Here is a 72,089-nt window from a genome sequence, read left to right as displayed (position 1 = left end):
GGTAAAACGGATCCCACGAGGATTAAGGATCGCCCTAAAACCAATGCTTTTCAAATTTGATAAACCATTCATGATCAAATGGTATTCGATTTTAAATAAATGCTCGCTCGATCTTATACTTCTAATTATAGAGGAGCTGGCAGACATCCTTAAAGAACTAGCCACTGAGATTCAGGACTTGAAGACTAACTTGGAATCACGGATGACGAAGGAAGAGCTAGATCAAGCACTTAAAGATATCAATGAAACTATAGATGCACATGAAAAAGAGGTACACAAGAGGAAGTTGAGAAAGTTTCGTAGAGATACAATAGATTATAAACTGGATGAAGTTTATATGTGGGCTGAGGTCTACGCCCAGAGACGCCCTTTCAAGAAACCACAGGCCTCCTCGGGAAAGTGTGGCTACTGAGCAGGACACCCTTCCTAATAGACCGCCAGTATCAACTACGAGCACTACATCAATGACTGGAGAGGGAGCATCCACCAGTGGAACCACTAGGGAGCCTTTTTTAGAGGCAGGTCAGAGGAGCGACCATCCTCCTCAAGAGGACGAACTAAACAAAACAAACGGGTCAGAAGGGGAAAAGGCTCAACAACAAAAAAAAACACACAAAAAAAACCCAAGACGAAGGGGAGAAACCGCTAGGAGACCTGGTGGTAAACATTTCAGGTACGGAACTCACTGACAGTCAACTAAAAGTTCTTAACAAAGGAATGTCTTTTGTACCTACGTACAACACCAAACCATTAGAGACAGAAATAGCTCTATATAAATTCATGAGGAAACTCCGTTTAAGATGGTTCTTTCATCATGTACCTCAAGTGCCTGATACCGATGCATCGGCTAGGGTGTTTAAACCAAAGAGTACCTTTATTCCTCCCACAACTCATAAGACTTTGGATTTATTCGAGCTACTGGTCAAGAAAGATCTGGTAGACACACACAAAAATGCACCTAAGAGGATGAATTTGACGAAAAATGAATTGACAACTTTAAAGGCATTGAGTAACAACCAGGATCTCACGTTTCAAGCTGCGGACAAGGGAGGTGCCCTTGTGGTTATGGACACTACCTACTACAACCTAAAAGTCTCAGCCCATGTGGACGACACCGAAACCTACATTGCTCTGGATACAGACCCTAATGTTACGTTTCAAACTACACTGCATGACATTCTTAAGAAAGCTAAGGACCTAGGATGGATCAATGAAAATACTTTCAGATTTCTAATCACTGAATATCCGAAAAGACCTCATATTTACATGCTACCAAAACTGCATAAAGATGCCCGAGACCCTCCTTTCTGCCCCATTGTGGCAGGATGTGGTTCGCTCCATGAGCCAATAGGAAAATTCCTTGACTACTATTTGCAACCACTGGTGCAACAATGTGTATCATACATACAGGACACCACGGACTGTCTCAATAAGCTTGCCAATTTAGTGATACCCAGTGATAGTGAAACAAGGTTGGCTACAATCGACGTGACTGCGCTGTATACGTCTATCCCCCATGGGGAGGGTATAGAAGCAGTGGAGTGGATGTTGTTAAGGAGTGAGTATGAAGAGTCACTGAACATCTTTTTACTGGAGATTTTACAATTTTGTCTCTACCATGGCTATTTCTCGTGGCAATCCAAATTCTATCTTCAGAAAATGGGAACCTCCTTGGGTTTTACGGGGGCGCCCGCGTACGCAAATATCTTTATAGCTAAGTTTGAGCATGCTCACATTTTGGAAAATTCGAATTGGACTGAACACCTAAAACTGTATGTCCGTTATATTGATGACATTCTGATAGTCTGGCAAGGGACTAAAACACAGTTGGAAGAGGTCATTGAGATTTTGAATGAACGTCACCCTAGGATCAAGTTCACTAACCACATCGACCAGAACACTCTAAACATTCTGGATATTACTATAACAAAGCTGGGAAATCAAATCACAACCAAATTATTCAAGAAACCGACCGACAGAAATAATGCACTGCATTACTCTAGTTTTCACTCCCAGAATTTGAAGAATCATTTGCCATTTTCGCAGTTCATCAGAATTAAGAGGATTAGCAGTGATGAAATACAGGCTACTGAGGACATAGAAGAAATGGCGCAACAATACAGTAATAGAGGATACCCAGATAAGGTATTAGCTGAAGCAAAATTGAAAGTTGCATCAAAAACACGAGAAGTTCTACTGAAAAAAGTTCAGAAAACACCATCAAGGAGAGAAGTATGTGTTTTGAAGCAATCTACGCTCACACCTAAAATCAAGAAATGCATATTGCAGAGATGGGAGTTAATTGAGCAGGAAGAAGACTTCAGAACAGTATTTGTCGACAAACCGATTTTTGCACTGTCAAGATCCAAAAATCACAAGGAACTGTTGAAACACAAAGAAACAAAGGCAATTCAGGAGAAGGCTAAAGGGATGCGCAAATGTTTCAACTGCGAACATTGTGGAAATGTACTGATGGGAGACACATTTACACATCCACACACAGGGAAACAAATTAAACTCAGACACACTTCTGACTGTAATACGAGCTCAGTAATATATGCCATTAAGTGTCCGTGTGGCCTAGTTTATGTAGGCTGCACTACTAGGAAAATTAAGATCAGTCTCACTGAGCATAAATTAAACATAAGGTTAGGAAACGAGAAATCAAGTTTGGCGCAACATTGGGAGAGAGGCAAAACACCATCCCCCAATTGAGATATACTGTACTAGAGCAGGCGTTGGTTGAGCCCCATGTGGATCCCAACGTGCGAATAACCCAAAGAGAGACATTCTGGATGAGGTATCTTAACACCGTTAAACCGGGTGGGCTGAATGACAAAATCGAATTTGCATGTTATTTATGAGTATATTATATATAAATCATGATTCACGTTGCTGTGGTCATATGTGAGTTGTTAATACAGGATCAAGTTTTGGTTAAGCGCCACCAACGCTTGTGCAAACATGATTTTTTTTCACTTTTTTTTGCATTTTTTCATATTTTTCTACACGCTGCTAGAGTACTACACGTCTTTTCCCAATTGTATTAATGTACACATTTTTCAGGTTATCCACCTTTAATTGTCATAGGGATATTTCCTTATGAGCATTTGATACACTGTATGAATATGAATAGAGAGACTAGAGTAGTGTGGTTAGACTGCTCTTGCAATAAAGTTTTTGTATTCGAATACTACAGTCCTCTTTCTATTAAGACTGTTGGTGTGCTCGTGTTTATTATTCAATGGACTTGGACCACTTTTTGCTCGACACGATCACAAGTACTTAGAATATCAGAATATTATTAAACTAAACCACATGTTTTAATTATCGTAGAAGCATTACGGCAATGAATGGAGGTAGCGATTAAGGGGGCGGGGACACCAGTCCGCTGTTGATGTCGGGCGTTAGCAAATAACGTCCCGGCATGCCGTGCCGATGTTCGGCGTTTTTCCATAAACTTGCAGAGACCATGTAGACGGTGTTCATGAAACGGCTAGGAGATCAAGGTAGTGTATAGAACGATTACCACTACGGTATCAGATTGTGAGGTTTTGAGAAGCAAGGATGCGTAAAAACACATGGAGTAAGGGTTATTTTTTTTCCCTCAGGCAGAGCAGCAGCAAAATAGAAGCTTTCGAGTCTCTTGTAGTGACAGCAGGAAGTAAGTGGCTGGCTTGCTCAGGGTGATTATAGGCATGTGATGCGTAGTATTGGTATACTTATGTTGGTTCCCTTTTGTTCCAGGAACAGTTGTTTATTAGCGATATTTGAGTTGAGGTGCCATAGTACCTGTGTTGAGGGTATGGTGATTTTACATTTTCTCACACATGCTGTTTATTTTACATTTTCTCACACATGCTATTTGTTCACGAGACACAGACGTTGGCTGCACTAGACTAAACTTGGTGGCATGTTATGTTATGTTATGTTATGTTAGATGTGCTTGTATAGCGCACGGCTGCCCCAGCCAAGGGGCGTCCCGGCGCTAGCAGCCTATGTCCAAGGGACAGCAAGATGGAATTGCAGGAAGTCCAGAGGTGTATATAACATAACTAGTTAAAAAGGTGGGTTTTTATAGCTTTGCGAAAGGATAAAAGGTCATTCATTGCGCGGATTTGGGCTGGAAGTCCATTCCAAAGTTTGGCGGCTAAGTATCCAAACGAGCGGCCGCCCATTCTGGATAACTTGATGCGGGGGATAATGACCAAGTTCTGACCTTCTGACCGAAGGGACCGCCTAGGGACGTAGGGTGAGAGCAGAGGACATAACATAGGTGGAGAGGAGAGTTTCAACATTTTAAAAGCAAGACAGAGAGTTTTAAAATGAATCCTCTTTTCAACAGGTAGCCAGTGTAGGTTCCTGAGGGTGGAGATGACCGATTTGTGCCGGGGTAGCCCTGTAAGAGCTCTTGCAGCGGCATTTTGGACTCTTTGTAGTCTCATTTTCTCAGCTACATTAGTTCCCAGCAGAAGTGAACTAGCGTAGTCCAGCCGTGATAAAATAGCCGACTGTACTATCACTTGGCGGGTTTGGTGGTCGAAGAATTTTAGGATGGGTCGAAGGTTTTGAAGAATCCCGAAACATGTGGCGGCGACTATTTTTGTGTGGTGGGTAAAGTTCAGAGCAGAGTCCACCCAAACTCCTAGGTTTTTTACCACCTTCTTGGGGACAGGCGGTTGGTCTAAGGTTTCAGGCCACCAATTATTGCCCCAGACCGAAATGTTTTTGCTTAGAAGCAGAACCTCCATTTTACCGGCGTTTAATTGGAGGTAGTTTGCTGACATCCAGCTGGTGATGTCACTGAGGGTTTGCCTAAAGTTCATGGCACTCAGGCCATTATCGTCTTTTAGAGCCACCACCAGCTGGGTGTCATCAGCGTAGGACACCAATGTGAGTCCATGTTTCCTAGCTACCTCTGCCAGTGGGAGGACATATACATTGAACAGGGTCGGGCTAAGAGCCGACCCCTGAGGAACTCCTTGTTCAACGGGACATTCCTTCGAAATGAAGGGTGGGGTAGAGACCCTAAAGGATCTGTCGGCAAGGAAGGCCCTAAACCAGTCAAGGGCCTGGTCTACAACTCCTACTTCCTAAAGTCTGGACAGCAGTACCTTGTGTGAAACTGTATCAAAGGCAGCACTGAGATCTAAAAGAATCAGTGCTGCCTTTCCTCCTGCGTCCAGTATGGTCTGAAGATGTTCAATGACGCTAAGGAGTGCAGTCTCGGTACTGTGCCCAGCTCGGAATCCATGTTGAGACCTGTCTAGAATGGAGTTAGACATTAGGAAGTTGGTCAGAATGGAATTGACGTAGGCTTCTGCCACCTTGGCAGGCCAGGGGAGCAGGGAGATGGGCCTGAAATTCTCCGGGAGGCTAGGGTCAAGTGAGGGTTTTTTTATAATAGGTGAGACCCATGCTTGTTTCCAGGTGGTGGGGATGTTGGTCGTAAGGAAGGACGAGTTGGTGATGGCTCTGAGTGGGCCCAGAACGTGCTCACCAGCTTCTCTGAAGAATTCAGGTTTTAAAGGATCGGCGGGAGAGCCGGATTTGATTTTGGCGCCGACTTTCAGATAGTTGTCATGGCTAATGGGTGGCATGTATAGGGCATACCACAGCAGTAATCATTATTCAATTGCTTGGATAGCTGGCATGTTTGGATAAAGAGAGATAATGCATCTGCATGAGTAAACAGGTTGTGTGTTCACTTATTGTGTAGTGCATGAGAACAAATTGAGGTTTGATGACAATATTTGAGAAACATGTATATAGTGCTATTGTTTCTTATACAGTATTTTTCTTATACAGCATTTCCCCTGACGAAGATGCTTAGGCATCGAATTGCATTGGGAGTCGTCGCAAGTTTTGATGGGATTTTCTATTTGGATTTACATTAGTTTGGCATTTGTCAGGAATAAGGGAATAATATTTTCAATGAAAATTAATTGTGAATATGTTTACGTATGAAGGTTGAAAAGACTATGCATTTTGGAAAATCAATATAGTAAATAATCAATGAACTTTATTTATTGTGATTATTGTTGTTCATCAGAGTAATGATGGTCTAATATAAATTTATGAATGATCAAATTAACACTTTTATATTAAGGTAAATGATACAAATGAGTGGTTAAAAATGTTTTGCACCTGAGCAAGTTCGAACAGTGCACTCCTGCACTAGACATAGTTGTGTCTGAGTGTTCAGTTAATTTAGAGACCTGACAGGGGTCAGTCAGGTAGCAGGTCTACACCGATTTTTTAAAATTGAAGTAAGGTTCAAAAGTAGTATGTGTGCAGGTTACACACACATCGTTAACATACTTTCCTTAAAACAGGGGTGTTGGACCCGGCCCTTTAGGCAGGTTCACCCCGAGACTTTTTGCTTTTTCCTAGCCTGTTTCTGGAAGCTGGTGGTGGTGATTTTAGACCTCTGTGCATGTTTTCACTGTGGTACAGTGTAAAGTGCTTGAGCTCTCTGTGTATGTGTGGTGAGTGACCTGCCCTCCCATAGGAATGAATGGGGAATATGTATGCCCATGGTAGTTCCTGATGTGTGGGGAGTGCAGGGTCGAGTTTGATATGTACAAACTCGTGAGATTGAATGCTGCGTAATGATATATGCGGCATGACTGTGTCTAGTGTAGAAATGCCACTTTTAGAAGTTGGCATATTTGTGTAATTTGTGTCTGGCGTGTGGTTGGCTGGTGAGCCTGGTCCAAGAGTGCCTGGGCCTGCTTGTGGATTGACTGTCTGGTTTGAGGGTGGCAGGGGCTGGGGAGCCGCAGGAGGTTGTCTGAGTCAGCCTGTGGATGAAAGGCTGCATCTGCTGCCAGGGAAGTGGGAAGAAGGGTGACATACCCTGAAACTGGTCCCATGATGCTTGTTTCTGGTCCAGGGAGGACATGGCCTGGCAGTGCAGTCTGGACTGTTCCCATGAGTCACAGGGTCAAGACTGATATGCATATTGCTGGGTCCAAACTGGGGTGACGTAGTGGGCAAAAGAACAATGGATTTAACTCAGATCTTTAGACTGGGGGAGAATGTTTGCATTGTCAGCATTCTGTCCATCATTTGTTTGCTGTAACACTAGATGCATAATTGGCACAAAAGGGCAGAGTCTGTAGTGTGCTGAAAATTCAACAATGTTACACATATATTCCGGATGAGAGTAGAGATCTAGAGGGATATATCAGCATAATTACTCATTTACATGATGATCTGGTGAAACTGAAGGTTGATGGTGCAATAAATAAATGACAAAAAAAGCTTTATTCTTCGTGAAAGTAGTGTCGCGTTTTTAAAAAACGTTTTCTTTGTTTTGCTATGATAATATAGGCCTCAGAATTGTTAGGTGATTTGCTTTCCGTGCTCCTGTTCTTCAAATGTTACAAATGCTTCCTTAGAGTACAGATATTTTGCCTGTTTCATAAAAGTCTTATAGAGTTCTTTCCTGTCTAGACAAGGGTTGTAGATGACATGAATTTAAATGTTTCTTCTAGATAAAATACATTTGTAACCAGGGTCTTTTCCTCTTTCTCTCTTGGAAGTTATACAATGTTTAGACAAGGGGTGTTTAGAATAAAGTAGTAAAGTCACTGTCAGTAGATTGTCATACCATTGGGAAAACCTAATAGAGAGGCTTGCTGAAGAGAGAGAATGCAACACTTTATCAGCAGAACGGATGTAGCATAGAATATAGATTCCTGTAGGAAAGAGTTCCTCGCTTCGTTCACAAGATTGGTGACCGGCCCTGCATTCCTGGTTTTGCTGAATGCTGTGCTGATTCCTGATTCTCTGGATGGCGAATCCTGCAATTCCTAAGGGAAATTTCTAGAAACTTTGCACATCATCGGCTGGTGATGCTGCTCTCGCCATACCCTAACGGCCGTGGGGTTATTTTCAGACTAATTGCACACCGTGTATTAGTATTTCATTTCCGTAAGTGAACTGTCATTTCACTGATGTTTTCTCTCTCTCTCATTCCTCTATACCTGATGTTCTGATATTTTATGAATGAACTGTTATGATTTTTTTTAGACTAATCTGTATTTTATGAACTGAATAATGACATTCTAATCTGTATTTGTGCTTGACCAGTCATATTATGAAATAACAAAACATTACGGAGTTACTGAGTTATTTGGATATGTTTATAATGACCAAAGTTTTGCGTATTTCTTCATTGTAGATCCTCGTGGAGCAATAGCATACAGTCTTTCATTATTCAGTCCATTTTAGCTCTTCCAAAGAATCATCGGAGGACCTTTGATATTGCTATCTGAGTGATAATGACTTCTGCGACCGTCATTAGAGTTACGCTTCTGATTATTGTATAGTGGTTGGTGTGGATAGGTAAGCTGACGAAAAATCCCCCAATGCTTCCGCTGCATCACAACCTTGCACCACAGTGCAAGGGTGTCTGCGTTGAGGGGAAGCTTGTTTATGTGCAAGAAGGTGTCCTTTTAAATGGCGTTATGCAACATCTAATCTCCCACACTGAAAGACCAAAAAAATGGAACTTCATCCTCAGATCACAACTCCACATCTCCAAAACTGCTAACACTCCTCATAGCCGCAAACTGACGCTCACATTCCCCAACCACACGAAGCAGAGTGGAAACACCTTTGTGACCATATACACCAATGGCACTGTCCTGATCCAAGCCAACAATGACAACCTTTAGACATTCGACTCACTCTTCCCCTCATTTCGGACTTCCTCCTCTCACGCTCATCTCCTCCGCCCAACCCACCACTTCCCCTCAGACAACCAGATCCATCAGCTGAGCTCATCCACCACTCACGCTCCCTCTATCAACAACACCAACTCTGCACTACAGGACATCAACCTCACCTCTGCCACCACGAACTAGGCTCCCCTTCCCCCTCCGACCGCAACCTCACCCACATTTACAACCTCCCCCAAACTACTACGATCAACATCAACACGCTGTTCAAGACTTCTAACTACCCCTCTATACCACATTCAAAAGCACATGGAAGCATCTGCACAACACTCCACGCCCATGGCCTTATACAAAGCCTACACGAACTGCACAAGAACAACCAGATTACAACATAGCACCATCAGGCCATCGCGCTCTCAGGATGACCAGAACCCCCCTAGCCCTCCCTCGGAAAAGACAGGGCAGTTTCTCACCCTGATCAAAAGCCAGCTAGCAGCTATAATCCAGGGCTTTTATGTAATCCTAACTATCTGAAAGCCCTCCCGTATTCCCCACCCTACCCCTACCCCACCCTCCCTAATCCCACACACCAAAGGCTTCCCGAGGCTCTCTGCCCCAGTTGGATGTCTCCCCCCTCTCGAATCTGATACAGAGACATAAAAACAACAAGCAAGGCTATGTTCTCGAGTGAAGCAGCAGTTCTTGCCTCCTTGTACAACACCCCATCTACTGCCACCACTCCCCTCCGAAACCCCCAAGACCCCGAACCCCCCTTACTAACATCCTCATGGCCCCCCTTAGGAAGAAGCCTAAAAAAGCAGCACCCTCCACCAACTGCATGCTCATAAACTGCAGATCAGCCTCCAAACATGCCACTGAGCTAACAGAATCCATCCTCACCCACGAGATAGACATAGCCTTCATCACCGAGACTTGGCTAAATGATTGCTCGTCACCAATCATGGACACTCCTGTGCCCCCAGGCTTTGCTATCATCAACAAAGATTGAAAAGACCAAAAAGGCAGGGTCTTAGCAATCATTCACAACAACAACTTGTCAGTGACGGAAATCGACACCTTCAGCTATAACACATTTGAATGCTTAACCACCAACATTAACACAACCAACAAAAAAACACTACACTGCTACCTCCTATACCATCCCCCGGCAACACCACCACATTCTCCGAATACTAGTCCGACCTGATCGTGCACTCCGAGACGCAAGCAACCTAATTCTGCGCGACCTCAATTTACACTGGAATGAAAAAAGCAACTTGCTAATCTAAAACTAGAACGAGTTACTACACAGCAACAACCTTACCAAACACTACTCAGATGAAACTCATAATAAAGAGCAATCCTATACGCCATTATCGCCCAACGTGACACAGTCACATTTGGCCACATCTTACCCGTCGACTGGTCGGGCCACCACCTAATCCTAGTCCGCGTCACTTAACCGATCACATATCAACCTCCCACGCAAGACCCACCTAAATGGATGAGAAATCTAACTCAGATCACCATGGCCGACCTAGAGGAACGGATAACCTTGCCCCTTCCTATCTCCACAGATAATCTCTCCACCACAGATCTCACTTCTCACTATAACTCAACTATGATGTCCATCCTAGACCAACTAGCACCCTGAAACTAAAAAGAACTAGGAACATCGCATCCTGGTTCAGCACGGACATCAACGCCGAAAGAAGACAACTAAGAGCTACGGAACGGATATGGACAAACAACCCCTCCTCATGCCTACACAAACAACTCAAAGTAGCCCGAAGGAACTACAAGCAACACATGAACAATAAAAAAAACTTATTTTTCTGCACCGCTCTGGACAATGTGAAGAACAGGCCCAAAGAACTCTTTAACATCATCAGGCAACAAACTTACAAGCCCTCTGCAAACTCCATTCAGGCCTCCTAAGACCTGTGCGCCAACTTCTTCAATGACAAATCCCCAATATTGAGCTCTCACTTGACATCAACCTTAATCCCCCTGCAAAAGCCCAACCTCAAAGACAAAAGTCAGCACACACAAGCTCCCCACGAAAACCTGGAAATCCTTCAACCCCATTACTGAAGCTGAAATTCTCAAACTGATCTCCACCTCCAAACCCACATCTCAAGTCCTAGATCCTATACCCACCCAATTGACTAAAAAGCTGAAACTCTCCCTAGCCCCGTTCTGGTGCAAGATCATAAACAGCTCCCTGAGAACCGGCATCCTACCTGACTGCCTCAAAGTGGGCCACGTCACGCCACTTCTGAAGAAACCAGGCCTCGACACCAACAACCTGAACAACTTCAGACCCAACTCTAATCTTCCTCTCCTATCCAAAATCCTCAGAAAATGCATTCTCCTACAACTGACTCAGCGCAAGGACAGCATCAACCTTCTAGACCCCCACCAATCGGGCTTCAGAAAAGGCTGTAACACCGAGACCACAATCCTTAGAGTCGTGAATGACATCCTCCTGTCTCTAGATACTGACCAATGCTGCCTACACATCCTCCTGGACCTGTCAGGAGCTTTTGACATGGTTGACCACAAGCTACTCATCAAGGCTCTCAAATATAGGGTAGGTGCAGATGAGGTGGTCCTACACTGGTTCTCCTCCTTCCCACACACCGGCGCCCAAAGGAAAAAAATCAAAACCTCTATGTCTGACCTATACCCCGTCAGCAGAGATGTTCACCAAGGCTCAGTGCTCTCCCCTGAACTGTTCAATATATCCATGGAACCCCTCAACAACCTACTCAAAAAAGCCAACATCCCCTTCCACCTTTATGCTGATGACACCCAGATCTATCTGGAAACGTCCTCCATTGATGACATTCAGAGACTCAATGACACTCTAAGAGAAGTTCAACAATGCCTATCAATAAACCACCTAAAACTCAACCACGTCAAAACCGAAATCCTCCTCTTCTCCAACAAAGAAGAAAACCCGCATTTTGCAGAATAGCTAAAAGCAATTGATGCTCTCAATGGCAATATAACTCTGGCTAACTCTGTAAAATCATTAGGAATCACCCTAGACCCAAAACTCGAAATGTCCAAACACATTAAAAACTTCTCAAATCTGAAACTACTCAACAAAATAAAACTCTTCATCCCACCCAAGGACCTCAAAGAAGCCACTCAATAACTGGTGCTATCTAGACTTGACTATGGGAACTCAGTCCTAACCGGTACAGCAAAATCCCACCTAGCTCCCCTCAAAACAACTCTCAATGCTGCAGCCAGAATGGTCACTGGAGTTAAGAAATTTGATCACATCTCACCCACACTCAGAGAAGTCAAATGGATCCCAATAGACATGCGGGCCAGTTTCAGAACCGCCTGCCTCACACACAAAGCCCTACACACAGGGAAACTCTACTACCTGCCTTCCAAACTCAAGAAGGCCGGTCAGACAAGGAAGCTCAGCAGCTCCAACACCCTACTACTCGTCCCTATGAAGACACGCAAACAAAAAACTGCTACCCGATCCTTAGCTGGGAGTGCTCCCAAAATCTGCAACTCCATCCCAGAGGATATCAGGACTACCCCTTTCTTTGTGAAATAAAAAAAACTCCTAAAAGTCCTCTTCCTCAGCCGTGCCTTCCCGAACTGAGAGCAAACACAGAAGCGAAGAAACATGCACTTTACAGCACCTTGACACTTTGTCATTAAGACCTACCTCTTCCCCACTCCCGAATCCTTCCTCATTCCCCCCTCCCTGGAAAAAGTTCAGCCCAATGTCAATGTGCACCCTGTGAGGTTATCGCAGGACTCCCTTCTTCAATATTGCACAGCATGCTTTGATTCCCAAACCAATATGTATACCTCTTCCTTACTGTGTGACTCTTGCATTAAAATTGTTGTAAAGCCCTCCGATACCCTCGGGTCTGGCCAGTGCTATATAAAACTCCTTAATAACTCAAAATAAATAAACTCCCATGTGTGCTGCTTAATGCAGCACACGTAGAAATTGCAAAACGTCATTTTAAAAAAATAATTGTTTATGTGCAGGAAGGGACACCTTCCTGCACATTAAAAATCAATGGTGTTTTGCTGTTTCCACGTGCGCTGCACACATGGAACAGCAAAAAAGAGAATTTAAAAATTTCTCCTCGTTTCGCCAAGTTGAGACCAGGTTTTCAATGCGCAGCCTCCTATTTACGGGACCCTTGTAAATAGGGGGAAGCGCCAAAATCAATGAGTGCTGTGGTGGAATGTCAACCGCAGCACCCATTGCCCTCCCCTTTCACGCTAAGCATAGTGTGAAAGGGTGCTGTATTTACAAGGCAGCGTTAAGCTATGTTCCTTAGATGAGAAACATAATCACTCTTCCGAAGTGCAAAATTCAAATGGACTAAAGTGCTTAGGTTGTTGCTGCTGTTGACTTAACTGGGATCCTGGAAGACCCACAAATAAAGCACTTCCAATATCAAAATTTTACGTTGATGAGTGAAAGTGCCACTAAACTGTGCTGGGCGTGGGTAACATAAATAACCTGAGGAGCTGGCACATTTTAAACCAACATTTCTTAACAATACTGCTGATACGAGTGTTGAAACATATGGCTCTATCACATATAACACTAAGTGTCTTTACCTGATCAGTGATACAAGGTGGAGGCATAGGACATCGTAAGGGAGTGGCTTCATTTTGACAAGGCCCCGATAATATGACTTCTTTTTATATGCATTGATCTTCAATGCATCGGCTCTCAGACAGCTAGCAAATTGGAGTTGTGCCCTTCTCCCATTAGTTAATGTAGAAGTTGTCAAGACATGTGAGCAGAATTTCAGACCTTTAAGGTGGACACGGAGTAAAGAATTGATATGCTTTTTAAATAACAAGTGGCACCGTGCCGACTCATGGAGGACCCTATGGTCTACAGGTAGGAATCTAGAAGTAAACGGAATGACCACATAGTAGTCTACCCTCCAAAAAGGAGGTACACATTTGTAAAGCCAAATTACAGGGCCAACATTAGCCTACAAATGTTGCGATTACTGCAAATAATTAAAAGTGTTAAAAGCTGGTGAGAAGTTCAACATCACAAGTAGAGGCAGATCTCCATGGTCGAAAGCACAGATGGTAAGATTTACTGACCTTTGAAGCAGGGAAATACTGCACCACAATTGGTGCACTGACTTGCATCAAAAAGAAAGAAAAAAATTGTTCCATGTCTTAGAAGAAATGGTGCATGTTTTCTCTGCCCCAGCTCTGGTGGCCTTTTGGCAGCCACACACCCTTTTGCCATAGTGCAAGTGTGTGTGTGTTCTCTGAAGCATAGACTTTGAACTGAATGGGTACATTTCAGAAACCCTCCCCAGTACAAAAACTTTGCTTTAAGGCTTTTATCACTTAGTAAGTATTTTGTACAATGCAACATGCATTCAAAGATGGAAAACTGAGGAGAAATGAAAACATTTCTCCTTCTTATGCCTGCCTGGAGGAGTTGTAAGAAATGAGTGCAAATCCCCGACTATCAATGTTTGCAGACAGGGATTTTCATTATAAAAATCATGGGTGTTTGCAGGGGAATGCCAACGTACCACTTATGGAATGCCCCTGTTATGCAAAGTCAATCAATCAATTAATCAATCATTTGTACAAGGGGCTGGGAGGGGGGCACTACTGGTCAAACAGCCAAGTCTTGAGTAGCCTCCTGAAGGTCAGCAGGTCTTGGGTCTGTTGTAGGCTCAGTGGGAGGGTGTTCCTGGTCTTGGCGATGAGGTGGGAGAAGGATCTTCCGTCGGTGGTTGTTCTTCGGATGCGAGGGACGGTGGCGAGCGCGAGCACGACAGAGGGGAGTTGGTGGTTGGGAATGTAGAAGGGAAGTCGTCTGTTGAGGTAGGCTGTGCCGGTCTTGTGGTGTGCCTTGTGTGCGTGGATGAGGAGCTTGAAGGATATCCTCTGGTTGATGGGGAGCCAGTACAGGTTTCTCAGGTGGGGGTGATGTGGCTGTGGCGTGGTACATCTAGGATCAGTCATGCGGATGGGTTTTGGATGCGTTGCAGTCCTTTGATGAGCTTGGTCGGGGCTCCCGCGTAGAGGGCATTTCTGTAGTCGAGTCTGATGCTGACGAGGGCCTGGATGACTGTCTTTCTTGTATCTGTCAGGATCCATCTGTAGATCTTGCGGAGCATGCGGAGGGTGTTGAAGCAGGAGGAGGAGACATTGTTGACTTGCTTGATTAGGGAGAGCATTGAGTCGAGGATAATTCCCAGGTTGCGTGTGTGATCGGTGGGTATCTGGGCTGTCCCTAGTGCCGTCGGCCACCAGGAGTCATCCCAGTCTAAAGCGTTGGAGCCGAGGATGAGGACCTCTGTCTTGTCCGAGTTCAGCTTCAGGCGGCTGGTCTTCATCCAGTCAGCAATGGCCTTCATTCCTTCGTGGAGGTTGGCTTTGGCGGTGATGGGGTCTTTGGTGAGGGAGAGGATCAGTTGAGTGTTGTCAGTGTAAGAGAATATGTTGAGGCCGTGCAGTCAGGCGATGTCTGCGAGTGGGGCCATGTAGATGTTGAACAGTGTCGGGCTGAGGGAGATCCCTGGGGTAGATCGCAGATGATCTCAGAGGCTTCGGATTGGAATTGAGGGGAGGCGAACGCTCTGGGTTAGGCGGGAGAGGAAGGAGGTGGTCCATTCCAGAGCCTTGTCTCGGACCCCGACGCCTTTGTGGAGGCGTGCGCGTAGTGTGCAGTGGGAGGTGATGTCGAATGCGGCGGAGAGGTCCAGGAGGATGAGGACCGCGGTCTCACCGTTGTTAATCAGGGTCCTGATGTCGTCATTGGCTGTGATGAGGGCAGTCTCGGTGCTGTGGTTGCTGCGGAACCCTGACTGCAAACCAGCGCATAGCGCAACTATGCTTTACTTTGGGACATTATCTAATGCAAATCCTTACTAGTGCTGGATACTAAATCCCACTTTAACACTTTGTGCAGGGTTTGCATCGTAAAAGTGGCACAAACCCATTGCAAACAATTAGTTAATGAGAGTCAAAGTATGTTGTCCCACACATTGATAAAACCATAACAACAGATGGTGTTAGCCCTTGAACAAAGCACCAGGGAACTTTCCCTTTGATGTTCCTTCAACTAAGCCCCCCTTAGTAGGCGTCATTTCAAAGTAAAATACTGCTCAATTTTCAATGAGTTAATCTCCCTATCTTTAAACTTTTGGTATAACACAAAATGCTTTGTTTCTAAGGTATGGAAGTTTATCACTGATATATCATTTATTATTTCTTCTGCTGATATCTGTGTAATGAAAATGATAAGACAGGCAACATTTAGGGGGATAAGCACTATCGACTATGTCTTTGCCTCTGAAAAACTTGTGGAACATCTTGAGAGCTTTGAAGAACTTACCTCACACGAGAGTGGCCTCCTTCCACTCTGTTCAATTTTTAACCTCAGCTCATCCAATCGTGAAGGCCATAAGACACTGGGCAACTCTCTCCATGATGAATCTGTATTTCTAACCTGGAGAATAAAATGGGGACCAGTCTGTCTGCAGAAATTAACAGCATGGAAAACTACACGGGACAGTCCCTGCAGGCCCAAATCGGTGAATAATTATTTACTGACTGGGAATCCAAAATCAGGGGCATCCATAAATCACTGGACTCCTTCCCAGGCCATGGGTGCCCTTTGGCAAAAACTTTCAATAAAAATAAATCCACTTTGATTAGCTCATGGCACATTTGCAAGCTGACAAAAGCGAGCCCTATAACCTACAATCAACAAATCAAAGCTGCTTTGAACAGGAACTGTGGGGTGAAAAAAAAACAACATAAGCAATTGGCATGGCTGGTAAAAAACTAGCAGAGGGACAAGGAGTGGCAATACTTATACTCACTCATGAGAAAGCATAATCAGGCTGACTTATGGAGGCACATCAAAAATAAAAAAAGCCTGGATGATACCAGATCTAATGCCATCAACGAAGCTATTTGGACCCTGCACGCAAAAAAACTATATGTAGTTGACCAACCAAGTGCTTTCTCACCCAAAACTTTAGACCCTGCAGACAACCTAATGGGATGTGTCCCTAAGTATATGAGAAACAACATCCAAAAAGTTGTTCGTAAAAGAAGAGCATCAGGTGCACCAGGCCCAAACCGTCTCTCAGCCCAGCTATTTAAAGATGACCCAGTACTATGGCCTGCAATACTTTCTCCAGTGTTTTGCACATGTCTCAAGCCCTATCACGTTCTCGACAGCTGAAGAAGTTCAATACTGCACCCAATTGTGTAAAAAGGGCGACAGACAGAATCCCACCAATTACCGCCTGATTGCCCCATTGGACATTGAGACCAAGATATACGCCCCTGACATTTCAAAAGATCTTGAGTCGTGCGTAATAACAAACATGATAATGCCATTTTGCCAAACAGGATTCAGAACAAATTCTTCCACACTGGATAACATAGTTAATGTTAATGTTAATGTTATTTGACATTTGTTAAGCGCTCGTACGCCCAGAGGCTTCATGGCACTATAGGAAGGAACAGGCGTGGCCATCGGTAGGAGGAGGTAGGCAGCTTAGTGATGCGCCTGGGAGAAGAGCCAGGTCTTCAGAGAGTGTCTGAAGCTGAGGATGTTATCACTAAGTTTCAGATGAAGAGGGAAAGAGTTCCAGAGGGCAGCTGCAAGGTGGTCAAAGCAGCTGCCTCCGAGACGCTTCTTCTTATACGGAGGAATAGTCAGAAGGGCTTTATGAGCAGACCGGAGGTTGCGAGAGGGGCTGTATTTTTTAAATAGGTCTCTGATGAAAATGGGACCAATGTCGTGTAAAGACTTGAAAAGAATACACCCAGCTTTGAAGGACACGCGTTGCTCAACCGGGAGCCAATGCAGCTGTTTCAAGCCAGGTCTAACGGATTGCCTTCTAGGAATGTTGAGAAGAAGTCTAGCTGCCTGGTTTTGGACCAGCTGGAGGCGTTTAAGCTCTCCGGTTTGGAGCCCAAGGTATAGACTATTGGAAAAGTCCAATCTGGACAAAACCAGGGAGATGACGATCTGAGTGAGGGCAGCTTGGGAGAAGAAGCGAGCGATTTTTTTTATTTTCTTCAGCTGAAAGAAGCTGGAGGAAACAACAGCTCCAACTTGTTTTTTCAGGGAGAGATCCTCACTGATGAATATACCAAGGCTCTTAACCGAGGATGATTTGGATGGGGGGGTACCCATACAGGGGGGCCAGAAACTAGGGCTCCAGCTGAGGGTGCTCTGTCCAGGCAAGACCAGTTCGGTCTTGCCTGGATTAAGTTTCAGGTGATTGCAGCTCATCCAGCTCAAAATGTGGGACATGGTGTTTTGAAATTCTACCACAGAGTCCTTGGTGTTCAAAGGGAAGATGAGCTGCAAATCGTCGGCATAGTTGAAAATGGTGACTTTAGCGTGCCTGAGGGAATACAAAAGAGGGCGCAGATACAAATTAAAAAGCAGAGGGGACAACGAAGAGCCTTGAGGTACTCCACAAACGGTAGATATGGTGGGAGCCGTGAAGGGGGCCAGTCTGACCAATTGGGTTCGGTCGGTGATAAATGAGCGGATCCAGCTCAGCGCAGGGCCCCTGAGGCCCGCCTGTTCGACACGGTCGACCAAGATGGTATAGTCGACCGTGTCGAAAGCAGCAGAGAGGTCTAAGAGCACCAGAGCCTGATGGATCCCTTCATCCGCATTCCGCCTCAGGGTATTCTGCACCGAGAGGATGACCGCCTCAGTAGAATGACAAGGGCGGAAACCGGCCTGATTAGGTGCGAGATACTCTGAGTTTTCCAGGAATGTGGAGATGCTGTCACATACATGAGACTCCAAAAGTTTGGCGCAGTATGGCAGTAAGGATATAGGCCTGTAATTGAGTGGGTCTAATGGATTGGCACCAGCTTTTTTTATGAGGGGGATAAGGAGGGCTTTTTTAAAGTTGTTAGGAACTTTACCCTGAGTAAGTGAGCCATTCAGCATAGGAAGTAGGCCCTCAGGGATGTTGGTACCCACTTCTTTCAGGATGTAAGGGGGGCAGATGTCATCAGGGGAGCCGGATTTGATCTTAGAAAGAAGTTTAGATAAGTTAGCGTTTTCGATGGGGGGGTAGGAGTCAAGGGTGGCAGGGTTATAAAAGGTATCTGCAAATAAAAGGGGAGGCTGAGTGGTAGGAATGTTTTGTTTAATAGTGCAGATTTTATCAAAGAAAAAGGAGTTTAATGAGTTACAGAGTTCTTGAGTGGGAGCTGTCGGGAGGGAGGTTCTGTCATTGGTGCTGAGGTCTTCCACGATGTTAAACAGTTCTTTGGATTGATTATGAGCCTTAAGAATTTTTTCCGAGAAGTAGTCGGTTTTGTGTTTTAAGAGAAGCTTTTGGTAATTTTTGCGAGCCTTGCGATAGTTAGCCCTATCGTGTTCTAAGTAGGCTGTACGCCACTGTCGCTCCAGTTGGCGGACTTCTAGTTTGTGGGTTTTCAGTATAGGTGTGAACCACCTGTGGGCGTCATTGGGGCGAGAGCGTGGAATGTAGGTACAGGGGGCGTGAGCGTCCGCTGCCTGGAGTAGCCACCCTGAGAAAGCTTCTTCCATCTTATCGATGTCCTGATCAGGCGGGGGAAGGGAAGAAGTTAATGAATCAAGAAAAGCGGGGACATCAACATTCTTCCATCTTCTAGTTTTTCCTCCTGGCTTAGGCAGGGGATTTCTACTGCTCCCGGTGGTCATAGTGAAGTTGATCAGATAATGATCCGACCAAACAACGGGAATGATGGACTTAATGGTCAAAGAAATGTTTTGGGACCAAATTTGATCTAGGCTGTGTCCCTTGTCATGAGTAGGAAGGTGAATATGTTGGGAAAGGTTCATGTCGAGGAGGGTTTCTTTCAGCGTGGCTGCCTGAGAGTCAGACTCAGCAGAGTCCAGCCAGAGGTTGAAGTCTCCCAACAACACAATTTTGTTATGGGAGATTATCAAAGGAGCAAGTTGTTCAGCTAGGGATGCCGTGAAAGAGGGCATATTTTGAGGGGGGCGATATATAAGGATAAGAAGTAATGATCCAGTATTAGTATCCATTTTGAAGATCAAGTTGTCTGTTCCTAATAGTTACTCTTTCCTACCTCATCCTCCAGTCGAACAGCCAGAAGTCATTATCTCTTTATGCATGCTTTGTTGAATACTCGTCAGCATTCGACCTGGGCCCTTATTTATGAGGCCTTGCGTCAGTTTTGCGCCGCCGGTGCATCACTTTTTGTGACGCACCAGCGGTGTAAAAAATGCGCCTCGTTGCACCATATTTAAAAAGTGACGCATCTAGGTAGATGCGTCACTTTTTAAACCCCTGCGCCACATTATAGCTGCGTCACTTATAATGTATGCAGAGGGGGCGTTCCCCCGCAAAAAGCCTTGTAATAATGACGCAGTGAAATCTATGAGATTTCACTGCGTCACTTTTAGGACGCTGTTGCGTCAAAATCTTGCGCCTGCCTCATAGCAGGAGAAAGACTGACGCAAGCCCTTTCACATGGGGCTTTCCCCATGTGAAAGGACGCATTGCTGGAGTTGCGTCACTTTTGTGACACACTCCAGCAATGCGTCACTTTTGTGCTCACAGATACGTCAGAAATACTGACGTATCTGTAACTCCTTGCGACATGATGCGTCATACATTAAATATGACGCATCAGGAATGTTGTAAGGAGTGCGCAGTGAAAAGTGATGCATCGCTGTTTTCACGCAGCGATGCGTCACTTTTCATAAATGAGGCCCCTGGTGTATAGGGGCATTTTATGAAGCAAACTCCAGGTGTGGGGCATTCCAAGCAACCTGCTTAATGCTATCATATTGTTGGGTTTATCAACGTGGGTGAGGGTCAAGCTTTCATACACCGCGCTAACCTGGAAGATCACCACTAGTCAAGGACTAAAGCAAGAATGCGTCCTAGCTCTAATGCTGTTTAATCTATACCCAGGAAACATATCTTCAGCACTAAAACACGCCAATTGAATTCCCCAAAAATAGGAAAAAGCCAAGATCACGATACTGCAGTATGCGGATGACATTGTACTGCTAGATAACTCTAATATAGGGATACAGAGAGCCCTAAACGCCCTCCACATATACAACACCGCAAACAAGATAATAGTGAATACCTCAAAAACAAAGGTGATATTCTTTGGGAGGAAGGGTAAACAAACAAATCGCCAATGCACTCTTGGCCCCTTTAAAATAACAGAAGCAAAATCTTACAACTACCTGGGCACTTGGCTCTTGGGAAACAGTGGCTCCAATCACACCTGAGCCACCTCAATGATAAGGTCCCACTAATTACCACTAGGCTCTCCCAACTGAAAGCCACCCTCGAAAGCCCCACTTCAGCCCCACTACAAAAAGTAATCAGGGCTGTACTTCTATCCTCAATCACTTATGGCAGATAGGCCTTCCCGGGACACTTGTCAAAACAATGGAAAAATTACATCTAAAAGTCTACAAATTGAGTGTCCAGGCTGCCGTATTACACCAGGGGAATCTCCTGTGAGACTTGAATTTTGCCTGGCGGATGTAATGTGGGCCAACATGGGGGCCTTTCTAAAAAACTATCACTGATGCATCTCGGCCATGCCCTGACCTTGAAGCTTGTCCTTCAAAACATAATCAAAAATAAAAACAGTCCTTGGTCCACTTATTTCAGGGTGGCAGCAGACACCATGATCGCACTAATAGTCCCATCGCTCATGCACACAGCAGTGAAAAGTATACTGAAAAAAAAGATAAAACTTCTCTCGAAGACCACTGACATGGAAAACATCAAGTCCACTCCACTATTAAATGCCCTGGCAATTTCATATGATATGACTCCGACAAAGTTCAGAAATGACCGTTGACTGATGGCCTTTTTCTCTCTTTTTTTTCTTTTATTTCATTAATACACATCTTCACACAAAGAGCAATATGCACTTTGCACTTTAGCTTACCTGCAATTGACTATAAACAATTGCACAGTCTCTAAGTTAACTATAGTAGTGTGTATATACCAACAACAAGAGAGAGAGTGAGAGTAGCTCTCTTATTCCCCCTGAAAACTATTCTGAAAACAACAAAAGAGTGACTATAAATTAACTAAGGGAAACTTAGTCAGTAAAGCAACACAGGAATCCCAACGATGAAGCATGTCACCAACTCGGTTGGCGAGTGAGGGTTCTTTTAAAAAACTTTTGTTTGTCCAGTGTTGCTTTACTGTCTAAGTTTCCCCTAGTTAACTTATAGTCACCCTTTTGTTGTTTTCAGTATAATAGTTTTTAGACAACGTGTCTTATCTTCTGATATCATACGTCCACTTATGTCAGATGGTACTATGATGATCTACTCTTTTTCTTTACACCTTGCAGTTTGGCTTACCTATAATTGACCTCAAACAATCACTGTGCCTGTAAGTTAACTATAGTAGATTTCAAATTACGTCTCTTATCTTTTGATATCATACATCTGCTTATATCAGATGGTTCTATAATGATCTACTAATTTGTAATGTCCTTTGCATAACATGTCTTTTTTAATGTTTTATATTGTCATGGTTTTAATTAACTATACAATAAAATTCCTTTGACTGACAGGGTACATGTTTTACTCTCGGTTGGAAGTGTGAAAGTGTTCACATTTTACGTAATGGGATGAAATATATTTTACTGAAAAGGAAAATTGTTGTTTTACTTATGAAACTTTTTCTCCTGTTATGGTTATTTTTTGTGGGCTAATTGGACTTAATTAACAGTCATTTAATTAAAAAATGTCAATGCATTAGTTTAACTTCTGTATTCACAATTTGCTTTTCCCATTAATGGTGATCAATTAACTTTTCCAGTAAGCTATTAAGGCCCTTGCACTCTAGTAAAATGTTTTCCCATCCCGACTGCGTGGCAACACTGTCTGAAAAATAAATTGAATAACTGAATCCTCAATTTAGGGGATTAGTCCATTCAAATTTGGTTATTAACAATCATCACTGGCGGTATTCCTAGCAATCCTCTTGACCAGCAATTTCCTTCCTAATGACAAATCATTTAATCTCATTCTAGCTCAAACTGCAATTGAATATGGTATGTAATGTAAATATGTGTACTGTATGTGTAATATAATTTATCTGTGTTTGTTAAAATAGCAATGCAATCTAGTACAATCTAGTACAATCCTTGCACATGTTTTTAGCATTACTTGCCTTTACATTATGGTTTCTGTAATCTGGCTTCAACTGGACACCATACTCACAATACTGTTCTGCAAACAGCGACTCATGTTTTAGATACTTGTTGGATAAAAACACCCTGGAGAAGCTGCCATGTGTTGTGCTCCTTCGTTTTTCAACATTTCTTAATGCTGTGGTATGTTTTCCAGCACAGCCAATCCATGTGTCTTGTCTTCTCGCAGGTGATTTATGTTATTGGAACAGGATGCAGCTTTGGCTGGTGGAAGTTGTAGGAAAGTTGCTTTAACTCTCTCCTGAGGCGGAAGCCGGGAGATTTTATGCCTCACTTTAAATTGTATTCACTGTGTATCTTTTAAATACTTTGACCACTCGTCTTCGCTATCTGCACTCTACCGCCCAGCAGATTGATTGCTGACGCGGACAGGGTTACCTAAGCAACGCCGCCCTTCGGCTACCGGCCACGCCCATCAGAGCTGACCACGCCCCCGCCAGCCTCCTTAAAAGATCGCGCTGAGCACTAGCGCTTGTTGCTTTAACTCTCTCCTGAGGCGGAAGCCGGGAGATTTTATGCCTCACTTTAAATTGTATTCACTGTGTATCTTTTAAATACTTTGACCACTCGTCTTCGCTATCTGCACTCTACCGCCCAGCAGATTGATTGCTGACGCGGACAGGGTTGCCTTAGCAACGCTGCCCGCAGGCTACCGGCCACGCCCATCAGAGCTGACCACGCCCCCTGCCATCCCCATACACCTCTGCCAAACTCCTTAGTATCAAACCTACAGCAGAGGCAGCCCACTCTCTACCTCACTTTGACTATAACAACCCATGAATAGGACCGCTCAAATGCCCCACTTGCACTGACACTAGGCCGGCTCATCCCATACCATCTCCCCTACTAGTGTCAGCAGCACTCATAAATGTACGGTCCCTGCCAAGACACAAATTTGAAATCGCCGACTTCATAGACTCACAAAAAATAGATATATTATTTATCACGAGACATGGGGGGACGATTCCTCCGGTCCTGATTTCAGAGATGCTACGCCTAACAACTACTGTGTATGCAAACTAGACAGACCAATAAGAAAAGGCGGAGGAATAGCGATCATTTATAAAGACCACTTTAAAATAACTACAACAGAGACAACCTACTCTGAGTGCGAAGCTCTCTTCTTTACCATAGGCCTCTCTGGCAGAACAACATTTAAAGGCATGTTAATCTACAGCCCTCCAGGATCCAGATCCAAATTTCTCTCGCACTTAGACAACATCATCGAGACGTCAATTGCATCCCCACACTTCACCATCTTGGGTGATTTCAATTTTCATCTAGAAGCCTCGCACGACCCCGATACAGCAACACTACTCAGTGACCTAGAGGCAGCTGGTCTCTTACAAATTGTTAAACAACCCACCCATATAGCAGGACACACTTTGGTTGGACTCTTTACCAGCAACCCTAAGATCTCCATCACCAGGGTTACCCCTCTAGTTTGGACAGATCATTCTGCCATATGTTTTTCCATCCCAACTAATTCCAGTCCTCCCCCTCCAACGCCTTCTTCGTCTACCAATTTTATAGACTGGAAAAACATTAATCTAGACCATCTTACACAGATAATGCAGGACAGCTCTACGCCAAATGAACAGGATCCCATAGCAGCCTCTGCTAGCTACCTGAAGAATCTGAGTGCAGCTTGTAATAAGCTAGCACCCATCAAAACCTCTTACCGGAGTAGAAAACTTCCCTCAGCCCCTTGGTTCACCGTGCCGCTCCAACTACAGCGACAATACTGCAGGAATCTAGAAAGGCAGTGGCACCGCCATTTCAATACCCCTGACAGGATCACTTACAAAAACGCCTTATCCAACTACAAAAAACTTATAACAGCAGAGAAAACCACTTATTAAACCAACCAAATCAATCAGGCCAAAAACTCAACAAGTAAACTTTTTCAGGTGGTAACTTACCTGTCCAACCCTCTGGCACCTCGCTCAGAAGGATCACAGGCCCTCTCGGACGCATTGGCCAAATTCTTTGAAGACAAAGTCAGAGCCATTTTTACCACATTCTCCCCTGACCCCTCTTCCACTTCCACCCTGCAATCTACCGCCGATAATGCCCCAGAATTTGCAGCCTTTGAAACTACCACGCAAGAACTCATTCAACCTCTGATCGCCCAAACTAAATCAGGTTCACCTTTTGATCCTTGCCCTCCAGGCATTCTTAATCTCATCTCTGAAGCCATTGCCCCGTCACTAACCACCATCTGCAACGCAATGTTCACATCCAGCATCTATCCCTCGGTCTGGAAGGAAGCTATCATCAAACCTCTTCTAAAAAAAAAAGCCTAGCCTAGACCCTCTCCTTCCAGCCAGCTATAGGCCCATCGCATGCCTCCCATTCCCTGCTAAGATTTTTGAAAAAATCATGAACTCTCAGCTGTCAACCTACATACACAATAATAACCTACTGGATGACACCCAGTTCGAGTTCCGACAGGGCCATGGAACAGAGACTGCGCTCTTAAAAGCAGCAGACGAGATAAGGTCCACAATGGACAACGGAGGAGCCGCAATTCTGATACTTTTAGATCTCTCCGCAGCCTTCAACACGGTCGATCATGTCACTTTGATCGACCGTGTCGCGGCCATTGGAATAAAAGGCAAAGCTAAAGATCTTCTCGCTTCATTTCTGTCCAACCGCCCACAAACCGTGAAGCTAGGCAACTACATCTCTCAGACCTTTTCTCTGCCTTGTGGAGTGCCGCAGGGATCCTCGCTAAGCCCGACACTATTCAACATATATGTGTCTGACTTGGCGAGGGTCATAAAAACCTACGGTATCTCCCTCACTACTTACGCTGACGACACCCAACGGGTGTTGTCCGTGTACGATGATGGCACTTCGGTGGCAGCTAATTTCCAAAATGGAATGAAGGCAATAGGCTCCTGGATGTCATCCAACTGTCTTAAACTAAATTCTGATAAGACAGAAGTGATGACATTCGGGAGGCTGCAACCAGCATGGTCCCCGCAATGGTGGCCTTATCAGATGGGACAACCTCCTGAACCAGTAACCAAGGTACAAAACCTAGGTGTTATCTTCGACAACCAGATGTCCTTCCAGCAGCATGCTAACTCGGTGGTTTCCTCTACCTTCCACATATTAAAAAGGATCTAAAAACGTATGCCCTACCTACCTCCATTCGCAGGCAAAACCTTAGTCAGCACATTAGTCTTCTCCAAAACGGACTATTGTAATGCCTTGCTACTTAACGCACAACAAAAGGTCCTTAACAAACTACAGACAGTGCAAAATGCAGCAGCTAGGACCCTGTTATCCATCCCTAAATTTGCATCTGTCTCCAACTACATCCGACAGTTACACTGGCTGCCGGTGAGGAGTCGTATTAAATTCAAAGCTTTATGCATAGCATACAAAGCTACCCACAACCACGGCCCTCTATTCTTAAAACAAGCTTTCCGCCCGCTCGAACACCCAAGAACATTACGTTCATCTTCAGCTTACTTACTAAGAGTCCCTCGTACAAGAAGGGCTAACTGGGGCGACAAACGTTTTTCTGTTGCCACAGCCAAGTTGTGGAACACGCTCCCCCTCCACATCAAATCTGCTCCGACTCTGCTTAATTTTAGAAAAAAACTAAAAACTTGGTTGTTCCCAGCTGTTAAAAATAGGGGATCTCTTGGCTGCTGATCGCGCTTGATCTCACCCCTCGCAGCCGATTGGACGCTGCTCGGGGGGCCGCCATCTTAGGTGAGGAGCCGGATCAGGGTCAGCATTCCTGTGCTTCGCCCCTCCCGCCCTCCCGCCCTCGATCACTACAAAAGCCCTCCCAACCCACACCACGAATGATTACGATTGTGTGTGTGTGTGTCAGTGATATCTCGTCCTGAGGCGGAAGCCGGGACTCAGTGTGCACTCTTTGTAGGATTGCTAATTTTAAAATCGTCGCATTTTTAAAAAAGTATCACGAAAAATCTGTCATCAGCACTTTATTTACCTGCTCACTCTGTTGTATCTTGGCGCTTTTAATTACTCCCTGAACACAGATTCGCTGTTAAAAATAGGGGATCTCTTGGCTGCTGATCGCGCTTGATCTCACCCCTCGCAGCCGATTGGACGCTGCTCGGGGGGCCGCCATCTTAGGTGAGGAGCCGGATCAGGGTCAGCATTCCTGTGCTTCGCCCCTCCCGCCCTCCCGCCCTCGATCACTACAAAATGGAGCCCCCATTCTGTCGGCGCAGCGGACGGGCGCAGCGGGTGCGCCGGCGGCGCGCCGAAGGCGCGCCAAAGGCGAGCCCGTCTTCGCCCGTCCGCGCCCGCCCGGGCCCAGGGGCTACAACCCCTGGCCCCCTCATCACATACCCAGTGAAAACACTCAGGGATCTGCAGTTTTCCAACTGCCCTTTGCCGCCTGGCGTGTGGGAGCGCACTGCCCTCCTGGAGATCACTAGTAAGCTACCTGACCCTGGCACTCACTCTGACCATGGTCTTGTCCATTCTTGTCCTATGGCCCCCCCTTTGGCATCTAACAATGACACCCATCTCCGGGTGCTCTACCTTAACACTCGTTCCATGGTGAAGCACCAGCTTGATTTATTCTTGCTGCTCAACATGGATAAACCCGACATCTTGCTCCTAACGGAGACCTGGCTCACGCCGGATTCCCACCCGGATATCCTGGCGACCCTCCCCCCGGACTATTACATCCTCAATGTAAATCGCCCTCTTAGTCGCCCGGGAGGGGGAGTAGCGGCCATCATACACAAGAACTTCAGATTCCTCACCTCCGCCTCACTTACCCTACCAGGGGCAGATAACATAGTTATCAGCGTGGAAACCTCTGGGGGTGCCTTGGCGATTGTACTCCTCTATCGCCCCCCCCAGCCAATGCCATCATTTCCACTGTCCTTCAGTGAGCAAGTAGCCGACCTGCTCACCCACCATTCCCGACTCGCCGTATTTGGCGATTTCAACTACTGGTTTGACGATGACCAAGCCGGACCCCACGCCACCGAACTGTTTGAAATCTTGACAAACCTAAATCTGTCCCAACACATCTCTTCCCCTACTCATATCAAGGGCCACATTCTGGACCACATCTGGACTCACAACCTCGTCCTGTCTTGCCCAGTCATCTCCCCCTGCCTCTGGTCTGACCATCACCTGATTGACGTCACTATTTCAATTAAAGGGAAACCTAAGGCTCCTCCCCTCCCCGGGGGACTGAGTCGCAAATGGAATTCTTATGATTCTCAGGGATTTATTGATCACTTGACCAACACCCACCCCACTACCCACCCCTGAATCAGATATTGATTCTATGTCGGATGGGATCACCACCTGACTGTCATCAGCCAGCGACATATTCGCCCCTCTCACCAAATTTGCCCATACTAGACATGGCAACTCTCACCGCTGGTTCTCAGAGGAACTGAAAGTACAGAAACTTAAACTGCGTCACCTGGAACGAAACTGGAGACGGGGCTACTCCAAGGAGGACCGCACCGAGTTTGTGAGGGCCTGTAATGAATATAAGAACGCTATTACTAAAGCAAAGGCCTCACACATCATGGAAAGAATCGCTACAGCTAGTGATAAATCTAAAGAAATCTTTAAAATCTTCAACGATTTCTCATCTGACCACAGAGTACTCCCAACCCAGGCCCCCACCCTAGAAACCTGTAATTCGCTCAATTCTTATTTCATCCAAAAAATTGTAAATATCAAGAATGCTATTCCTCCCTCTACCCCTGTTAGCCTTTCTGACTCCCCCCTCTTAACCCCTGCTCCTTCATCCAGTTCCCACCAATCACCGCCAGCACTCTCTCTGAGCTTACCACTCGTGTTAAATCTGGATCTCCTAGGGACTGCTGCCCCCCCAAGTTCTTAGGGCAACTTTCTCTGCTCTGCCTGATTGTATTCTCCCCCTTCTGAATACCTCCCTCAGCTCCGGCTCGGTCCCCAGGGCATTTAGGGAAGCCATATTGGTCCCCCTCTTAAAGAAGACAGGAGCCGACCCCGCCAATCCTGCCAACTATAGGCCCATTTCTCTTCTGCCTTATATCTCTAAACTTCTCGAGGCCTACGTCACCACCTGCCTCTCGGCATTCGTCGAGAGCTCCGGGTTCTTGGTACCTAACCAGGCAGGCTTCAGACCGGCGCATTCAACCGAAGCAGTCATTCTAAAAGTCTTGGACACCCTTCGGGAGAATGCCGATAGAGGGTCTCCTCAGGCGTTGGTCCTTTTGGACCTCTCGGCCGCCTTCGACACGGTGGATCACGACATCCTTCTCCACCGTGTCGGACAGGCAGGCATCAAGGGACCCGCCTGGGAATGGATCAAGTCCTTCCTCTCGGGCCGAACTCAAACAGTCCATCTAGGCCCCTTTACCGCCACCCAGGTCCCCACCACCTGTGGAGTCCCCCAGGGCTCCTCCCTGTCTCCATTATTGTTTAATTTATATCTGCGCCCACTTATCCATTCACTGAGCTCTTGGAACTGCACTGTCCTCAATTATGCTGACGACATGCAAATCATTTTCCCATTAGATTCCCAGGATGCTGTACCTAACTTTCATGGAGCAATGCTGCATATCCAACAATGGATGATCTCCAACCAGCTCAAATTAAACCCTGAGAAGACGGAACTCCTCCTGCCCGGTACCAGCCCTCTATATTGGGGCCCTCACTTCTGGCCTAAGGAGCTTGGCACCCCACCTAAACCTTTGAATTCGGTAAAAAGCTTGGGCGTTACCATCGACACTGATCTCTCCCTTAAAACTCATGTTGGTACCACCATCTCTGCCAGCATGTTCCAGCTACGCAAAATTCGCAAGATTTCCCACTTATTCTCCCACGAATCCCTGGTGCAAATTGTCATCTCCCTCGTTCTCTCCCGCCTGGATTTTTCTAATTCAATCTACTGGGGGCTACCTAAGTCCCTCCTCCATGGTCTCCAGCTGGTGCAGAACCAGGCAGCTAGACTTATCTGCAAAACTCCCAAATGGCAATCCGCCAGGCCTCTCCTGGCCAAGCTGCACTGGTTGCCTATCGAACAGCGAGCTGCTTTTAAAATTGGCTGCCTGGTATACAAGGCCCGGCAGTCCAAGGGCCCGGCCTTTTTAGAATCCCTTCTCAACCCTCATTGCCCGGTTCGTAACCTCCGTTCTGCCCATCTTCATCTTCTCACCACGCCGATGGCCAAACTAAAAAAACTGGGCGGCCGTAGATTCAGCTACTTGGCACCTAAATTATGGAACTCCCTCCCTCTTCACATTAAAACTTCTGGTACCCTACTAAGCTTCCGAAAGAGCCTAAAAACATGGCTCTTCTCAAAACTCATGTAAACTATGACTCCCACCTCCAATCTCAATCACAGCGCCAGGAAACCTTTGGTGTCAGTGCGTTCTATAAATACAGCATAAGATAAGATAAGATAAGCCTAATTCTCTCCTATCCTCTTGAGAGTTCTGCAACTATAGCGCCGAGACACCCTCGGGTATTTGCGCGCTCTAAAAATCGGCCCAAATAAATAAATAAATAAATAAAGTAAGACCTGCTTCTTATGGTTAACCCTGACTTTTTGCTTTATGTTACACCGTTTTTGACTAGTCTGACTGGGATCCTGCTATTCAGGACCCCAGTCTATCTGCTTGCTCCCTAAAATGTTATGTATGTATTTAGGTACACTTCAGATTGAATACTGTGGTATCCTTATCAGTCCCTGCTATATGGTACACATATACCCAGGGCATAGGTACCCCAGAGGCCTCCCATGGCCTGAAGCATGTATTATGCCTCCCATGAGAGGCCATGCAAAATGGAATACAGGCTTGCCATTACAGCCTGCGTAACCTGGTGCAGGTACCACTTACTTTAGATATAGGTTTACTATATCTATATGTCACTGCAGTTAAAACCTATCAGTCACCCCTTTAGAAAGGCCTTGACAATCCTAAAGGCAGGGTGCTGGGTTTTACGTGAGAGCATGCCCCTGCATGAGCAAAGCCCCTCTGCAGCCTTCGTAGACCATTCTCCTGGTTTGTTGGTGACGCTGTCGCGTAAAATGCTATCTCAAAAACGGCTGCAACAAAATATGTTGTATTTGGTATTAAACACCTTGGAATCATACCTCCACACTGGTAACCGGTGTGGGAGGTATGATACTACCCTTCAGAAGCAAGCTTTGTGGGGTCACTGATCTTCCCGGTACCATCCTTCTTGACCCAGACTGCGCAAAATGGTTGCTGCCGCCCAGAGACACATTTCTGCCCTCCTGCTGCTGAGTTAAGATCGAGCAGGGGAAGGCAGGACAGTAGGCATCCTGTCACAGGGAGGTTTGCCCACCTCCCAGACAGGATTTATTGTATTGGGGCAGATAACATAGTTATCAGCGTGGAAACCTCTGGGGGTGCCTTGGCGATTGTACTCCTCTATCGCCCCCCCCAGCCAATGCCATCATTTCCACTGTCCTTCAGTGAGCAAGTAGCCGACCTGCTCACCCACCATTCCCGACTCGCCGTATTTGGCGATTTCAACTACTGGTTTGACGATGACCAAGCCGGACCCCACGCCACCGAACTGTTTGAAATCTTGGCAAACCTAAATCTGTCCCAACACATCTCTTCCCCTACTCATATCAAGGGCCACATTCTGGACCACATCTGGACTCACAACCTCGTCCTGTCTTGCCCAGTCATCTCCCCCTGCCTCTGGTCTGACCATCACCTGATTGACGTCACTATTTCAATTAAAGGGAAACCTAAGGCTCCTCCCCTCCCCGGGGGACTGAGTCGCAAATGGAATTCTTATGATTCTCAGGGATTTATTGATCACTTGACCAACACCCACCCCACTACCCACCCCGAATCAGATATTGATTCTATGTCGGATGGGATCACCACCTGACTGTCATCAGCCAGCGACATATTCGCCCCACTCACCAAATTTGCCCATACTAGACATGGCAACTCTCACCGCTGGTTCTCAGAGGAACTGAAAGTACAGAAACTTAAACTGCGTCACCTGGAACGAAACTGGAGACGGGGCTACTCCAAGGAGGACCGCACCGAGTTTGTGAGGGCCCGTAATGAATATAAGAACGCTATTACTAAAGCAAAGGCCTCACACATCACGGAAAGAATCGCTACAGCTAGTGATAAATCTAAAGAAATCTTTAAAATCTTCAACGATTTCTCATCTGACCACAGAGTACTCCCAACCCAGGCCCCCACCCTAGAAACCTGTAATTCGCTCAATTCTTATTTCATCCAAAAAATTGTAAATATCAAGAATGCTATTCCTCCCTCTACCCCTGTTAGCCTTTCTGATTCCCCCTCTCTTAACCCCTGCTCCTTTATCCAGTTCCCACCAATCACCGCCAGCACTCTCTCTGAGCTTACCACTCGTGTTAAATCTGGATCTCCTAGGGACTGCTGCCCCCCCCCCAAGTTCTTAGGGCAACTTTCTCTGCTCTGCCTGATTGTATTCTCCCCCTTCTGAATACCTCCCTCAGGTCCGGCTCGGTCCCCAGGGCATTTAAGGAAGCCATATTGGTCCCCCTCTTAAAGAAGACAGGAGCCGACCCCGCCAATCCTGCCAACTATAGGCCCATTTCTCTTCTGCCTTATATCTCTAAACTTCTCGAGGCCTACGTCACCACCTGCCTCTCGGCATTCGTCGAGAGCTCCGGGTTCTTGGTACCTAACCAGGCAGGCTTCAGACCGGCGCATTCAACCGAAGCAGTCATTCTAAAAGTCTTGGACACCCTTCGGGAGAATGCCGATAGAGGGTCTCCTCAGGCGTTGGTCCTTTTGGACCTCTCGGCCGCCTTCGACACGGTGGATCACGACATCCTTCTCCACCGTGTCGGACAGGCAGGCATCAAGGGACCCGCCTGGGAATGGATCAAGTCCTTCCTCTCGGGCCGAGCTCAAACAGTCCATCTAGGCCCCTTTACCGCCACCCAGGTCCCCACCACCTGTGGAGTCCCCCAGGGCTCCTCCCTGTCTCCATTATTGTTTAATTTATATCTGCGCCCACTTATCCATTCACTGAGCTCTTGGAACTGCACTGTCCTCAATTATGCTGACGACATGCAAATCATTTTCCCATTAGATTCCCAGGATGCTGTACCTAACTTTCAGGGAGCAATGCTGCATATCCAACAATGGATGATCTCCAACCAGCTCAAATTAAACCCTGAGAAGACGGAACTCCTCCTGCCCGGTACCAGCCCTCTATATTGGGGCCCTCACTTCTGGCCTAAGGAGCTTGGCACCCCACCTAAACCTTTGAATTCGGTAAAAAGCTTGGGCGTTACCATCGACACTGATCTCTCCCTTAAAACTCATGTTGGTACCACCATCTCTGCCAGCATGTTCCAGCTACGCAAAATTCGCAAGATTTCCCACTTATTCTCCCACGAATCCCTGGTGCAAATTGTCATCTCCCTCGTTCTCTCCCGCCTGGATTTTTCTAATTCAATCTACTGGGGGCTACCTAAGTCCCTCCTCCATGGTCTCCAGCTGGTGCAGAACCAGGCAGCTAGACTTATCTGCAAAACTCCCAAATGGCAATCCGCCAGGCCTCTCCTGGCCAAGCTGCACTGGTTGCCTATCGAACAGCGAGCTGCTTTTAAAATTGGCTGCCTGGTATACAAGGCCCGGCAGTCCAAGGGCCCGGCCTTTTTAGAATCCCTTCTCAACCCTCATTGCCCGGTTCGTAACCTCCGTTCTGCCCATCTTCATCTTCTCACCACGCCGATGGCCAAACTAAAAAAACTGGGCGGCCGTAGATTCAGCTACTTGGCACCTAAATTATGGAACTCCCTCCCTCTTCACATTAAAACTTCTGGTACCCTACTAAGCTTCCGAAAGAGCCTAAAAACATGGCTCTTCTCAAAACTCATGTAAACTATGACTCCCACCTCCAATCTCAATCACAGCGACAGGAAACCTTTGGTGTCAGTGCGCTCTATAAATACAGCATAAGATAAGATAAGATAAGATAAGCCTAATTCTCTCCTATCCTCTTGAGAGTTCTGCAACTATAGCGCCGAGACACCCTCGGGTATTTGGGCGCTCTAAAAATCGGCCCAAATAAATAAATAAATAAATAAAGTAAGACCTGCTTCTTATGGTTAACCCTGACTTTTTGCTTTATGTTACACCATTTTTGACTAGTCTGACTGGGATCCTGCTATTCAGGACCCCAGTCTATCTGCTTGCTCCCTAAAATGTTATGTATGTATTTAGGTACACTTCAGATTGAATACTGTGGTATCCTTATCAGTCCCTGCTATATGGTACACATATACCCAGGGCATAGGTACCCCAGAGGCCTCCCATGGCCTGAAGCATGTATTATGCCTCCCATGAGAGGCCATGCAAAATGGAATACAGGCTTGCCATTACAGCCTGCGTAACCTGGTGCAGGTACCACTTACTTTAGATATAGGTTTACTATATCTATATGTCACTGCAGTTAAAACCTATCAGTCACCCCTTTAGAAAGGCCTTGACAATCCTAAAGGCAGGGTGCTGGGTTTTACGTGAGAGCATGCCCCTGCATGAGCAAAGCCCCTCTGCAGCCTTCGTAGACCATTCTCCTGGTTTGTTGGTGACGCTGTCGCATAAAATGCTATCTCAAAAACGGCTGCAACAAAATATGTTGTATTTGGTATTAAACACCTTGGAATCATACCTCCACACTGGTAACCGGTGTGGGAGGTATGATACTACCCTTCAGAAGCAAGCTTTGTGGGGTCACTGATCTTCCCGGTACCATCCTTCTTGACCCAGACTGCGCAAAATGGTTGCTGCCGCCCAGAGACACATTTCTGCCCTCCTGCTGCTGAGTTAAGATCGAGCAGGGGAAGGCAGGACAGTAGGCATCCTGTCACAGGGAGGTTTGCCCACCTCCCAGACAGGATTTATTGTATTGGGGCTGGGCGGGTGCACTTCCAAAGTGCCTGAAAGTATGCATCTGGGGCACACTTGGTGTCCCTGTGCATAGCCCAGTTCAAACCAGTGCTGGGTGCCCTTGACTCCTGATCTGGTGCAAAGGACTCACTCATCACATTGATATACATTTTAAGAATTCACTCCTAATGCAACATCTTACAGAATGTTCAAGTTTATGGCAGGCACTTGGACGTTGCTCATGTATTGATGCTTTTTTGTGCCAGTACACAATTACTGAAGTTCTGTCAGTCTCAATAACTTTGGAATTATATACATGATTGCATGAACTGCAGAATGAACGCTTTGAGAATTAGTTGTTAAGTACTTAAATGATGATGTACCATGCAATTATGTTTGCATGGATTTTTACACTATACATTAAGACACTTTAGTGAATTGAAGTGGTTAGATTTGTTGACACTGTAAACTTGTAGCATGAGTCACAAACTTGGATTCCTATTTTTTTTTGTGTTAGAAGTTTGGTGCATAATGTTTATGGCAGTTTTATTATGTATATATTTTCTAGCTCTCATGAAGACCAGGCGATGATGCCAGATAAAACACGTGTTGGCTAGTTATCTCAAAGACGAAAATAAAGAAGTGGAATTTATATAAGATACCACGTGTGTTACTTTGAGTGCTTATAAGGGCTTTACTATAAAGTCAAGTAATGCATTTAAGGATTTGATATTCAGATTTTTCTGATGTGGCATTAAAAAGTGGTCTGCTTACTTAAAAGCCCCATAGTTTCCTAGGCAAGGCACCTGAAACTATCTGTTTCAGTGTCCTCACCTGCCACAGTACATGCACAGACTTCCTACTTCATCATAACATAACATATGCAACTTCAAATAAAGTCCTTTAATGTCACCTCTTTGAGCCTCCCCTTTTAGCTTACGTTCATAAACCAAATCCTCATATAAAAATAAAATAACAACAAAATAAGATAAAAGTGACTCAATATAAAATGCCTGTGCTGCTCAGTGGAAGCTACTTAGTTCCAAATTCTACTTGAGATCTTTACAATTGATCATGTTCAGCGGTCAGTTTACTAATATTCTCATTCTTTAATATGTTAATTTAATTCATCACACCGGCGTATAATCTTATCACCACTAAGATTTAAAATGACATTTGTTTGATTGACATACTTATGCTCATGTATGTTTCGTGCAAGAGGAGATTGTAAGAGGTTGTGTAGATTCTATAAATTATGGATTTTGTTCAATCCATCGGTCTTTCACTTTCGTCTTTCTATGGTCAATCTTAGGGTGTTGGCTTTAAGAAGCAAAATTTACTCATGTGTGAAAAAGTCTTGAAGTGGATTTTTCTGTCCAGTATGTTGATGTTTGACAATGTTCTCTTTAATACTATTTTTGGTCTTGGAACAGTTCAGAAGTGAAAAAATACTTTCTTTGGATATTGATGAGAATCCTTGCCAAATCCACTCTTGATGTCTCTGCTTTCACAATCAGATCAGATCAGATAATGCTTTATTCGATTTTGTTTCAAAATCATAAAAGCGTACAAATAAAAGACAATCATTGATACTATCTTGCCCTGAACTTTGTTCACTTTTGCCGCTTTTTCCTCTGCCTAAACTAGGTTTTCCTCTACCATGCTAATCTACATGCTATACTTTGTTAATAAACATTCACCCAGCAGTTTAGACTATAGCTAACTCTGGTGCCTTCCCCCTACCCTTCTCCTTCAGCATAGTGAGTTTTGAGGATATTAATCCTTGTGCAACATGTCTATGTTTATATCTTTTTCAGGTTAAAAAGATTCGAGTGGTTAATGTATACCCTCCACTAATCAACCCAATATCCCTACACGAATTGTGTGAGTAGTTTTTGTATGTTTGTTTGTCTATTTTGTCCTACGAAAGCCCCACAGACTCCGTCGAGCCAAAGGGGGCTGAAACATGTCGACACATTTTGGAAACCCACACTTCTAGATCCAGTTACTCGATCTAGTATAAGTACTCATTTACTTTTAATCATAGGATCTTCACCAATTTATTAAAAAAAAAATTAGGTGTTGATCTTATTTTATCCTTTTTCTTTACCTTTTTGCACTGACCCTATTTTTAATGGGGGCACTTTTTTCATCTCTGGACACTGCAATCTAGACCAGAGGAGCCTCTGGATGAGGCAGGCACCCAAAACTCTCTATGGTATCCGATGATAACTGCCAAAAACTACAATGTAGGGGCGGACGAAAGAAATATACCGCATTACCAGCACACATTGAGTTTTTTGAGGATACCATAGTATTTCTAACCAATGGTTTAGAATTGTTACAAGTGTCCATTTCTTCCACTTGATTACCCTTACACTTACCTGGGGAAATAAATGGACATTAATTCCTCCTCCCTACCCTTTTGATTGTATGCGTAATCATAATTAAAAGGCAGCAAACATGCAGACAGTGATACAATGCAGTCAAATATCTACAGGTTAAAATAACTACAAGTTAAAAAACATGTGCCCAGACTTTTGAAATACTTTCCAAATTTAAAACGTGCTGTGTTTAAAATTGGGATTACCAACTAAGCTAATACATGAGGCTGTCCCTTTATACAATTTCATCAGCAGTTACAGTTATTATACCGCGAATCAAGTCTCTTAGATACAAAAAAGTTACTACCACTGAGAGCATGAGGACCCCTTCCCAGCAGATAGGTATGGTCTGCCTTTGATCTTATTGGCGGGATACATGGGGTACTTGGGTAGAAATCATGTAAGTCCCACACAGATATAGGGGCCGTCTCCATTTTGGGGCGGGTTGGATCGTAGATAGGGGACAATGTTCCTATTTCTAAATTTCACTAGAACCAGGTCCCCGCTGATATCTTTGGTTAAAGACCCTAGCCAGCCCACCCTTCTAACACTCAGGATTCCACCGTCGTGATTGGGTGTGAGTGGTCTGTTTTTAGATAGCCAGAATATGACCTTATTTAAAAGTTCCTGGCGTCTTTCGGGTTTCCCGTGGGAGGGTTCCGGTATTCCTGAGAGAACGAGGACAAATGGGGCGGCTTCTGGGGGTAAGTGTATGGATGCTGCTCTATTTAGGTCCACTCTGGCAGCAGTATACTTAGTAAACCCAGATTTAGGGGCGACTTTAGGGGCAGTTGTAGCCGTTTTGTTGGGAAATTGTGGAAGGGTTTGGGCATATTTACTTATGTTAATAGGCAAAGGAGCATTGGGGCAATAAATCGGTCAGAACCGTTGGGTATTACCTTCTTAGAAGTGGACGGAGAGTTGATTTTGGTGGTTTTCTCTTTTCTTATGGTAGTTGGCGAAGGGGCTCTTCCCCCACTAGATAGACCCTCCTGGTCGCTCCTCCTGCCGCACGGTCCCCGTGTGCCAGGACCTCCCTCTGCCTGCCGCCTTCCTGCCAGGTCCTCCCGCTGCCTACCTGCCTGGTCCCCCTGCTGCCTGCCTCCAGCCCCAGGCCAGCCTCGCACGTTCCCGCGTGCTAGGCCCCCCTGCTGCCGGCTGCCTGACCCCCGACCCTGCCATAGCACGGTCCCTGGGGGCCAGGTCACCCTACTGCCGGTCCGACCCCTGCCCCTGCCCCCTGCCCGCCGCCTGCTAGGGTCAGCCCTCAGGCCTCCCCCCTCGCCGCTCCGCCGCTTTCCCGCCATTTTTTGCTTCCCGCCGATCCTACCTCCACCCCTCCTCCCCCCACCGCTCACTTCCCCCCTCCCTGCCGCTGCCCGCCTGCGGCCGGCCCCCTCTTCCCTCTGCTTGCCTCTGATTTCCCTCCCCGCTCCCGCCTCCCAGCTGCCCCTCCCTCGCTCCACCCCCACACTACGCCATTAATGGCGGGGTCCACGCGTACGTGCAGCGTGCACGCGCAGCGGGCGCGCCCTAAGCACGCCGAAGGTGCGCCAAAGGTAAGCCCGTCTGCGCCCGTCCGCACCTGGACTGCGCCCAGTGCCAGGACCCCTGGCCCCCGCAGACCCCAGCCCGCCCGCCGGACGTACGACGCCGCCACCCTCAACGCCCTCAACGCAGGCCCAGTCCCGGGCTGCTACCGAGCCACCCTGAGACGCACCCACGGACCCTTCTGCTGCAACTTCTGCAAGTTCACCTGCTTCCGGACCTGCACTACTCCAGCACCAACCAAGACCAAGACGAGCAACAGCAGCAGCCACCTGAAATGCATCCTGCTCAACACCCGCTCCGTCCACAGGCACGCCATCGAGATCTGGAACCTACTCGACACCACAGCCCCAGACGTCGCCTTCTTCACGGAAACCTGGATGAACGCCTCCTCAGCGCCCAACATCGCCATCGCCATCCCAGACGGCTACAAGATCATCCGAAGGGACCGCATCAACCACAACGGAGGAGGCATCGCCATCGTCCACAGGAACACCATCCGCATCACGACCAACACCGACGACACCCTCACAACCGCCGAGCACCTGCACTTTCAGGTCCACATCAACCCCAAGACCGCCCTCAGAGGCACCCTCATCTACAGACCCCCGGGACAACGCACACAATTCAGCGATGACATCGCCGACTTCATCAGCCCGCACGCCCTCTGCTCCGCTGACTACATCCTCCTAGGGGACCTCAACTTCCACCTGGAGAACAACAACGACCGCAACACCACCACCCTGCTGGACAACCTCGCCAACCTGGGACTCAAGCAGCTGGTGACCACCCCCACCCACTACGCCGGACACACACTCGACCCCATCTTCTCATCCAGCAAGGACATCCCCTTCAGCCACGCCACCGGACTCCACTGGACGGACCACAGCTGCATCCACTTCAGCTTCGGAAGGACCACGATCAACCACCACCAGCAACAGGTTGCACGCACGAGCTGGAACAAGATCACAGCCAACCAGCACGCGACCTCCCTGAGCATGAACCCTCCCACCAGCACAACGAACCCTAGCCAGGCGGCCACCAACCGCACGAAGTGGAGCAGCGACTGCGCAGATGAGCTCGCCCCCCTGAGGACCCCGCCTAGCAGACCCGGTAGCAAGAAAGCCCCATGGTTCACCAACGAACTCAAGAGCTCCAAGAAGAACTGCCGAGCCCTCGAGAGAACCTGGCGCAGAGACCCAACACCGGACAACATGACTGCCCTCAAGCTCGCCACCCGAAAATACCACCAACTCATCCACGCCACCAAGAAAACTGCATTCAAGGAACGACTGGACAACAACGCACACAACAGCAAGGAACTCTTCAACATCGTCAAAGAGCTCTCGAACCCCAACGCCGGAAACAACGACATCACCCCTTCACAAGACCTCTGCAACTCCCTCGCCTCCTACTTCCACAACAAGATCGCGGACATACACAACAGCTTCAGCACTCAACCGACGAATGCCACGACCGAACCACCGCCCCCCACCACCACCCTCCGCGCCTGGCCTGGACTCCGATCAGCACCGAAGACACCGTCCGCACAATGAACTCCATCACTCCGGATCTCTGACTGACCCCTGCCCCCACCACGTCTTCAACAAGGCCAACGCTGTCATCGCACCCCACCTGCGGGACATCATCAACACCTCATTCGACACCGCTACCTTCCCGGAGAGCTGGAAGCATGCCGAACTCAGCGCCCTACTCAAGAAGCCATCGGCCGACCCCACCGACCTCAAGAACTACCGCCCCATCTCGCTGCTCCCGTTTCCTGAAAAAGTCATCGAGAAGACCGTCAACAAGCAGCTGGCCGCCTTCCTCGAGACGAACGGATCCCTCGACCCCTCTCAGTCTGGCTTCCGGGCCAACCACAGCACCGAGACCGCCCTGATCGCAGCCACGATGACATCCGAGCGCTGCTCGACAACGGAGAAACAGCGGCCCTCATCCTCCTCGACCTCTCTGCGGCCTTCGAAACTGTCTGCCACCGTACCCTAGTACAACGCCTCCGCAACGTCGGAGTCCAGGAGAAGGCACTGGAGTGGATCATCTCCTTCCTCGCCGGAAGGACACAGAGAGTGTGCCTCCCTCCGTTCAGATCTGAAGCCACCGAAGTCATCTGCGGCGTTCCTCAAGGCTCCTAGCTCAGTCCAACCCTCTTCAACGTCTACATGAGCCCCTTCTCAGACATCGCACGCCAGCACAACCTCAACATCATCTCCTACGCCGACGACACCCAGCTGATCCTCTCCCTTACCAACGACCCCGCCATCACCAGAGCCAACCTTCACGAAGGGATGAAAGAGGTAGCCGAATGGATGAAGAACAGCTGCCTGAAACTGAACTCGGACAAAACGGAAGTCCTCATCCTGGGATCCTCACCCGCCACTTGGGACGACTCCTGGTGGCCCCCCGCCCTAGGCAGCGCACCCAAACCAACAGACCACGCACGCAACCTGGGCTTCATCCTGGACTCCTCCCTCTCCATGACCAGACAAGTCAACGCCGTCTCCTCGTCGTGCTTCAACATCCTGCGCATGCTACGTAAGATCTTCCGGTGGATCCCCACCGAGACCAGGAAGACGGTCACCCAGGCCCTCGTCACCAGCCGTCTGGACTACGGCAACTCCCTCTACGCCGGAACCACCGCCAAACTCCAGAAGAGACTCCAGCGGATCCAGAACGCCTCAGCACGACTCATCCTGAACATCCCCCGTCGCAGCCACATCTCCGGACACCTGAGAGACCTGCACTGGCTCCCGGTCAACAAGAGAATCACCTTCCGTCTCCTCACCCACGCACACAAAGCCCTACACAACCAAGGCCCAGGATACCTCAACAGCCGCCTCAACTTCCACGCTCCCAAACGCCAGCTTCGATTGACCAGTCACGCCCTCGCCGCCGCCCCCCGCATCCGAAGAGCCACCACAGGGGGACGGTCCTTCTCCTACCTCGCCGCCAAGACATGGAACTCCCTCCCCACCCACCTCCGCCTGACCCAGGACCACCTCGCCTTCAGGAAGCAACTCAAGACCTGGCTGTTCGAGCAGTAGCGGACCCCCCACCCTCAGTGCCTTGAGACCCTCTGGGTGAGTAGTGCGCTATATAAATGCGATGATTGATTGATTGATTGATTGATCTTTAGTGGTTGGTGGACAGTTGGCTTGAATGATTTTCTAAATACCTGTTAGTCTATCACCCAGGGCGTTAATTTTTTCCACCAATGGTAATACGATAGAATTTAACAATAGCTCTAACTGATACAATAAAGGGAAATGGGGAGAAGATACTTGGTCGTCACATTTTCCAGCCTCCACCGTAGTTACGGTGGGGTTAGTGACTGGCGATGCAGGACCAGCGCACAGTTTTAGTATTTTCGGATGATTCCCGCTGTCATTAGTCCCGTCATGCTTCCTTTTAGCGTGTGGGCCCTGAAACAGTGCAATGCCTTAGGTATTGTCTTTTTGAGATGGTAAAGATGAGTCACAAGGTTTCCTAATTGGGGTAATGGTGCTGATGCCTTTTACGGAGGATGGAGATACCACTGGGGCATACTTAGTGCCACACAAAGCGTTTATTTCCTCCCAAAAAGACAAGTTCTGCGGACTATTAGGGATCATTGGGGGCGATTGCCTAGCATCTATGGATTAGCGCTGGTCATTCTCAGCTTCGCTAGAGGTGGGCAATGATCTACTGGTCACGGTAAAATTTAAGGTACCCTGACCTGGGTCGTGCTGTGAAGGAGATTTCTTATTGGTCCCCTTGCGTGTCATAATACAGTGTGATACTATATAAACGATGATGATGACTTTAAGGGGAAAATAAACTGTCCATAGAGTGTCAATGTATAGATCAAATCGATGTACCTCCTCTTGTCGAGGAACCAAGGGGGGTGGCCCGTCCCGTCCTCCTCAGGCCTCTGAGGGCCACAGAGGGCCCGCCATTTGCCTGGTCTTAGCCCGGCGCGTCCTGCGCGTGTCCTCGCGGGACGAGGGTGCAGGCGAGTCTTTATGCGCCTCCTGGCGCGTGGGAAATGCGCAATGAGCCCCTGTGGCTCCTGGGGCTTGCAGTCTGGCAAGTGGTCTGTGGCGCTGGACCGGCGGAGCAAAGCCCGGCCGGTCGGTGAGGGCAGGGGAGGAGCTAAGCCCAGCCGCGATGCAAGGAAACACCCACAAACACGAACACCGATGGACTCTGCTGCAGGCGAGTCTTTATGCGCCTCCTGGCGCGTGGGAAATACGCAATGAGCCCCTGTGGCTCGTGGGGCTTGCAGTCTGGCAAGTGGTCTGTGGCGCTGGACAGGCGGAGCAAAGCCCGGCCGGTCGGTGAGGGCGGGGGCGGAGCTAAGCCCAGCCGCGATGCAAGGAAACACCCACAAACACGAACACCGATGGACTCTGCTGCAGGCAAGTCTTTATGCGCCTCCTGGCGCGTGGGAAATGCGCAATAAGCCCCTGTGGCTCCTGGGGCTTGCAGTCTGGCAAGTGGTCTGTGGCGCTGGACCGGCGGAGCAAAGCCCGGCCGGTTGGTGAGGGCGGGGGGCGGAGCTAAGCCCAGCCACTATGCAAGGAAACACCCACAAACACGAACACCGATGGACTCTGCTGCAGGCGAGTCTTTATGCGCCTCCTGGCGCGTGGGAAATGCGCAATGAGCCCCTGAGGCTCCTGGGGCTTGCAGTCTGGCAAGTGGTCTGTGGCGCTGGACCGGCGGAGCAAAGCCCGGCCGGTCGGTGGGGGCGGAGCTAAGCTCGGCCGCGATGCAAGGAAACACCCACAAACACGAACACCCCGGGGTATAATCTTATCACCACTAAGATTTAAAATGACATTTGTTTGATTGACATACTTATGCTCATGTATGTGGAGTGGTGTGGCTCACTGGTTAGAGGCGGCAGACCCGAAAGCAGAGGACGGCCCGGGACCAGGGTTCAATCCCCGACGCAGCAGGGTCGTGAACCAGGGTCAGGGGACTCGATAATTCTCACCTCGGTGCCTACTCTAACCAGGGATCACACTCGGCAACTCTGGGCATTAGCTTGCCTCATCTCCACAACGGCCCCCCACAGACGCCGGGGATGCTTGGTTTCACCTTGGAGATACCCAGGAGGGAACATCTCACAGAGGTCTATAGCGCCAGGACGCCTCCGGGTAGCAGTGCGCTTTACAAGATACAAGACACACACATTTCGTGCAAGAGGAGATTGTAAGAGGTTTTGTAGTTTCTATGAATTATGGATTTTGTTCAATTCATCGGTCTTTCTCTTTCGTCTTTCTGTGGTCAATCTTAGGGTGTTGGCTTTAAGAAGCAAAATTTACTCAAGTGTGAAAAAGTCTTGAAGTGGATTTTTCTGTCCAGTATGTTGATGTTTGACAATGTTCCCTTTAATAATATTTTTGGTCTTGGAACAGTTCAGAAGTGAAAAAATACTTTCTTTGGATATTGATGAGAATCCTTGCCAAATCCACTCTTGATGTCTCTGCTTTCACAATCATATTCTGTACATGTAGAACTATATGGAAAAGCTTGTTTCAGATGATATTGAAAACGTTCAAGCAACATATGATCACAACTAAAGATACTCGGGTGTTCTCAAAGGATTTCATAATGTAATTACTTAATTAAATAAAGTTTGTAATACATAAATACCATTCTTTCTTATTTTGCAGTTGTTTCCATGAAAAAAGGTTTTTCATCTGGCAATTTTTTCAGCTGTATTTAATACTTTTTTGACTATCTATTCAATAAACTCCTAGCCTCATTTAGAGGTTGTATGATGCCAGCATCCACCAAAAAATTGTGAATGCCCTGTCCACCAATCTGGAGTTTCTTCTCTTTTCATTTAGGGAAACACCTCAGGGTTTTTTCCGATGGAGCCACATCCGACTCTGCCAGGGGAAACCCTTGACTTAGCAGTCCATTTGCCACTAGACTCGTGTCAAGTGCTATAAGACATGATGGGATGTGGAAGGGAAACTTTACGCTAACTCCAAGCGTGCCAGGATCATTATGTTTTACAAAGAAATAGTGCTGAGAAGTCCAAAAAATATGGTGCCTGCTACTCATTCAGATCTGCCTACAATACTTCCGTCTCATAGATTGAAGTTCTGAAGGCAGAGCTACCCAACAAGCAGGTGGAGATCCCTAAATATGGTCGGTAGTTGTTTTTCAGGGTAGTGGAGGTCAGGGCCCCGCGCTAAGCTGATGGGCTGGTCATCCATCAACCATACCTTAAATATAATGTCATTAAATGTTGGGTTAATTTCATTTCTACCTATGCTCAGCGCTGGGAAACCCGTCTTGGGTGAGCTTGATAAATTGAAATAATAATCTGATGTTTAGTTACATAAGAAATATTGTATTTAACTCTTGTAAGATGACTATAGGGAAAGATGTACAAGATGCTTCAGAAATCTACTTGTCCATCTTGGTGTCTTACAGTGGGAATATGGCAGCATTTTCATTAATCAGAGGTCTGGTATTATCTCCGATAATACCATTGATCATATTAAATTAGGATTTGGATTCTAGCAAGAATGGAATTTTGCTGCTTTTCTGATAATCTACAAACAGTCGTAGGCCACCTGATTAATGAGCTATCTCCCCGCTCTGGCTGGCTGTCTGCGGGATCGGCAAGAGTGAGTTGGGGCCCCCATGGACACTGAGCGGATTGCCGGGATGTGGTGATGAGGGTTGACTCTAAAATGGCGGCATCTGACCCCTAATTTATTTCCCTCCTACAGAACAACTCCCTAAACTATTTCCACCTTTGACAGACTTCTACTCGTCTCTGAACAGGACAACAACTTAGCCTAGGCACACTGGCCTCAAAAACAGGAGCCGCAGCACACCCCATCACAGCACTATTAACGGGGGCCTGTCCCCAAGATGGCGGCTGCCCGCCTCTAACCACTAATCATCAGAAATCTCACCAGACCCACCAGCACTCCTACCCTCTCCATGGAAACTAGGGAACAATAATCTCAGACCTGCTGGCTCCCAAAACGGGAGGCACAGCGCACACCATCACTTACCACGTCTTTTGCCACTTTATCTTCATTCTGAACGACCCAGAAGAACCTATGCCTGCTCCCTCTGACATACGTGTCCTCTACAAAGAACCCTGCAGTCCTCAAGTTGGCCTTCATTGGGTTCATGATCTTCTCCCTCAGCCTCATGATTCTGAACTATCTACCCTGGATGATGAATGGGTTAAACACTGTTAGTTCTAAGCATCATCCTCTGCACCCAGGTACTTAATATGAAAACATCTGAATTGGTGATGTGCAGCGTACTATAAACTTCTGTGAAATGTGAAAATTAATTTGAATTACAAACTGTGTGCTTCATGTCCTGGAGGGCAAAGCTCCTGGAATGGCCTGTGCTAGGTTTTTACCTTAGAGATGGGGCAAACTCAAGGCCACAGAGAGAAAACAGGCTGTCCCCCTAACTGATGCTCTCTGTTTCCATTTAGTACTCTTTCTTTCTGTGTCTTCCTTTGGTCCTATCCCCTCCCACTTGAATCTCTACCCTTGCCTGCTACACACCCTAGCTCCCTGTCCTTTTGTGCCCTTTGACTAAGCACTCCTTCTCCCCTTGTTGGGGAAAGATCCAATATTTATAATCTGGAGTCTCATCGAACCCGCTGAGAGAGTCCACAGCACCAAGGAAGCCACTCACAGTAGAGGTATGGTATGGCACCCCTTGCCAAAGCCCTCCCTCTCCCCTTTTTGGGGAAGGATCTAGTATGTAGGCCTTGGAGTCTCAGAGACCCCTCTGAGAGAGTCCACTGCGTATAGGGATCCCCCCGCAACAGCGATGGGGAAATGATACCACAACCCCTGGGATCACAGCTTACTGGACATTGGACGCAGCTTTGACTCGTCTACCGGTTGGTGTCCCCATCACCCTCCCCCTCCTCTTTCCATGCTGTGTCTCTCACCCTCCCCTCCTCTTTATTTTATTTATATATTTATTTGGGATTTGTAATGCGCATGGCTGCCTCAGCAACGAGGTGTCCCAGCGCAGACCAGAAACCAAAGAGGAAACAGGAAGACCTGCGGGTGCCTAAACATCAGATAACGGAAACAGCCATGTTTTTATGGACTTACGAAACATCAAGAGATTTGGGATACCTCTAATGTGCACAGAGAAACAGGAAGATCTGCGGGTGCTGAAACATCAGATAACAGAAACTTACGAAACATCAAGAGATTTGGGATACCTCTAATGTGCATGGGGAGGGAGTTCCAAAGTTTAGCCACTAAGAGGCCAAATGAACGGCCCCCGGCCCTCTCTCTCCAGACTCATTGGACACAGACAAGCCCACGGTCAGTAGATCACAATGCACGTTTGGGCATGTAGGGCATCAGTAAACTGGATAACCCAGCAGGGGCATGGTGCTTCAAGATTTTATAAGAGATGCACATCACCTTAAACTGAATCCACTGTTCAATGGGTAGCCAATGAAGCTTGGGGAGCATATGCACCACCGAACAGGATTTGGGAACAGCCACTAACAGACGCGCTGCCGCATTCTGAACGCTCTGCAGACGTTTAATGCTGGCTTTGTTGGCACCTAAATATATGGAATTTGCATTATCAAGCCTAGCAAGAATGGAAGCCTGCACGTTAATCTGGCGCACTTTGGGAGGAAAAAACCAAGCAACGGTCTCAGTCCTTTCAAGAACCGAAAGCAAGCAGCGGCAACAGCTTTTGTCTGTCAATCCATTATCTTAACAGCCTCCTTAGGTGACGGGTTTAAGATGGTCAGGTCACCACTGTTCAGACCAGAGTTCCTTGTCCTTCCCAAATAGTAAGATCTCGGATTTGCTAGCATTTAATTGGAGTCAATTAGCCCTCATTTAATCCGAGATAACCAACAAGTCCTCCTTAAACCTCTCCAAGTTGGCACAGCAGTTTTCATAGAAGGCAATCACCAGTTGGGTGTCGTCGGCGTACAACACCAAAGACAGCCCCCTGTCTCTAGCCACTTCTGCCAAGAGTCTCACATAAAGGTTAAACAACAACGGGCTCAAAATAGAGCCCTGAGGTACCCCCTGGCGCAGGGCACAATCCTGGGAGTGGAAAGGTGGCACAAAAACCTGGAAGGATCGCCCAGACAGGAAGGACCCGATCCAATCCAGGGCACCACCCCTAATTCCAACTGCACGGAGGCGTTCAAGAAGGATCGCGTGAGACACGTATCGAAAGCGGCGCTTAGGTCCAATAGGACCAAGGCCGCGGAGTCTCCCACATCCAGCCTACTCCGAATGGATTCCTTTACAGCCAGGAGCGCTGACTCGGTGCTATGGCAAGGGCGAGGGCGAAACCCATGTTGAGATGCATCGAAGATGTTAAACTTGTCAATACACTTAGACAGAATGGAGTTTACATGCGCTTCTACCAGCTTGGCCAAAAAAGGCATCTGGGATATGGGGCGATAATTGCCAAGGTCTTCCGGATCAAGAGATGGCCTTTTTATCAAATGAATGACTTTAGCGTGCTTCCACGCCCTGGGGACAGAGGCTAGTTTCAAAGACAGATTGACCAATTCTAGGACCACGGAGGCAATAGAAGAGTGGAACTGGCGAAAGTGGGCAGATGACATTGGGTCAGCTGGGGAGCCGGATTTAATTTTAAAGCACAATGCCTCAAATTCCTGGGGTGTAAGCAAAGGGAGGAATGACTTGCCCTCCATAATGTCTACCCCTCCAAATACGACAATCTCAACCAGACTAGTTTAATTAGAGAGGCCCTGATAAATCTGCTCTATTTTATTCATGAAATGGTTCGCTAATGCCTCGCATTGATGGTTTGAGGCTACAGGAGAGGCACTGTTCACGCCGCACTCTTCATATTTTTGAGCATGGCGAAAATTGTCTTGGCAGGATTAGAGCTGACCAAGATTTTATTGGCTACAAACTCCGTCCGCAATCTTCGGATAAGCTTATGGTAATCCTTAACCGCAGCTCGATATTCTAGTTTTGCAGAAGCCTCGTAGGAGCGGTGCCATGCACGCTCCAGCTGCTTACATCCCTTCTTTGCCGGAGTTAGCGAGTCATTGAACCATGGGTTCGAAAGCCGGCGTCCTTTGCCACCCCGTTTGGCCGGAATGCAACTATCCAAACCGGCCAACAACCAGTTGTGAAAGCACAAGTTTGCCCCCTTGATGTCTGAGGGAAGTTGGGGTCTGTGCTCCGCCAACCACAAAGCAAGCACATCATGGTCTAGCTTGTGCCAGGACCGTTTTTTCACAGTGGCTGGACGGGCCATATCAACTCTACCCCGCCGCTGCAGGGAGAATGTCACTAATGAATGATCCGTCCAGGCCTGGGGGACTGGGGAGAAAGTTTGTAAACAACTAAAATTGGAAAAAATGGGGTTCAGCAAGTGACCAGCCACATGAGTACCCTCAATGATGCGTTGCGGCAGCTGGAAGGCTTCCAAGTCAAGCCACAAAACTGGCGATCTCGGCCTTCCCTTCCATCTCAAGGTGAAGCTTGAAGTTTGAAGTTTATTTTATTATGCTTGATTAATTAAAACCATTGCATACAAAAGATAAAATTTCTTGTGTTAAAATTGTTATATAATAAATGGTTTTACATCGTGTTAAAATAACACAAATGATTAAAACATTCTGTACATTAGCCATGCTCGTTGCTAATATTATTTTGACTATGGCTATTCTTGTTACGTTCCAGTCAGTTCAGGTTCATTTTTAATGCAGAGTATGTCTGAGTGACATTCAGTAGGTGCTGGAGACCTATTGGGGTCCTGCTTATCAGAACTAAATCATCCGCATATAGCAGGTTTGACAGAGTAGAGTTCCCTAGTTTTGGTGCGTGGGCTACACAGCTATTTAGCTTCACTGGTAAGTTGGCTAGAAAGAGGTTGAATAGACCAGGGACTAAAACGCACCCTTGTTTAAGTCCTTTTGAGGTGAGAATTTTTTTTGATATTTGTCGACCATCACCGAGCTTTATCCTGGCCCATATTTTGGTGTGTAAGTTCCTTATTTGAAGTAGGAGGTTCGAAGGAATCCCCCAGCCATCTAGTTTTTGCCAGAGTTTAATTCGATCTACGTGATCGAATGCAGCAACAAAGTCTATAAAGCAGAGGAAGAGCGGATATTTCCCCTGTTTAGCTGCGTCCATTAGGAGGGTAAGGGCCATTATGTTGGTTATTGATCCTTGCCCTTTCCGAAATCCGGTTTGTGTTAATGGTATTATTTGATTCTTTTCAGCCCACGTGGTTATATCGTTTAGGAGGAGTCCTGCAAAATATTTAGCCTCGATGTCGATCAGAGCTATTAGGTGATAGTTTTTCGGCTCAGCCTTTTTTCCTTGTTTATAAATTGGGCTTATAATAGAACCTCTCCACGATTCTGGAATTGTGGATTTTCTAACTGCATACTTGAAAACAGGTTCAAGTGCGTTGCTCCAGTAGTCCGGGTCTTTTTTAAACAGCATAGGTGGAACTCCATTAGGACCCGGGGCTCCTGCCAGTCGGCCCCTTGCTATTTGTTTAATTATCTATTTGGTTGATTGAGTAGTGTACTCCTAGCTAATCGGGCAAGATGGCGGCCACAGCAGTGGCCATGTGAGGTGGTGTGTGCACAGCTCTCCACGGCTCTCCCTAACCCCTTGACCGGAGTGTGAATTGCTTTGAGAACAGGTGGTTACAAGCACCTGTAATGCGGCGGTAAAGTGCCGGAGTTGGAGGTCGCGGTGTCTTGTGGATGCGGCATTCTACTATCGACGCCCCCACGTTGGTCTGAAGGCTGTAGCTGCGGCCGACTGCGAGGTGTGTTGTTCGGTGAGATGCCGGCGCTGGATGCACTGGATGCGGAGCAGCGTTTATGGAGCAGCGATTATGGAGCAGCGGCAGCGGTAGCAGCGGGAAAACGTCTTTCTCACCTGTGGCAGATTGGGACTGCAGGATCAAGCATCGGTTTACAGTGAGCTCACGGCATTGAGGGGTTTCGAGCTGGAACACCGAGAGCTGCAGTTGACCTCGGGGTAGTGAGCTAACCCGAATGGCGCCGAAGGGCAGAGGTGTTGCAAGGGCCTGCGGGGGCATCTCGGCAAACACAGCTGCAGGTACGGGGATGGAGGGAGGCGGCACAGCTCCGGGCCACAGTGGTGACATGGAGAATGCGGGGCACACTGCCACATCCAGAAGTGGAGATACTGGTGGTAGTAAAGGCAGTAAAGCTAGCCTTAACAGCAATAGCAATAGTAATTCAACCATAACACTGCCAAAAATGGGGTACTCAGAACGCAGCTGGCGGCACCAAGTCACAACAGGAGTCAGTTACAGCCCTTAATACACAGGTTATACCACAGAAACAGGATACTGCAGTGAAGCAGGTGACTGCTCCAGCAATCTTTAATAAAAAACAGGAAATGAAAGCGAAAACTGGCTCAGAGGCAGTGAATACGGATCAGGCTGCTCCTGGGGCTCTAACTGGGCTGGCTAATGATGAAATGGTCCTTGTCATAGGAGGCGCTCCAGAGGTGGCAGCCTAAGTAAAACTACCACGCAATGCAAACATTTTAGCGATTGATGAGCCAGCAGTCTCTGTAGCAGCAACCACAGGCGATAGTGCCCCTCCGGGAGGGTCGAGTTCAGACCTTATCTTATCAGCAATGGACAAGGGCAGTGATGTGGAGTATGCTAGGTTCGAGGGCAAGTTCTATTCCATGTCTGATCTAAGAATGGCCTCTGACAAGGAGAACGATGATGATAATTTCAGTAACCCAGTAGATTGGGGGGACGCTCCAGAGGAAGAGGAAGGTGATGATCTGGAACAATCTTTTCCCCATGAGACAGTGAGGAAGGCGATGGAAATTGGAGAGGGGCCACTGCATGACAAAGCCTACCGTTTGCTCAGCCGAACTTGGACGAGGATCATGAGGAGGATTCTATCACTCTTGGCATAGTCTATAAGAGTATTATGGCTCATCAGGCAGAAACTAAGGCAGAGGGGCTGCGTACACAAGGGGCTGTGAGGAAACTCCAAAATACAGTGCAGCATTTGGTAAAGACTTGTGCAGAGGTCTCAACTTGTGTGGTAGAAGTTGAAGAACGAGTTTCCTCAGCTGAAGACTGCCTTGTGAAGCAGCAATCAGCCATTGAGATCTTGCAAAAGTCCAAAATAGATGTGGATTGGAAGTTTACGTATCTAGAAAACCATTCGCAACGGAATCATTTGTGCATCTTAGGTATAGCTGAGTCAAAAGAAGGGGCAGACCCAAGGAAATTTATTGTTCAGCTCTTTAGGAAGCCTTTCCTAAACTTACGGACTGGAGCTGGGAAATTAAGGTGATCAGGGCGCACAGGTTTCCATTTGTTGTGCGGCAGCGAAGGAGTGAGCAACAAGTTGATCAAAATCCATACCCTAGGGCGATTCCAATTTGCCTGAATAACTACTTGTTGCGAGAGGCGATATTTGACTTGGCACAACCTGAGAAAAAACGGGTTGGAATGGGGTGTGAGTTTTTTGTACGCCCTGATTTTTGTCCAGCCACTGTTCCTGAACGATGGCAACTTCGGAAGTTATTTGCACCTTTACAAGCAAAAGGGGCTCAGGCTTTCCTTCTCAACCCGTCAAAATTAAAAATCATTTTTAAGGGACAAACTAGATATTTTACATCGGGGATCGCTGCACAGGACTATTTAAATGATATGGACAAGGGGTAGAAAAGTTAACATCTGTTCTCTAGCATATCATCGTATAGCGAAAGTAGATTCTTAACTTTGCTTTTCTAGGGATGGGTACTGAATCCTTTTTTCTTTTGCTTACTGAGATTTTCTTTCTCTGAGGATTTTCTTTTTTTCTTATTTTTTTTCTTAGTTGATTGATTGTCTATTTTCCAGCGATGATTCTTGGTCACTGGGTGTATGCGGGAGAAGCCTGCCTGCAATTGGTAATATGGTTAATTGGAATCTTGTATGTAATATAAAATAAAGAGAGGGGAAGGAAAAGAAAACTGAACTTCAGTAAGGATGACATGTGAGAGAGATGGTTTGGTGGGCAGGGGAGCCAAAGGGGGGGGCATCGCACATATTACTTCTGCATCGTAGAGGACATGGTCCTTAAGCCTCAGCTCTGGCGGTGGGGTTGTGTGTGTAGGGAGGGATGGTGTTCAGGGGTTAATGTGGGGGGAGAAAAAGAAAATAATACATGAGTACAGTATGGAAACGAGTGTCGTGTGCGCGCTTTCAATTTGTTCAATTCAGTGTGTGTGGCTAGCGGAGGGAATCCACGCACAGTTTGATGGCGGTTAGTGGTATCAGGATAGGCACGTTGAATGTCAGGGTTTTGAATTTTTTAGATAAAAGACGGCGGGTGGCACAGTAATTACAACTGCTCCTCTGTGATGTAATGTGTCTCCAGGAGACCCATATAGTTTGGTCAAAAAGGAAACTGCTAGAAGAGTTGGGATTCAATCTATTACCCGGTACTAAATATTCTTGTACGTCTAGAGGTGTTGCAATCCTGGTAAAAAAACACATAGGTAATACCGGTAGAATCTTAACTGATGGGTTGGGTAGGTGGGCAATCGCCGAATGTTTCATAGGTGTTACAAAATTGACGATTTGTGCAGTATATTGGTCCAACATAGATGAAGCTGCTACCTTAAATTTTCTAAATGTTGAGCTTGCGACCTGGCCAACACCTTTGATCCTGTGCGGTGACTAAAATATAAATCTGGCCCCTAATATTCTATGTAATGAGAAAGCGATTTACAGTGGTAGGAAACGGCGTGTCATCAAAGCTCTGCAATCATTACTATATGCGCATGGGCTGGTAGATCTTTGGGCCTCTCTTAGGGAGGCGGAGACTGGATATACCTTTTTCTCTTTCCCTCATCAAAAGTTAGTAAGACTGGATTATTTCTTTGCTCCACAATTGTTACTGAATCAGGCATCTATTCAGGTATATCCGAGAATCACATCAGATCATGGGCCAGTAGTTTTCTCGATAACTGGTATTGTAACAGTCTAGGGGGTTTTCTTTTGATCGTAAATTATTACTAGATCAGCAATTTGTGGAGCATATGAAGGAATGGATTACCACTTTCTTTAGCATAAATCGTGGGAGCACTAATGTAGGCTGAGTTTGGGATACCTTCAAGTCCGCCTTTAGAGGTGAAGCCCTGAGTGTGAGACTGCATAATCAAAGAAAGCAGGCTGCAAAATTCCAAGAGCTGTACCAGGAGATTATAAAGGCTGAGAAGTCGCTCATGCAGGGTATTCACACAGGGAATGATATAACCGCTCTTACAACGGCAGTGACACGGCCTAAAGTAAGGCTAATTCTTAATTGGTCACAGGAAACTGCAAAAAAAATTTTTTATCAAACGGCAACTGCACCATGAGTATGGGGAGGCAAGTGGCAGGTGCTTCGCCCAAAAACTTAGAGTGAGAGAGGCAGCTCAACAAATTGATAATATCTTAGATTCGAATGGCTATTTCATTGAGAGTGAAAGTGGTATCCTAGAGGTGTTTAAACAGTTCTATGATTCACTTTATCATGGAGATGATTATGATGAGGACAGGGCGTGCATTCTCCTCCGTCAATACTGTGTGTCAGATCTTTATTTGGACGAGGCAGAAATGTTGGATGCTTCAATCACGTTAGAGGAATTAGAAGTAGCAGTGAATGGGTTGGCTGTGGGCAAGGCGGCAGGGCCAGACAAGCTACCTCTGGAAATCTATAACATTTTCTTTAATGTATTGAAGCTAGATCTGTTAGCAACAATTAGAGCGGCTCAGAAAGAGGCTGCCCCCAAGTCTTGGGATGAAGTGTGCTTAGTCGTGTTTCACAAAAAAGGCAAACCTGCAAATGTACCCGGCACATATCGTCCCATTTCGCTATTAAATGCGGATGGGAAGATCTATTCAAAAATATTGGCTACCAGGCTGGCTTCAGTTATTACCCCATTAGCCTCCACCACACAGCATGGTTTTATCCTGCACCGGGGAATGACAAATCATGTAAGTCGGGTAATAACACTTTTTGACTATGTTAATATAACTCGGGAGGCACTGTGTCTAATTTTATTCGATGCCGAGAAGGCCTTCGACCGAGTCTCATGGTGCTTTTTATGGGATGTAATGAGGCCGCATGGTTTTGGTCCAGAGTTTATCACCTCGGTGCAGACATTATATCGTCAACCCGTTGCCAGTATTTGCACCATGGGACTCGAGTCGGAGGTAGTTAATATACAACGGGGCACTAGGCAAGGGTGCCAGTGCTCCCCATTGCTCTTTTCATTATATATTGATCCATTTTTAAAAATGTTGGAATCTAGCACCCGGATTCAGCCAATAAACATACAGAATTATCAGTTTAAGGCCCTCGCCTATGCGGATGACGTTGCTGTTGTCACGCCTAGACCAACCACAGCGATGCAGGAGATTGAGCATTTGGCTTTAGAATTTGGGGCAGTTTCCGGCTATAAGCTGAATATGGCTAAAACTCAGTTGCTGTGTGCCAACATGCCGACGTATTCTGACCCAAGGGCTTGCCAAGAGGTTACTTATTTGGGTGTTAAGCTCAGGGTCTCTGCAACTGCCTGGGTTAAATCTAACTGGGATGCTCTCTTGATGGGGGTAAGGAGACAGCTAGACCCGGCTGAATGCCTTCATCTCTCTCTTGTAGGGAGATGTAATTTATTAAAAATGATGATACTGCCTAAAATGCAGTATTTTTTTTAGAAGCGTGCCCTTAGAAATACCAAAGGCGAGCTTGGCACAGCTGCAATCTATTTGTATGCGATTCATGTGGTCTAGGGGTAAGGCCCGTCGGGCTATACGATATATGATATTACCGAGACTGTCAGGGGGCTGGTCTGTACTGGATTTCACTCTGTATTATTATGCTTGTATGATCCAAGTTATGAATATATTGCTTACAGGGGCTGGCCCTCTCGATATTGCGGAGTGCCCCTCTATATACCAGATGTTGTTGGGGGTGAAAGCTAAAAACTGCTTGTTTTTACACTTAGATCGGAGCTACTACAAGCATACTAGTCTTAAGGTCTTGGGGGCAGCGTATATAGTGTGAAAAGTAATCAGGAACATGTATGGGTTCGAGAAAATCTCTTGGTATACACCATTGGTAGCCACAATATTCCTTCCATCTGCTTTTTGGGATCGTGTGGTCCACAACTGGAGATTAAAAGGAATAAGGCTGGTGGAAGATTTGTATTCAGAAGTGGGCCTTAAATCATTCGATCAACTTAGGGAACACTATCAGCTGCCTAGGGAGAATTTTTTTAAGTACCTACAAATTAGGCACTATTTGTTGAATATGTGTGGTACTATCCAATCCAATCCCTTGGTAGAAGCAAATAGTAAATCAGCAAGGATAGGCACTTTATATGTTCTTATGCTAAGTACTAAGGCTAATGATTTGCAAGAACAGAATCGTAAATGGGGGATTACATTGGGGCGACAGGATATACGTTTAGAGGTTTCTATTGATTTGGCTATTCAATTATTTTTTTCTGCTAAACTGTCTGCCCAACATTTTAAATCCGTCTTTAATCTCTACCATACCCCAGATAAGTTTTCAAAGTGGACTGGGGACCAAATTGGCAAATGTTTCCGCTGTGGATATCGTTCTGCAGATGATCTACATATTTTTTGTGCATGCCCATCTTTAGTTAGACTATTGACACAGCTGGAGAAATTTTTAACAGAGATTTTTGGTGTCCCTATGCAACTATCTGTTGTTCAGATTCTCTTAGGGGTGGAGATGGGATCTGGTGCGGTAGGAATATCAAAGCAACAGGCTTTTCTAATATTTCTAGCTACAGCTGTATTCAGATTAAGCATAGCTTCTCATTGGCTTCATCAAGAACCACCCACATTTGAGGGCTGGAGGGAACGGTTCTTTTCTGTATACAATATGGAGCACAGCTTATACACCCTCAAAGGTCATCGTAAAAAGAAGCTAGGTCTGCAAATCTGGGGCATAGTCTCGCAATATTTGGATTTTGAAACGTAAAATGCGGGGCCATTCTGGTACCTCGACCACTGTTCTTTATGGCTGCAGTTTCATATTCCATGATTTGTAACATTGGTATCTTTTCTTTTTGTATAGGCCAATGCATATGCTTGTTAACATTTTTTTTTCTTTTTCCGTTAATTTGAAAGCTCGCAGCGTATATTGTTTATATGACATGGAGTTGAACCTACTGACTCATGTATTTTTTATTAAAAATAAAAAATAAAAAAAAAAGAGTAGTGTACTCCTTTAATTTTCAATTGGCGTTTAGTGCTTGGGATTCTGTTGGTACTCGTTGTTCTTGGATTAGTACTAATCTATTGTTATCTTCAGTAGGAGATTGGCAGAGTGGTACTAGCTCTTTTGCCTCGCTATTGCAGCTCACAGGCTCTAGACTTTTGGGGTGTAATACTGTTTTTTCATTGTTATTAAAATGATTAAAGAGGAACGCTGACCAAATCTCTTCAGAGATGTAGGAGTTAATTCCGTGATGGTTTGGCCGATGTACTTTATTGACTATTTGCCAAAATTTTGCACTGTTTTTCTGTTTGGCTTCGTGATACAGTTTAGCCCAAAATTCGTTGTTCACTGTCATTTTCCTGGCCCATCTTCTTCTCTGCCTTTGAGGCACATAGAGACTGCTGCAAATTTTGATTTCCAGGTGACCTCCGGAGTTGCCGTAGTAGTTGGTTTGTTGATGTTTTCAGTTTCTTGGAGGATGGGCTCGTTGCTATCAAATTTGGAGGGTTGTTAACGTTCTTTCGTTTTGGACCTTTGCTGATAGGAAATTTGTTGCCAAGTGGGACAGTGAATTTTTCCCAGGTTTCCAACGGGTGGCCTGAGTGGTCATGAACTTCCTTAAGCACTTCTTTTGCTATTACTGCTACTGTTTCTATGTTTGTTGAATTGCACCTAATACGATGAAGGTTGGTTGTTCCGACTGTAACAATGGATTTTTCGGCCTCCTGAAATAATGTTGCTGTAGTATAAAGTGTCATTTCTTGTGGCATGTGGTCTCTGAGTGTACTGTTTCCTATTTGAAATAAGGTTATCTTGTCGAACATAAATAGTGTTGTAAAAGTGAAATCAAGGTAGGAGGACACTTTAGGTGAATGAAATGTGGGTGCCGGGGGTTATCTTCCTTAAAGCGGCCATTGACTGCCCTCAAATTCAGATGCTTTAGTTCTGAGAGTAGGTAGTTTGAGCTCTTTGATGGTTTCTTTACCGTTGTGCGGCCCTGAGTCAGGATGTCCCATATGCCATTTAGATCCTGCGTGATGGCATCTTCCTGGTTATTCCCTAAAAGATGCATATTAAAGTCTCCTACCAAGATGACTTTGTCTGTGTCAGCCTCTTTGTCAGACGAAGCCTTCCTCTGAGTTTGGATGCGATGACAAAAGGGCTCACCTCTTGATACCTTCAACTCTGACTGTATTACTTACAAAGAGTATTAAAGTGATCAAGCAGGGGGAAAGGGAATTAGGAAGGGAACAGCTGGGAAGGAGAACTGCAAAGGAAAAGTTAGCTGCAAATAACAAACAATAACACAATTTGCCTTTTGCATGATAACGCCACTCAGAATGTGTCTATACATTCTTGCTCAATATTGAACACATTAATGAGGCTTTGTTTCACTTTGAGTGCATATAATTATACGCTTTTCTGAATAATGCTGCCCAGCACTTAACTCTAGTATCAGCAGATTCTTCTCACTAAATGGCTAACGTAACATTAGACTTAAACTAACCAAGATTTCTATTGTCGTATAACATGCACAAAATCCACTCAGTTTAGCATCAGATATATATGATTCATAAATTGGTATCTGCTTTCTCAGTTTATTTGGATATAAACATTAAAACTATAAAACATCTGTGAAAACTTAAATAAATACTCTGGTCTACAAGCCAAAAGACGATTTAATAATCACAGCACTCTTCTGGACTGATAGGTGCTCAGGTAAGCAAAAGTATAAGCTGGTCAGATCCTACCTGTAGAGTATGACCTACTCTACGCACAAAGTGATGTCTGCGCTGAATGACTATACTATACTATACCAAGATTTTTAAACTAAAAGGTTATTCCTCTATGTACTTTTCCTTAAAACAGACTCTACAAACAAATCAAGTTCTACTTCTACTTCAAGATATTTGACACTTTGACTATAAAAAAGGTATCTACATATTTTAATTATTTACTTAAAGTAATTAGACAAGTAGTGTCCTAAAATCATGCTCTCTAATGTGTTTCTTCTGCTGTAACTCATAATACATATTGTGATCCCAGGTTTTTTAGGACAAAATAAATTACAAATCTTTATAAAAAATTATCTATTCATGAAATATTCTGAAATATGTTTCTTGTGCTTTAACTCATAATACATGTGTCATCCCAGGTTCTTTTCACCAAATAAGTAACAATGCTTTATAACAAGTGTCTATTCTTTATGCAACATATAAACTCATTGGTAATTTTCTAAAACTTTCTCTCTAAACAGACCTCAAAGCAACTGAAAACAGATAATTCACATCAAAGAACAAACATTCTGCTACAACTCTAAATCTCTTCTTAAGTACAAAAATCAAACATAACAAGTCTTTATAAACTCTATAGAATATACTCTAACTAAAATTGACTTTTTTATGCTTCTGCTACTATTATCTTGCAAATGTCTCTTTTAAAATCCAAATAAAGTTAAGTATTTTTTAGTGACGTTTGAAACTACCAAAACTGTTATCAAAAAACACATTTAAACATATCCTATAACATACTTCACTTTTTTTCAACGGACCGTGGCAATAGGACTACAACATCTGACTGAAACTACACCTACTTTCGATACATACAACTTTACTGCTGGTAAGTAAGATACTAGAAATAGTACCTGCTTAATTAATAATGTTTTATAAATTACACATTTTCATAATATTTTTATATTAACTTTTGTAGATACCAGAACTCAAGAATGACTGATGATGCAAGATTTATTACATCTCAGAAAGGCACATTTTTATTATGCTATATGGGCTAAACTTATACTCAGTCGAAACAAAAAGACCTTAAAGTGAATTTGAAATGTACAATATATTACTCCAATAAATGCTATGAGCGTGCTACAACCAGGGAAACAAGTGTTATTAATACTACTGAACATAATCACCCACCAAACATCTCGGAAATCGAAGTGAGATCCACTCTCGAGAATATCAAAGAATTAAGTAGCACATCACACCTACCTAGCAGCGTAATTCTGAAAGAATTACTACGTAAAGTTCCCAGAGAAGCAAGAGGTCAGTTACCATCTATTGCTTCCATTAAAAGAACAATAGCAAGGACAAAGAAAGCAAGTAGACCCAATATACCAATTCCTAGAACTTTTGAGGAAGTAATAATTCCACCTGACCTTGTAATCACTCATAATGACGAACCATTTATCTTTTATGATAATCATAGCAAAGACAAAAGAATAATCATGTTTGCAACGAATAACAACATTAAAAAATTGAAAGAAAGTGCTACTTGGATGATGGATGGAACTTTTTCTATATGCCCAAAACCTTTCTACCAATTATACACAATTCATGGGCAATATCATAATACCTGTATCCCATTCATATACTGTTTGTTACCGAACAAACAAGCCACAACTTATACAGAAATTTAGCAAAAAATAAAAGAACAAACTTCTGACTACTTCCCAATGAAAATAATCATAGACTTCGAACAAGCTATGATTAATTCTATTTTGAAAACTTACCCACACACATCCATTCAAGGATGTTATTTTCATTTCAATCAATGTCTCTGGAGACATTTACAAAAATCTGCCCTTAGGGTTGAGTATGCAACAAATATAACTTTTGCATACCAAATTAAACATCTCATTGCTCTGGCATATGTACCAGTAACTGACGTGGCAGAACATTACAATCTATTAATTGAAAGTCCTTTCTACACCGAAAATGAGCAAAGACTTGCCCCACTTTTAGATTACTTTGAGGACAACTGGGTAGGGAGACTACATAGGTCAGGCCACAGACGCCAGCCTAAATTTTTGATTCCCTGGTGGAATGTATATCTACCAACGCTGAACCAAGAGGCTAAAACGAACAATGCTGTTGAAGGTTGGCACAATGCCTTCCTCTCTTCTACTGGACGTACAACACCCACATTACACAAGCTACATTACACAAGCTACTCACAGCTATACAAAAAGAGCAAAGCTTTCAGGAACTACATATGGAGCAATCTGTCATACAACTAAAACCAAAACTCTCTAGACAAACTGCTCAAATGTATCTATATCTTCAACAGCAAGTCCAACTCTATCCTACAACAAGAGGACTCGAATATCTAAAAATGATAGCCAAAACATTAAACTAATTGTAATAAGTAAAAAAAAGGATAAACATCAGACAATATCCTTAATATGATACCACACATATTATAATATAACCATTCAATATTTATTTGGTCTAATTTATTTTATAACACTATTATAAATAGACTAAATAAATATGTCATTATATCAAAATATTTTTGTTTAAATACTGTTTCCATCCAAATAAAATAATATAAATGAATAACGTACCTTTAAATACAACATCATAACGATTAATCCTTTACCGACAATATAGTGTGTAAATCTCAAAGACCTAATACAACAAATCATTAAATATTCTGCAATTAACTGTGCTAAAAATATCCACCATCCAAATAAAACGACTCTTGAAATGCCATTGAAAGTGACGACTATAATCTTAAACTGTGATAAAGATTTCAGTGAACTCAAAAAATACAGGGAGAATGGTATACATCTCCGTTCTAACAACTGAAACACACTTCCTTTCCCCAAAAAAATCAGTAATCGGAAACGGAAATAGCTGTTTTCAAAATACGAGAAAAAAAATTCCAAACAATCCCACCGACATAACACTAACGAATATAGCATAATATATAAACATAACATCCCTACTTTTTTAATTTTAAATTAAATCATACAACAGACTCACTAACTCCAACTACTTCAAATGCCACAAAAACTCGATAACGGAAATACGTATTGAGTCCACTCCATAATATGTAAATAGTCATACTTAAATTACCAACCCCTAAATAACAAAGGACTACCTTTAATTTTTAGTTACAATACTTTAAAAAGATAAAACTAGAATCGTACCTACTCAAACGTGAACATGCTTCCAACCGCGACTTTCCCTTTCCCAAAATAACGCAAAAAGACAAAGAGTGGTTACAAAATAAAAGAACCGAATTATGTCTAACTGTGAAAAGTACTACTATAAATGTCCATTGTTGTTATATATATGGGTAGAAATTATGTATAATGTACTAAAAATTGTATACTACATTGTTTTAATATATATTACATTAAGTATTAAAATATGGAAATATTTAATTTAATATTTATTAAAATAAGTATATTGCCAAATGTGTAATATTGTATTTGTTTTTGTGATTAACTTTTTTACAATATGACTAATATGTGAAAATTATTATTATTAAAACGTATTTATTAATAATAATTACTATACATAACAATATTGTATACTTAAAAAAATCATTGATTATGATCAAAATGTTCTAATCAAGATCTTAATATTATATTATACTTTTAAAGATGTTCATATGTTAATATCATCATCTGTATAACACTATATTTTTTTTAAATTTGTGATTTATGTTTTTCAGTACACATGTTTTATGTTTTATTAAGAAACAATATTTTTATTATGTATGTATAGTATCATACATTGCATAATGTTAACTAACCATTTTTTCTCTATAAATTAAAAGTACTTTTCGAAACAACTACTCAAAAATGTGATTGGTCAAAGAACATTGTCCTTCTATTTTGTAATATTTATACCAAACATTGCTTTATAAAATGTATATCTGGTCATAATTTTCAAATGTTGAATAAATAAAATTGTTTTCAACAAAAATTGTGTAATTATTTTCTATTAACTATTGCAAAATCATTTTTATGTCTTTTTTAAATGTATTATAAATGTAATGTTCTATCTATTTCTAATACCACATGTAATTAGAGTACATGCTATACACTGAACCTATAAAAGTTATTATTCATACACCCATATACATATAATATAAATAGGTGAAGGACACAAAATTAATTAATGTAATATTCCTACTCCAATCACCATTTACTTTAGGTAACTGCTTGACAAAAAACCTAAATAAATTACTATTCCAACTCCAATCACCATTTAATTAAGGTAAGTGCTGGGCACAGAACCCATTTAATTTACTATTCCAACTCCATTCACCATTTAATTTAGGGTAAGTGCTGGACACAGAACCTATTTAATTTACTATTCCAACTCCAATAACCATTTAATTAGGGTAAGTGCTGGACACAGAACATATTTAATTTAGTATTCCAACTCCAATCACCATTTAATTAGGCTAAGTGCTGGACAGTAAACCTTAATAAATAACTATTCCAAATCCAATCACCATTTAATTAGGGTAAGTGCTGGACACAGAACCTATAAAATTTACGATTCCAACTCCAATCACCATTTAATTAGGGTAAGTGCTGGACACAGAACCTATTTAATTTACTATTCCAACTCCAATCACCATTTAATTAGGGTAAGTGCTGGACACAGAACCTATTTAATTTACTATTCCAACTCCAATCACCATTTAATTAGGGTAAGTGCTGGACACAGAACCTATTTAATTTACTATTCCAACTCCAATCACCATTTAATTAGGGTAAGTGCTGGACACAGAACCTATTTAATTTACTATTCCAACTCCAATCACCATTTAATTAAGGTAAGTGCTGGACACAGAACCTATTTAATTGACTATTCAAACTCCAATCACCATTTAATTAGGGTAAGTGCTGGACAATAAATCTTAATAAATTACTATTCCAACTCCAATCACCATTTAATTAGGGTAAGTGCTGGCCACAGAACCTATTTAATTTACTATTCCAACTCCAATCACCATTTAATTAGGGTAAGTGCTGGACACAGAACCTATTTAATTTACTATTCCAACTCCAATCACCATTTAATTAAGGTAAGTGCTGGACACAGAACCTATTTAATTTACTATTCCAACTCCAATCACCATTTAATTAGGGTAAGTGCTGGACACAGAACCTATTTAATTTACTATTCCAACTCCAATCACCATTTAATTAGGGTAAGTGCTGGACACAGAACCTATTTAATTTACTATTCCAACTCCAATCACCATTTAATTAAGGTAAGTGCTGGACACAGAACCTATTTAATTTACTATTCCAACTCCAATCACCATTTAATTAGGGTAAGTGCTGGACACAGAACCTATTTAATTTACTATTCCAACTCCAATCACCATTTAATTAAGGTAAGTGCTGGACACAGAACCTATTTAATTTACTATTCCAACTCCAATCACCATTTAATTAGGGTAAGTGCTGGACATTAAATCTTAATAAATTACTATTCCAACTCCAATCACCATTTAATTAGGGTAAGTGCTGGACACAGAACCTATTTAATTTACAATTCCAACTCCAATAACCATTTAATTAGGGTAAGTACTGGACACAGAACCTATTTCATTTACTATTCCAACTCCAATCACCATTTAATTAGGGTAAGTGCTGGACACAGAACCTATTTAATTAACTATTCCAACTCCAATCACCATTTAATTAGGGTAAGTGCTGGACACTGAACCTATTTAATTTACTATTCCAACTCCAATAACCATTTAATTAGGGTAAGTGCTGGACACAGAGCCTATTTAATTTACTATTCCAACTCCAATCACCATTTAATTAGGGTAAGTGCTGGACACAGAACCTATTTAATTTACTATTCCAAATCCAATCACCATTTAATTAGGGTAAGTGCTGGACACAGAACCTATTTAATTTACTATTCCAACTCCAATCACCATTTAATTAGGGTAAGTGCTGGACACAGAACCTATTTAATTTACTATTCCAACTCCAATCACCATTTAATTAGGGTAAGTGCTGGACACAGAACCTATTTAATTTACTATTCCAACTCCAATCACCATTTAATTAAGGTAAGTGCTGGACACAGAACCTATTTAATTTATTATTCCAACTCCAATCACCATTTAATTAGGGTAAGTGCTGGACACAGAACCTATTTAATTTACTATTCCAACTCCAATCACCATTTAATTAGGGTAAGTGCTGGACACAGAACCTATTTAATTTACTATTCCAACTCCAATCACCATTTAATTAGGGTAAGTGCTGGAGTGGACACAGAACCTATTTAATTAACTATTCCAACTCCAATCACCATTTAATTAGGGTAAGTGCTGGACAAAGAACCTATTTCATTTACTATTCCAACTCCAATCACCATTTAATTAAGGTAAGTGCTGGACACAGAACCTATTTAATTTATTATTCCAACTCCAATCACCATTTAATTAGGGTAAGTGCTGGACACAGAACCTGTTTAATTTACTATTCCAACTCCAATCACCATTTAATTAGGGTAAGTGCTGGGCACAGAACCTATTTAATTTACTATTCGAACTCCAATCACCATTTAATTAGGGTAAGTGCTGAACACAGAACCTATTACATTTACTATTCCAACTCCAATCACCATTTAATTAGGGTAAGTGCTGGACACAGAACCTATTTCATTTACTATTCCAACTCCAATCACCATTTAATGAGGGTAAGTGCTGGACACAGAACCTATTTAATTAACTATTCCAACTCCAATCACCATTTAATTAGGGTAAGTGCTGGACACAGAACCTATTTCATTTACTATTTCAACTCCAATCACCATTTAATTAGGGTAAGTGCTGGACACAGAACCTATTTAATTTACTATTCCAACTCCAATCACCATTTAATTAGGGTAAGTGCTGGACACAGAACCTATTTAATTTACTATTCGAACTCCAATCACCATTTAATTAGGGTAAGTGCTGGACACAGAACCTATTTCATTTACTATTCCAACTCCAATCACCATTTAATTAGGGTAAGTGCTGGACACAGAACGTATTTAATTAACTATTCCAACTCCAATCACCATTTAATTAGGGTAAGTGCTGGACACAGAACCTATTTCATTTACTAATCCAACTCCAATCACCATTTAATTAGGGTAAGTGCTGGACACAGAACCTATTTAATTTACTATTCCAACTCCAATCACCATTTAATTAGGGTAAGTGCTGGACACCGAACCTATTTAATTTACTATTCCAACTCCAATCACCATTTAATTAAGGTAAGTGCTGGACACAGAACCTATTTAATTTATTATTCCAACTCCAATCACCATTTAATTAGGGTAAGTGCTGGACACAGAACCTATTTAATTTACTATTCCAACTCCAATCACCATTTAATTAGGGTAAGTGCTGGACCCAGAACATATTCAATTAACTATTCCAACTCCAATCACCATTTAATAAGGGTAAGTGCTGGACACAGAACCTATTTAATTTACTATTCCAACTCCAATCACCATTTAATTAGGGTAAGTGCTGGACACAGAACCTATTTAATTTACTATTCCAACTCCAATCACCATTTAATTAGGGTAAGTGCTGGACACAGAACCTATTTAATTTACTATTCCAACTCCAATCACCATTTAATTAGGGTAAGTGCTAGACACAGAACCTATTTAATTTACTATTCCAACTCCAATCACCATTTAATTAAGGTAAGTGCTGGACACAGAACCTATTTAATTTATTATTCCAACTCCAATCACCATTTAATTAGGGTAAGTGCTGGACACAGAACCTATTTAATTTACTATTCCAACTCCAATCACCATTTAATTAGGGTAAGTGCTGGAGTGGACACAGAACCTATTTAATTAACTATTCCAACTCCAATCACCATTTAATTAGGGTAAGTGCTGGACACAGAACCTATTTAATTTACTTTTCCAACTCCAATCACCATTTAAGTAGGGTAAGTGCTGGATACAGAACCTATTTAATTTGATATTCCAACTACAATGACCATTTAATTAAAATAGGTGCTGGTCACAGAACCTATTTAGTTTACTATTCCAACTCCAATTACCATTTAATTAAGGTAAGTGCTGGACAGTAAACCTTAATAAATAACTATTCCAACTCCAATCACCATTTAATTATGGTAAGTGCTGGACACAGAACCTATATAATTTACTATTCCAACTCCAAACACCATTTAATTAGGGTAAGTGCTGGACACAGAACCTGTATAATTTACTATTCCAACTCCAATCACCATTTAATTAGGGTAAGTGCTGGACACAGAACCTATTTAATTTACTATTCCTACTCCAATCACCATTTAATTAGGGTAAGTGCTGGACAGTAAACCTTAATAAATGACTAATCCAACTCCAATCACCATTTAATTAAAACATTAAACCATAATCCATAAATTGCTATACAATTTCGCAATTTATTAATAATTCGTAGAAATTTCGATTTTTAGAATTTTAGATTTTAAATAAAATGTATTATTATATAATTACACTATACTTTTTTAAAATACTACCCACCCTTATCCCCTATAAACTCTACATCCCGTTTCTAAAATTATTATGCATTTCTTTATTAAATATTAAATAATAAATATATATTTGCAATACTTTTTTAAACATACACAAAAACAAAATACAAAAAATTTAACAATAATCCATAAATTTCCATACAATTCCCCATTTTACAAATATTTATTACAATTTTCGAAATTTTAAAATTTATTTAAATTTCGAAATTTATTATTCTATAATTACACTATACTTTTTTAAAACACTACCCACCCTTATCCCCTATAAACTCTACATCCCGCTCCTAAAATCTATATACATTTCTTTATTAAATATCTAAAAATAAATATATATTTACAATACTTTTTACTACATACACAAAAGCACAAAAAATAAATTAAACAATAATCCATAAATTGCTGTTAAATTTCGCCTTTTAGAAATATTTATTACAATTTTTGAAATTTTGACAATTTAATTAAAATTCGAAATGTATTATTCCATAATTACACTATCCTTTTTTAAAACACTACCCACCCTTATCCCCTATAAACTCTACATCCCGCTCCAAAAATTATTATACATTTATTACTTAAATATTTAATAATAAATATATATTTACAATACTTTTTACTACATACACAGAAGAACAATACAAAAAATTAAACAATAAACCATAAATTTCTATAAAATTTCACCTTTTACAAATATTTATTACAAATTTCGAAATTTTGAAAATGTATTTAAAATTCGAAATTTATTATTCTATAATTACACTATACTTTTTTAAAACACTACCCACCCTTATCCCCTATAAACTCTAAATCCCGCTCCTACACTTATAACTAAAATTATTTAAATTATTTTTATAAATTACCTTATATATAGACAACAGTTTACTATATCATTACTTAACATACTTTAAAACATCACTTTTAAATATCGATATTTTTGCCTATCGATATTTTAAGCTTCGATATTACATATTTCGAAATTAATGTCTTCGATATTATTAACACACACATAAATCAATATTTTCAACGTCTATATTTTGGTTGTCGATATTTCTTACCATCGACTTTTAGGACTCGATAATATGGTACTTCGATATTATCAACTCGATATTTTGACTGTGTACCCTATAAAACATCTGTGAAAACTTAAATAAACACTCTGGTCTACAAGCCAAAAGACGATTTAACAATCACATCACTCTTCTGGACTGATAGGTTTTCAGGTAAGCAAAAGTATAAGCTGGTCAGATCCTACCTGTAGAGTACGACCTACTCTACGCACAAAGCGATGTCTGCGCTGAATGACTATAAAGGAAGCCTAGCGGAATGTCAGCCATCGTAGAAAGAACCGACCTGGGGAAACTCACTGCTCCGGAATTAGCCTCCATCTCTGATCGTGCAAAAGACTCCTGCGAACAAGCTGGCGCTAGAGGACTCACCAACACTGCTTTCTAAGAGCCCTAAAGCAAAGTGAAGATCAGAGCTCCTGGACTAACTTCCTTCTTCTCCAAGAACGCCGAATAGTGAGCACGGGAGACTGGGCGCGGCCAGTGTCGTCATCGTAGGCACGCCCATGCCAAATCTCACGCATCTCGCGTGAGATGCCAAATCACACGCATCTCGCGTGAGATGCCAATTCTCACGCATCTTGCGTGAGATGCCAAATCTCACGCATCCTGAGTTGGAAAAAGTTAGTAAAGAGAACAAACATACTAGGACACATGAACATGCACAAAATAGGATATGTACATAATGGTGACCACAGATTAAAATTCAACAAGGTGTGGTTTGCCTCTTCAAACATTTATGCCACCACAATCCTCCAAAGGCTACTCTATGGCTTTTGCCACATACGGGTTGATCGCACAGGAACAGGCGTATGTGCCTACAGGATGGGGCGGGCCCTAGACCGCAAGCGGCCCTAGTCCTGACACTCTTCTATAATTCTTGTTACTTCTTTAATTGCTTCCTCAGATGCTTGTAGTTTATGTTTAGGATGAAGGTAGATGTTTATCAAGATTACCTTTTGTGCTGTCTGGTTGAAGAACAGCGTGATTGTTGAAGCCTGAATACAGCTTGGGGCAGTGATATGTGTTTTTATAGGATGTATCTCACCAATTTTTGTTATAGAGGAGAGAAGGAGTAAACCCCCCGATCGGTGTCCGAATAAGGAGTGTTTAATAGCAGAAGTAAAGATAGAGATGTATCCCTGTAGGTCGAAGGGTTTATCTTCCGAGGTCTCCTGGAGTAGTATAATGTCAAAAGTTTTGAGATAGTTCAAGAAGTCATGGTCGCTCAGCTTCGAATTTAAGCTGTTAATGTTCCAGATGCAGATTTTGACTTTGCTGAGGCCCAATCGGAGTGTTGGTGTTGGTAGCTTCCTGTGCCAATTTGAGTGCGTTAAAAGGATAGTGCGTTGGAGCCCTTGCCTTCCATTCGTGAACAAGGATTCCTTTGGGGGGGGACTGACTAGCTATTGATGTCCGACCCCTTGCTCCCTTTAGGACTGAAGTCACTGGTCAAATAAGACTGTCTATGGTTAGAAATGGAGCTGGGTATTGTGGTTTAGGCACTGATTTTAATGTGATCTCCCAATTTAAAATTTTTTTGTTTTCTTGGGTGATTCTATTGGCTATCTCTGGTGTTTTCCATCTAGTTTTGGAGGCATCTGAGTTTGGCAGACCATTGTTCGGTAAGAACTCGACCTACAATAGGTCAGAGCTATGAATGTTTGCTAGCTTGGGGATTGCTTGCAAGAGCCGTAATATGTTCCCTCTGTTTAGGGTGTCTATTCGGCCTCGCGACTTGTATAGCGGAATGAAAACGATTGTGTCGGACATTGTGTCGGACTCCTCCTCTTGGGCGAATTCCTGGGTCTGATGCGCAGGGTTGTGGCTAGCCGTGCCTCCAACCTAATGTAAACTGGAGGTGTCTGGGACAAGGGAATTCCTTCCGATAATTTCGTTACTTGTTAATTTGATTTGGCGATCCCAAGCATTTGCTTCCTGTTCCTGGGTATGTTTTTTGGGGATTCTTGACATAATTCTCTAGTCGTGAGTTCTGATGTAACTAGTCTCTCATTTTTTGTTTCTAGATTTTGAGCCGGGGTAGCTTGACTGGGGCTTTTATCTCGTGTGGGGACTCCTGGATTTTGAGTGTTGGTGATATATCTAATTGGCTACTTGGATTAACTTTTTCCTTTTCTTCCCCGCTTGCCTCCATTTGTTTTACTTTTTATAAAGAGTTTGGATCGCCTTGTGGCCTTTTGTGGAATTCCGTAAGGTCGCCTGTGGTGCCTTCTTTTGATAATGGTGCTGGAGAATTTTGATTACTTATGGCTTTGGGGTTCATATCCTCTGGTTGCCGTGATAACCAATTTGACAGATGTTGGGCCTGGGCTGTGGTTTTCCTTTTCCTCCCCTTTCTTTTGTTTTGGCGGCTTATTTTCGTTGGCGTTGATTTTTTGCTTGATTCAAATAATTCTGTTACTACTTTTTCTGGAGTGGCAGCCTCTCGATATAGCGGAGCCCTGTGCTCTCCTATTTCTTCAGACCCATTTGTAAGGTGGCTTCTCTGTGTGACCGAGTTCTAATTCTATTCCCCCCATTACTGGTTGGTCCAGGCTTCCTGCTATTCGAGTTGCTGTTGTTGCAATGTATAGTAAGTCGCCGAGTAATGATGGTAGCAGGGAGAGTTTGTCTATAATTGGGGCACAGGTACAGTCTTGCTGAAGTAATTTGTCTTAAAGGCTGCTTCCTGCCCTATTTTTATCAATCCATTTAGGTCAGCCTGCTTCCTATCTATTGCGGATGTAAAGTCTACCAGGGTTTGAAGCACTGTTAGTTGTAAATCCATTTTGCGTGATTGATATTGAAGCGCTGCTGTTTAGTATTGCATCGTGCTGAGGACTGTTTCCCAAAAAACATCTTTGGTCTGTTTGCTTTTATCACTAACTTCTGCTTTTGTGCTATTTGTTTAGTTTTGAGTGTCTTTGCTATATGAGGCCACTAGCTCCTCCCATTCATGGAATGCTAGAAACGACAAGTTGCAGTTGGAATTATGGTGTGTCACCTGATTGTGCCCTGGAACAATGTTATCTGTAAGTACTTGTGCTTTACTTTCTTTAGTATTTGGCTGGGGGTAAAGAGAGCCGCTGGTAGTTAGCTCCTGGTTGTGCCCTGGCGTGATGTATTCGTCATTTATTCCTGATTCAGTTGTTTGAGTAGTCGTACAATATTGAGACAGACCACTAGTGATTTGCGCCTGGCTGGATCCTGGGGTAGGGTATTCGTCGGTTATTCGTGCTTTATTCTCTTGAGTAGTTGGCCAATATTGGAAAGGGCCATTAGTAGTTTGCACACAGGGTGATTTCTGTGGTTGTTCTTTTCTTTGTGCTGTGTTCTTTACGCTCTCCTGATTAGTGCTTGCATGGACGATTAGAGTTGATCCTAGTAGTTCTAGAGAAGAAGTATTGGCTGTAAGGTGTTGTTCCTCTGCTTTTACCGGGTACTGTTGAAGTGTAGTTGTTGTAGCCATTACTGGTGGATCTTGCTGTGATGGTGGTAGCATAGCTAGCTCGATTTCGTTGCTTGCCCTGATCAGTGGAAGTTGGGAAGATTTATTGAAGGGTGTCTTAATGGGCCTGCTACCTGCCTGTGGGTGTGAAGAGGTTGGATGTTGTGTTTGAGCTTTTTTATGTCGAAATGCTTAGCAGGGTCC

Source organism: Lissotriton vulgaris, chromosome 8, assembly GCF_964263255.1.
Source record: "Lissotriton vulgaris chromosome 8, aLisVul1.2, whole genome shotgun sequence".
Taxonomy (NCBI): Eukaryota; Metazoa; Chordata; class Amphibia; order Caudata; family Salamandridae; genus Lissotriton; species Lissotriton vulgaris.
The sequence above is the reverse complement of the archived record's forward strand: the minus strand, read 5'-3'. Positions refer to the sequence as shown.